Source organism: Mesoplodon densirostris, chromosome 1 (genome assembly GCF_025265405.1).
Source record: "Mesoplodon densirostris isolate mMesDen1 chromosome 1, mMesDen1 primary haplotype, whole genome shotgun sequence".
In the NCBI taxonomy this organism is placed as follows: Eukaryota; Metazoa; Chordata; class Mammalia; order Artiodactyla; family Ziphiidae; genus Mesoplodon; species Mesoplodon densirostris.
This window is the reverse complement of record NC_082661.1, coordinates 156246679-156318767: the sequence shown is the minus strand read 5'-3', so window position 1 is coordinate 156318767 and position 72089 is coordinate 156246679. Positions and strand designations below refer to the sequence as shown.

Sequence of the window (72089 nt, the reverse complement as noted above, 5' to 3'; positions counted from 1 at the left end):
TATCATTCCATCAGCCTGCTTCACGCAGAGCCTTTCTCTGGTTCCCCCGGGGCCACTTGGAGGAGTGCAGCAGGAGGACCATTGGCCCAGGATTTAAAATATAGACTTTTGATGTTATCACAGAGATACCCAGATAGGATTGAAGAGAAAGGACTCATTGAACAACTTTAATGGCTAAATATAAACATTTTAAATGTACTGTGCTGATTGTAACATTCTTCTGGCATTTCTTCATTTATTACTGTGCTGGAAGCCTCAAAATAATGGAAGAGACCCAGCTCTGGGGACCTCTGAGAGGCCCTGGCTACCAGGAAGTCATGTGGTGTATTAAGAGAAGGCAAGATATTTACAAAACCCTCAACTGCTTTCTGCAGAAGAAAGCTGGGCCTCTAGACTCCCAGTCAGCAGAGTAAATTATGAAATGCAAAATCAGCACAAAACAGATGGAAACTAAAGAGATTTTTGACTGACATCCTTATCCTGATCTCCTCTCCATCCTCAAAAAGTAACCATGATTATGAGTCAAGGTGTTTCCTTCCAAATCTTTAAAAAGAAATACACACACACACACACACAGAATAAATGATGTTATTTTATGTGTTTTTCTTAAATATGTGGTATAATGCTATACATATCCTAAAATTTGCTTTATTTATTTAACAGTATTTTGAAACTTATCCATGTAGCTTCATATAGATTTATTTCAATACTTTTGGCTGCTGAATAGTACTCCATTGTTCGAAACCACCACTTTTATTTACCCATTTCCCTATTGAAGTACTTTCAGTATTTGTCTGTTGCTGATCTGATGCATTCTTCCAGCCTACTTAAGCCTTCCCTTCTCAGAAGTCTGACTACTTTATTCTCCTTAGTTTGTTCCACGTATGTGAGGTCTGTCTCCCAGACTAGAAAGTAAACTTCTAGAGAGCAACTTCTATGGCCAGCATCTAATAGAATCATTGCATCTATGTAATAATTTGATAAATGATAAACTTTGGCCTTTGACTCTCTCAGAAAGCTTAATAGGAGCTTTGGACTCACAGAGGCTCAACAAATTCTATTTATTTATTTCCGCTTGTTCTTAAAACAGAAATTCTGTATTTTCAAAACAGGTTCAGCTAAAATTAACTTCCTTTCCTAATCTATATTTGTGGTGGTCAACACCTCCTTAAGATGTTCCAAATCCTAACACTGGTGATAAAGGTTGCACCTTTTAAAGATGAGAATGTGTGTGTGTGTGTGTGTGTGTGTGTGTGTGTGTGTGTACGTGCATGTGAGAGAGTAGAGAAGAAAGAGCAGGAGGGGAAAGGGGAGGGGGGAGGAGGAGGGGGAGGAGGGGGAGGGGGGAGGGGAGGAGGGGGGAGGGGAAGAGGAGGAAGGGGAGGATGAGGGGTAGGAGGAGAAGGAAGGGGAGGAGGAGGGGGAGGAGGAGGAGGAGGGGTAGGAGGAGAAGGAAGGAGAGGAGGAGGGGAGGAGGAAGAGGGGAGGAGAAGGAGGGGAGGAGGAGGGGGAGGAGGGGGAGGAGGAGGGGAGGAGGGGGGAGGAGGAGGGGGAGGAGGGGGAGGAGGGGGAGGAGGGGGAGGAGGAGGGGGAGGAGGGGGAGGAGGAGGGGGAGGAGGAGGGGGAGGAGGGGGAGGAGGAGGGGGAAGAGACCGAAAGGATCCCAAACCAACCTTGGGGCGTGGCCCTGTGGCCCCTGCTGGCCCAGAGGCAAAGCCAGGCACAAAGTACTGATTCTCTTTGCAAATGAAATCTGGATAACAAGCACTTTTCCTTCTTTTCCTTTAAAAATCTTACCCTGCCACTTTTACTTAAACTTTTAAGTTGCTGTTGTCAAAACCAGTTTTCATTTCTTTCTGGAAACGCTATTCTCTGACTCTTTAGTCTTCCTAAAGAAATCTGTTTTTAATGGTTTTTAATTGTTAATGCTCTTTCTAGGCACAATGAAGAAAGTGCAAAGTCTTCACATCCACTCACCAGAAACCCTCCAGACCGTTCAATCAAACTCCGGATCATGTCATGAAGAGCTGCTTGGAAACTGTGAAAACCTTGCCAAAGAGTCTCACCCACTGCATTGTTTGTTAGAAGGAAGGAGAAGGTGAGGACCTATTAGAGCTATGGAAGCAAACAGGTAGTTGGGGATCTCTCTGTGTTTGTGTTAGACCATTTTTTCATCTTGTGAAGTCATTTTAATTCTTTCCTAGTCTAAGACACATTCGGCAGCAGTTTTTGGCTTTTTTGAGTCTGATCCCTTTGCTCTGGCCAGGGTCCCCCCGCCTCCCAAAATGCACATATGCTTATATACATGCAATTCTGTAAAGAATTTCAAGGACTTCAAAAATCCCCCGAGACTAGAGGAGTCCAGGTTAAAAAGATCTAAAGTAAGGAGAAGTTGCCAAGAATCCAGATGTTGGCAGAAACAATAAAAGTGACGTGCACTATATGCAAGATAGTAGCTACAAAATAAAAGCAATCTCCATATTTGGGTTTTGGAGCATATTTGGGTTTGATCCTGAGTTGGTCTTTTCAGACACGCCCATATCCATTATGGATAGCAAGAGGAACAATATGTCATCAACGTGCCACCATCTTTGAATACAGAGAATGACTGCATCTGGAAGATAACATGCTGGACAAGGCACAAGACAATACTGACCATGAGGAGATTGTCTCATTGAAAGTATCTACACCTGTAGCAAGTGCTAGAAAAAAAGTGAATAAATGATCTTGCCCATCAGTGCCCTTCACTTCAGTTTCTTATCACACCCTTGGCATCATTTCTTTCAGTAGCTACTCTATCCTCAAAATCATTCTTAGTCCTATTTCAACTTCAAAGACTTCTTCACATGCCATCTTCCTTAAATCAAATCTATTCCAAACCCTTAGCTATTCCCCAAACCATATACTCATAAGATCACTGTCATCAGAGTAACTTTAACCATTTACAGAGTGGTTCCTCTGTGTCAGCTATGCATGTAGCACTACAGATATGCTATGTGTGTGTATTAAATCCACACAATAACTCTGCTAGGTAGATTGTAGTATTTTCATTTAAAGATGAGAGACTTAAAGCTCAAAGAGAAGTGACTTGCTAAAGGTTGCAGAGCAAGGAGCTGGCAGAACTGTGTTTATCCTTAATTCCATTTGACTGCAAACTCTATCTCAGTCTTGTTGGCTGGTGCCACCATCCCATTCTTCCAGAAATTTCTTTAAATTACAGAATTCTCAGTTTAGATGGGTTCTCAGCCTTCTTTGGCTCATAGAAAATTTGAGCAGAAAAATATGTTAGAGGCAATCTAGTCTGACCTTCACACTTTACAAATAAGGAAACTGACAGTCACCTAGGATGGGTTACTGGTCCAACCATGACCTTCCCTTTTCTAGTTCTCAAGGAGGCAGGAACCACATCCTTTGGGAAATAATTTCATGCTCTAAGTGCAACAAAAGTCTGTATGTGGACATATGATGACCATTCCAAAAGGAGCAGAAACTCAAGCCCAGAACACCTAAAAGAACAGAAAAAAAGGAGGGCCAGGGTCAGATGGCATCTACCTCAAAGGGAATAGAACAATCCAAGCCCCTTCCCACTCCCCCCAGAGGAAGCCAAGGATATTGCCTGGTCCTTGAAGCTAGTGTAGCAATGAAAACAAGACATATAAAACCACAGCAAAGGGGGCCCCCAAAACCAACACCTGCATCCCAAAGCCACTTCTACAAATAGCAGTGACCTGCAGCCCAATTAAGGAGATAATTTCAAAGCCCTTCTCTTTAAGTCTGTAGTAGCTGGAATGAGCAGGGAGAAGACAAGTCAGTGCTTAAAAGCTTGCCTTTAGGTTTGTTATCAAGAATAACAAGTGATTGCCATATTTCAAATGTGTTTAAAAATCCTGAATCACATAACTATCCTGCCTTGCATTGTCCTTGAAAAGGCAAAAATAGAAATGGAAGAAATTATCTAAGGGCAATAAAGCAGGGAAACAGAGATTAGGCAGGGGTGTGGGCTGCAATTCATTATTACCGATGCTTATAAACACTTACCGTATGACGGTAGTTGACAAGACCTGTTAAGAACAGAGTAATAAACATGGTTCCAATCTCTCTCCTGGAGAGAGAAATAATAATAGGCCAACAGAATAAAGAGTGTAACTGTTTAATAGGTATTTTTATTTTCTAAAGAAGGCAGTTTAGATGACCCTAATGCTTTTAACATTCATTTTTGTCACTTCATTATATCGTTAGGTTACACCAAAAACACAAAATGCTTTATTTAATATATCACATGAAACAAGAGAGGACACACTGGGTGGGTCAATGACCAAGGCTTGCCTGAATTAGCTTTATTGATTCATTTAACATCTCCAAGCTTCCCTGGGCTATTTTGTAAATAAGTATGATTAAATACAAGGGGCTACATAAATACTCAATGTAAATATACACATACACATTCACACATATATATGTTGCATATATGGTGACCATTTGCTACATCCAGGTACTAAGCCCGCTGACCAGCTAAACAAATTAGTTTGCTGGGCTCTCAAAGTATAAATCCTGAGCCCTCGCAGGGCACAGGCACTGTTTGCTCAGTCCGTAAACACATCATTATTGAACTTGCCTTCTAAAGTAACACCACACCCTGGATATGATGCAAAACCCAGCATTACAAGATAAGCTCTGTCTCAAGTTTCTGCTCGTTGTAGTGTCTGAAGTATTTGCTCATATGCTCAGGGACCGAAGCAGAAGCAAACAGTCGGGCCAGTATTATAGGGACACCTGTGTTACAAAATTGACTTTACTGTGAAAGCAATGAATGCAGTTCAGCAGGACTCCTGTAAGAATGCAGATTCATCCCACATCACGTTGGTCCAACAGGACTTCAACTTTATCGCCGGCCTCCCTCAGCTGCCCAGGGCAGTCCACTTCCCTGGGGTATCAGATCCAAGCTCCAAGTCCCGGCTGCCACACCTCATCTCCTGCTTGTCTTCCGTCTGCGCCCTCATGCAGCTCAGTTAGCCAGGCCTGCACTCAGATCCCCAATGAGGGCTCTGCATGGTGCTCGGAACCTGCCTGGACTCATGAGTTTCTTTACCTTTAAAACTCTACAAAAATCACTTCTTTTGTGAATCTTTCCCTAATTAGACAGAACACAGTGTCCTGCATGAGAGACTCTGGCACAACCTTGCACGGCACTTAGGTATGATTTTTTTTTTTTTTTTTTTGCGGTACGCGGGCCTCTCACTGTTATGGCCTCTCCCGTTGCGGAGCACAGGCTCCGGACGCGCAGGCTCAGTGGCCATGGCTCACGGGCCCAGCCGCTCCGCGGCATGTGGGATCTTCCCGGACCGGGGCACAAACCCGTGTCCCCCGCATCGGCAGGCAGACTCTCAACCACTGCGCCACCAGGGAAGGCCAGGTATGATTTTTGATACCCTTCCCTCCCCACCAAGATGTGATATAGCTGAGCGATTAAGAGCCAGAACCTGCGAGCCAGACGCCTGGGGTTGAATCCTGATCCACCACACACTAACTGTGCCTCAATTTCCCTACCTGTAATTCATGGGTAGATATCTAGATGGATAGGTAACCAAAGAGCTTAGAATAGTGCCTGGTATGCAGTAAGTGCTAACACCTAAATGCAAGCATAATACATGTGATCGTAAATGGTAGCTCCTCTCTGTCTTAGTGTTCAGGAGACAACGGGGAGTGACAGGGCTGCCTCTGGGCTGGCCTGTCGAGGATGTGCCTGAAATGGCTGCAGCTGTATTGCCAGCTGTCCCTGTGGAGGGACCGGCCTGGTGTGACCAGCTGTTCACAATTTCAAGAGAAAGCAAAATCCACATCTCTGGATTTTAAGTTATTTGTTTACATTGAAACAATTAATGTTTGAGCCAAAGAAAGCACATCTAAAGGCAGATTTAGCCCTTAAGCCACCATTCTGTGACCTCTGACATTTACAAATCTGTAACAGTGCATGTGTGTGCATTTTCATTTTTCTGTGTTTATCCTCCATACTTTTTCCTCAATTAAATATCCTAGGGGTAGTAGAACGCATGTAGAAGGTACTCAGTTAAGATCAGCTGACCAATGAAGGCTTATCAATGAACAGACACCAGTGGAACTTTTCTGAAAGAAAACAATGAGTAAATTAGTGTGCCCCACGTTCAGTGCTCTCTGTGTCTTCAGTTCAGGTAAACAAGTCAAGCCCTGGGGACACAAATATGAACAAGATGTAGTCCCTGATCTTAAGGAATGTACAGACTTGTGGGGACACAGCTGTGTAGACAACTGCAACGTTTACAAAACACATGGACACATCTCATCTCATTTACATCTCAAGAACCCAAGGTAGTTGGTAGAGCACGTGATTTTATACCCACTCTATAGAAGAGAAACCGAGGTTAAGTGACTTGTCCAAGATCACTCCAGTAGTACGTGGAGTTGTAATAAGAACCCAGTTCTGCTGACTCCAAACCCAGGGCTCTTTCTGCTGCACGCTTACAGTTTAGCAATAACATGCCTATTTCCCAGTGCCTGTGACACTGGAAAAATCGGGCTTATGAAGAGGGTTGATATCCAGTGAGTTAGAGGGAGGCATTGATATCATCAGGGAAGGCAGGCTTTGAAAAGCACCCTCTTCTCATTAATTACAATTTACCATCTACCAAAAAGAATTTGGGGCTACTTTCAACAAAGCATAATGCCATATATATATATATATATTTTAAGTTTAAAATAACAAAATACTGAAGGGAAACAGAGATGAAATCCCTGTTTCAGAAAACTGAGGGTAAGAATAGGTAGCACGAGTGGGCATAACTCTTAACTCTGAACTTCCTGAGAGAAAAGGCAAACTGGGAAGTGACAAGTTTCTTGTTTATAAAAGGAAGCGGACTAATTTTAATTTTAGCATATATTATCACCATTTGTTCTCTGGTTTCTGAATCACACAGCAAAGATCAGTATTCTTATGGAAAACATTGATTTGAAAGTATAGCATTTTACCAAAAAAAAAAGTGAATTTATTATACTTGTAAAGTCTGTGGGTTGATCAGAAGATTTGGAAATTTTGTAACGACATACTCACTAGCACATGATTGCCAACATTTATGGTTTGGCCTGTTCTCTAAAGGAAAATGGGAGAACTGGCATCCAGTTTAGAAGGACCGTGCAACAGAGTATCAGAACTGTGATGGGGGATTGGGGGTGGGAAGGGTGAGCAAAAGGTTGCCCTCTTCATAAACAGCACACATTTCAAGTTCTTAACTGGGTGAAATACAGGCAAAATGGCGCATCAAACACAAGACGACATTCACCAGCTATGAGGCTATTTCATCATTCATTCACTCATTCAGCAAATAGTTACTGAGGGCCCACAGAGTGGGCATTCAAGCCCTGTCCTTAGGGATGGAGACAGCAGTGAAGAGCACAGACAAAAATGCCTGCCTGCACCAAGCTTCCCTGAGGCAAAGCCTAGCATGTTGCACAAATTAAAGATGGATGTGTACTTTGTCTGTGAGAGAGCTGAGGTTCCCACAGTCACACTGGCATCCAAATCAGCCTCCCTAAAAAGGCGACAGCCCTATATTTCTGCAGACGGTGAAATAGATGCTTGGCTTTTGTCACGGAACTATCTAGAGCATAGAAGCAGCTAAGAAGGGAGGTGCAAACACCCATCCTAACGTCCATAAAACAGGGCTGAAGCCTAGGTCTCACCTTTCGAAGCTCTCAATGGATGGAGGGTGGGTCAACCCTCCCGCTGCAGAAGTAACCAACAAACACCTCCTTCAGTCTGAGGAAATGGTCCTCTCCTGTCCTAAAAATGGCTTTAAGAAGCAGCTGAAAGAAGGGGGAGGGGGAATCTACAGCAGCCACAGACGCTGTTAGACACGGTAAAAAAAATAAATAAGGTTTTTTTAAGACCTATGCATGCATTTATTCAACTAATATTTATTAAATCCTCACTACATATGCAAAAAGCACTGTGCTAGGAACTAAAGAAACAGAGATGGGGGTGGAGACATGGCTCCTGCCCTCATGTCTCTTACCTTCTAGAAAGAGAGTCAGACATTGAACAATTAATTAATTAATTAATTAAAAGTAGGACAACTACTAGGAAGAACTGTCGGAGTCTATAAGAACTTTAAAAGGGCAAATTAACCTAGTGCTGAAGATAACAGAAAGCCTTTACACAATCCCACTCACTTTCTCTCTCTTTCTCTCTCTGCCTCTCCCCCATCACCTCACCTCCTCTCCCCTTCTCCCTCCTCTCTCAGACACACACATACATGCACACACACTCGTGTGCACACAGGGGCACACACAGGCATACATAGCTGTAATGGAATCAGGCACCTCCTGTCTTCCTCTTTCAGAGAGAGAACTTTTGAGCTGCAAATACTAAAGATACTATTCATTCTGGCTTTTAGGCCAACAGGCTGCAACCCTGGCAAAAGCCATGGCCAAAATTCCTACTCCGAGCTAAGATGCAGCCAGGTCTAGAGAAAAAAAGGAATATTTCAACTGATTACATCTTCAAATGTTTCCTAGATCTTTGAGTTTATGGTTGTGCTTGTCCTTCTTGATACTTAATTAGAATGTACAGGCCTCAGATGTGAACTTGCAGGAGAACACAGTGTTCAAAATGAAAATGATAGCTTTCCATTGGATTGTGTGCTGTTCTATAGCAGCTCAGTGTCAGGTGCTGAAGTTAAGCTAAACTACATAAAAACAGAAGATGTAAAAGCTAAAGTTAAAAAATTATAACAGAGTTTCATATACTGAACTTTGATTAGCTATTAAATTATAATGTCTGATTTTTCAGTTATATAAGTACAAAATGTTTGTGGTAGATAAAAATTAGAAAATACAGTATATAGGAGAAGATAAAAATACAGCCATATTTAATAACCAAAGCACTTTCTGTAAAATGACTAGATCGAAATACTTAACCAATTCTTTATAACTGGACATTTATTTTTTTCTAATCTTCATTAACACAAATATTTTAATGAATACCTTTATACATGCATTTCTGCACACATCTCTCATTATTTTATTATGATAAACTTTTAGAAGCGGAATTTCTTTGCTGGACAGTATTCAGATGTTTAAGATCAGAATTAAATCAATAGCCAAATCCAAAGTCTCTTTAAATTCTTTCTTTAAGGTGCTTAGAACACCTTCAAACTTAAGAAGCATCCAAAAATTGAAAGAAAACAGTCTTTATTTCCATATCAAACTCAATAGTAATATTACCTAGATATAATTTCAAGACTGACATTTCTTAAAACCTCACCAAATACTGACAGACAGCAATCTCATATGGTTATAGATACTTCTCAGAGAGCAAGCCTGTTCCTGATTATAACACAACAAATATGTTAACTGATTATCTCATTTCTTAATTTAAAATGCTGAATGGAAAACCAATCACAACAAACATAGCTATAAAATTTTTGAATATACACAATTGCATTACACACAACAGCAGAAAGATACCAGACTGAAATGTTTATTTCTTGGTTTGGCTGTGAGCAAAGCCACAATCTCTCTGGGTCTTAGTTCTGAGGGGAAAGGCACAAGAGCTGGAGTTTCCAGAATTTTTGATTTAATAGAACAATTAAAACTACAAGCATATAATTCATAACTAACCTTAAAATGAGAGGGAGAGATAATCTCAGAATAAGAAATATTATTTAAACTGAATGCATTTAACCTGATTTTTTTTTTAATCTGCTCCATTGCTCATATTTTTCTCATTTTTCCTTGGAGTGTGGAAACTTGCACTAGTCTACAGACTCTTAATTGAAAACAACCCCTCTAGATAACTTCTAAGTCCTTTCCGTTTAGAAAGTGCTGTGGTTTTGTGATTCTAAATTTTAATTTAGGCTCCATGTAAAAAAGTAATTCGCAAGAAATTTTAAAATTCAGTGTCTCATACTTCTTTGAGGATCCCGGAAAGGGGGTGTGGGCATTTTACCCTCCGACTTAGTGGGGGCCTCCTGTGGCCAGGCACTGGGAACACAGTGACACAAAGCACAGCTTCTGTCCTCAGGGTGTTCTCACCTAGAAGAAACAGATACTGAAGTGGCAGTAAGGCACAAAAAGTGGTATAATATGGGAGGTATGCCTCAGGACACGGAGCACTCAGCAGCACCCTAACCACTGGGCTGGAGGTGGCTAGGGGGCCAGACCTTCTGAGGAAGGGGATGCTGAAACTGAGTCTTGAAGGACAGGACGCGTGTTAGGCAGCTGAGTATGTCATTACAGGCAAACAATCAGCCTATGAAAGTGAACGTGTATCAGAAACCATGGAGAATCCCAGGAACTCCACGCCCTGGTGAGTTCCAGTGAGGGCAGAGTCTACGTGTTGGCAGATGGTTGAAGACACTGGGGAGGCTGGCAAGCGGCCAGATCAAGGACAACCTGCAGTGCTAAATTAAGGACTTTGGACTCAATCCCCAACACAATGGGGTGTCACAGAAATATCATAATCAGAGGAGGAGACCGAGCTACATCTATAGCTTGTCTCTTCCTCCATCTCAAAGTTTAAAGGACAGCTGTACAGTTGAAAAGAAGCTCAAGGTGAGGAATTCCTATGTTACCTTTATTTTTTAAGAATTAAGATCATGTAATACAGGCTTGTTAAAATAAATTCAAACAGTAGAGAAGTACATAAAATAAAAGAGGAAAATTTCATTTCGAGCCTGACTTCTCCCCATCCCCTCAACCAAATCTTACTCCCCAGGGTTAATCACTATGAAGAGTTTCATGTAAATCCATGTATATATGTTCTAAATATATACAAAAGCATTTACATATAACACAGATCTTTTTGTGAGTTCTCTAATAGAGAATGCATTGTACTACATATCTTGGTCTGCAACTTGACTTTTTCACTTAATATATTGTCAGTCCAGATTGATCTCATTCTTTTGGACTGCATAGTATTCCACTGTATGGTAAGGGTATGTTTCAAATGTATTTATCCATTTCCCTGTTGGTGGTCATTTAGGCAGTTCCTAATTTTCTGTCATTGCTGCAGTGTACATCCTTGACTATTGCACACCTATGTTTGTTTTCTTAAAGGATATTTTCTTAGGATTGGAATTACTAGGTTAAAGGACCTAAGAAGTTGTTTCATTTTGTTTTCATCCAGAGTATACAAGAGTGCTCATTTCCCCCAACTATGGCCAAGCTTGGTATTATCAAGTTTTGAATCTTTACCAATCTGATAGATGAGAGATGTTATCTCATGGTTGGCTCAACTGATTGTTAGTAAGCTTGAACATCTTTCATATATTTATTGGCTAAATATATTTATTTTTGTCTATGAATTGACATTTTACAAACTCTACAGGTCAGAGATTCTTAAATCTGGGGTTCCAGAGCCCCCAATATATGGTATGAAATTTTCTGTGTGTATTGGATATGCATTATTCTCAGGATAAGATCCAAGAAATATTAAGAACCACTGATCTTCAACTCTGTAAGCTGAGAGGAACATGTGAAAAGAAAGAAGCAGGGCTAGAAGGAAGGATGTGAAAGGGGTGAGGGCAGGGTTCCGTGATTGGTTATATACATGTACACACACACACACACACACACACACACACACACACCTCTTATTATCTTACCCTCATCAATATCAACTTTCCCAATAACACTCCCTCGTTTCCCTCCCCAGAAGGCCCCCCCAGCCACATAAGGGCTACTAGACCATTGTAGATGGGGCTCACTTCTCACTAATATTTGGACATATATCACAGAGAATGCTGACAAACCACTCAAGGCGCTTCTTTATTTACATTTTGGTTCATCAAAACATCCAAAAACCTTACACATACAAGCCATAATTTATTTATTTGAAACCACGGAAAAGCCATTGACTTCAATTTTATCTCATAAATACCTCTCTACTCTACTCATGTCTCTTCATTTCCACTCCAACCATCACATCTTGCTTTGACCACTGCAGCACCCTCCCAACTTGCCTCCCCACATCCTATCTGCCCTCCTCCCTTAGCCCGTCTGCACTTTAACCTGAGCTATCTTTTCATTTCAACATCCGCCAGCTTACAACCCGGTCAAGGCTCCCCTTTGCTCTTGAACTAAAAAGCCAGCCACTTGACATGTGCAGCTACCTGGAGCTACCTGGTCTGCTCATCTACCTCTTCTCTTACGCTAAGTCCCTCCTCCCTCCCTCTGGCTACAGCCATACCTGGAAGACTAGAGACACTCTCTCTCCCACTCTGCAATCTTTGTTATTCTGTTTCTTCTGCTCCAATGCTCTCTCTCCCCCTCCTCTCTTTCCTTGAGTGAACTTCTACTCAGCTTAAAAATAACTTCCTGGATCATCCAGGCCAAGTCATGTGCTGCAGTCTCATGCTTTCATAGCACCCTCTACTTTTTTTCTAAGCACTTATCCCAAATTTGCAATTACATAGTTCATTAACATCTGCTTCCCTCTGGCAGGTGAGCGCCATAAAGATAGAAATAGGATCTGTTCTGTTCACCTCTGAAATCCCAGTGCTCAGAGTAGGGCTGACACAGAGCAGGTGATCAATAAATACTGTTGAAGGGAGGGAGAAAAATGATGCTATTGTCAATGGTCCCTTGCAGGCTTTTATTTTCCTATACATTTTCCTTCAAATATGAGCGAATAATAATTATGTCCTCGATACAGAAATTGGTTCTTTCAGGTCATTCCCTTTACTTATCAGGGACCCACTGTGTGTGTACTAGGCACTTTTCCAGGAGCAGGGGGACACCACAGTGAACAAAATAGACCAATCTTCTCCTTTCTGAGCTTACATTCTAGGAAGAGGAAACAGAGAGTAAACATAATAGATAAGTAAATTATAAGGATATTTAGAAGGTGAAAAGTGTCTTGGAGAAAAATAAAGCCGGGTGAGTTGGATAGGAAAAGAGAAAGAGAAGGGGGAGCTAGCACCCGTTCACTGTGTGTTAAAAAAATATATAGGGAGACCGAAATAGAAGGCGTGTGAGTACTCTCATAAAGTCTAAAATAAATTTGAGAAACACAAGGGAAGTAGATCAGCCAAACATCAACCCCGGTATCGTGTATGCCTGTGCGTGAGCTGCATTGAGGGCGTGGCCGCCAGATTGCAGTAGCTCCTCCCACCTTCTGTGCTTCACCGTCCTTCTCAAGAACGTCATAGTACTCTTAAATGTTACTCTTTTCCTCTGAACCCTCTGTTCCTCCCCCGCAAAGTTGGTGGAGCTTTCTTCCACGTTCCTACAACCTTTAGATCATCTCTGTACGACGTCACTCATCTCCTTGTCCTGTAACGATTTGTCCACGCATGTGCCAGCCCTACTGAACTACAGAAACTCCTTAAGAGAGGGGACCAAGTCCCAGCACCCAGTATCTGACTCGTTCCAGCACTTGGTGATATCTTGGGTTGGCCAAAAGACTCATTCGGTTTTTCCTGTAAGATGGCTCTAGTAGCACTCAGTTGTCTTTAACTTCATTCGAAACAATTTTGTTAGAATGTATTGTGACAGCTGTCTTATCAGCATGCATTAAAAATAATCTTATCAAAATTAGTGAATTTTTGTGTAGCCATTTTAATACTGAAGATGGAAGAAAAAAACATTTTCAATGTATTATGCTTTATTATTTCAAGAAAGGTAAAAACACAACTGAAACGCACCAAAAGATTTGTGCAGTGTATGGAGAAGGTTCTGTGACTGATCGAACGTGTCAAAAGTGGTTTGCAAAGTTCCGTGTTGGAGCTTTCTCACTGGATGATGCTCCATGGTAGGGTGGACCAATTGAAGTTGATAGCAATCAAACTGAGACATTAATTGAGAACAAGCAATGTTATACCACGCGGGAGATAGCCAACATACTCAAAATATCCAAGTCAAGCACTGAAAATCATTTGCACCAGCTTGGTTATATTCATCACTTTGATGTTTGGGTTCCACATAAGTTAAGCAAATAAACCTTCCTGACCATATTTCTGCATGCTATTCTCTACTGAAACGTAATGAAAACGTTCTGTTTTTAAAACAAATTGTGACCAGCAATGAAAAGTGGATACTGTACAATAATGTGGAACAGAAGAGATTGTGGGGCAAGTGAAATGAACCATCACCAACCACACCAAAGGCTGGTCTTCATCCAAAGAAGGTGATGTTGTGTATATGGTGGGATTGGAAGGGAGTCCTCTATTATGAGCTCCTTCCGGAAAACCAAATGATTAATTCCAAAAAGTACTGCTCCCAATTAGACCAATTGAAAGCAGCACTCGACGAAAAGCGTCTGGAATTAGTCAACAGAAAACACATAATCTTCCATGAGGATAATGCAAGACTGCATGTTTCTTTGATGACTAGGCAAAAACTGTTACAGCTTGGTTGAGAAGTTCTGATTCATCCGCCATATTCACCAGACATTGCACCTTTGTATTTCCATTTATTTCGGTCTTTACAAAATTCTCTTAATGGAAAAAATTGCAACTCCCTGGAAGACTATAAAAGGCACCTGGAACAGTTCTTTGCTCAAAAAGATAAAAAGTTTTGGGAAGATGAAGTTATGAACTTGTCAGAAAAATGGCAGAAGGTAGTGGAAAAAAATGGTGAATACATTGTTCAATAAAGTTCTTGGTGAAAATGAAAAATGTGTCTTTTATTTTTACCTAAAAACCAAAGGAACCTTTTGGCCAACCCAATAGAAAGTGCTCAAAGTATTTGATAAATGAGAGGATGAAAGAATAGATAATAAGTGAATGAATGAACAGAAACAGAGTTGGAATGGGTGGCTATGACAATCAGAACGCATCGTGTCTTGCACCTGAGTTCTCTAGAGATTCTCCATATTTGTGTATGCTATTCTTCAACACTTCTGGATCCCAGGAATATTGGAATGGTCAGATAAGTTATTCTCTAAAGTGAATAAAAATGCTTGGGTAGGGGCTCATTTGTCAGTTACAAAATCTATTTAATAGGTCTGAAAAGCATTTTTAAAATTAACTATATCGACTATATTTCAACTTAAATATTGTGTTTGTTTGTTTGTTTGTTTTGTTTTTTGGGTTTTTTTGTGGTATGCGGGCCTCTCACTGTTGTGGCCTCTCCCGTTGGGGAGCACAGGCTCCGGACGCGCAGGCTCAGCGGTCATGGCTCACGGGCCCAGCCGCTCCGCGGCATGTGGGATCTTCCCGGACTGGGGCACGAACCCGTGTCCCCTGCATCAGCAGGCGGACTCTCAACCACTGTGCCACCAGGGAAGCCCTCTACTTATCTTTTGATAGGTGGAATTTTCTAGATAGTGTACCCTAGCTCTTCAGACTTTCCAAAGGACATTTGTTGGATTTAACTTACTTGTGTGGAAACAGAGGTAGATCCTTTCCTGGTGGATTTGCCTAAGTAGTTGATGATACACTATATTTTTGCTGACCTGGATTTCGCATGTCCAGGTTGTGACAGAAAGGACACAGACAATTTTATAGGAGAATCTGAAAGCAGGTTAATCTTGGGCTGTACATTTCTGAATTCATTTCTACATTTATATCAGAGGTACAACAGACATATTAGTAGGCCCCCAAAGATGTGACTCTTAAAAGTTTAAGAAGTTATTACCATAAGTTCCAGATGCTGTATTAAATTAAACAGATAGAACTATCTCCAGGAGTTTATAATGAAAAAGAAAGAAATGATCCAAAATATAGATAGGTGATAGATGTAGATAGATATATAGATAGATGAAAAAAGAGGTTTGTTTTATATTAGCAGCATCTCTTTATTAGGGGATTAAATTCTAATTAGCTGGCCACAAACACACAAAAAGAATGTATGATTAATTTTTTTGTACCTGATTAGAAAATTTTCAGAAAAATGTGGGGAAACAATCTATTTGTTGAAAATAAGATGAGAAGTGATAGTTTAGCCAAAGGAGAGAGGAGTGACAGAAAGGACTGGGAAGGGTGTAACACTGAAGATGTGGGTCAAAAATAGGCTATCCAAGAATCAAATAAAGGGGCAGAAGGTTAAAGTGGTCAAAGGAGAGAAAAGGAGAGGAGAGAGAAGATGGAAAAGTAAAGGATTGGGAGCACAATAGTGCCAGGGACATTGTAGATGTTCAATGAGGATTGGGTGGATGGATGGATGGGTGGATGATGGATGGATGGATGTTGGATGGATGGATGATGGATGGATGGATGGATGATGGATGGATAGTCAGAAGAATATCATAGAAAAGGATAAATTGATGGCTGAGGGTGAGAATCCAGTCTTATTACAGACAAAGAAGGAATAATGAAGATAGAGGGAATTATAGTGTTGGATTTTGTAGGATGTCAATTTGTAACTATTTAAAGTGCAGATAAGTTTTCCTCTAGCTAACTCATGTGTAAGACCACAGGTTAAAGGTCACTTTCTTAAAGAGGGCTTTTCTGACATTAATCTAAATTAATTCACCCATTTTTTCCTCTCTATATTTTTCCTTTATAACACTTACCACAGTTTGTAAACAATATTTTTGGCAATTATTTGTTTAATATCTGTTTCCCACTAGACTATAGGCTCCCTGAGGGAAAGAACTATGCCTTTTTTTGCTAACTACTCTGTCTTTAGGGCCCAGCATAAAGCTTGGCACATGTTAAGCTCCCAATAAATATTTGTTGACTAAATGCACAAATAAGTGTATGAATCCATGAATGAATGAGGTTGGGACATGGGGACATGCAAAGCTGTGAGGCTTATCCAGCCTCATGAGGATTGAGGCCTATTAATTCAAGGAATGGCTGTAGTGCAATATAAAATGCCCTGGAAATAGCCAAGACACAGAAGCAACCTAAATGTACATCGACAGATGAATGGATAAAGAAGATGTGATACATACATACAATGGAATATTACTTAGCCATAAAGAGAATGAAATAATGCCATTTGCAGCATGGATAGACCTAGAGATTACCATACTAAGTGAAATCAGACAGAGAAAGATAAATACCATATGATATCACTTATACATGGAATCTAAAAAAACTGATACAAGTGAACTTATTTACAAAACAGAAACAAACTCACAGACATAGAAGACAAACTTATGGTTACCAAATGGGAAGGGGGGAGGATAAATTAGGAGTTTAGGATTAACAGATACACACTACTATATATAAAATAGATAACTAACAAGGACCTACTGTATAGCACAGGGAACTATATTTAATATCTTGTAATAACCTATAATGGAAAAGAATCTGAAAAAGAATATATATATATATATATATATTGCTGTACACCTGAAACTAACACAGCATTGTAAATCAATTATACTTTAAATAAAAAAATAAAATAAAAATTTTAAAAATGCCTTGGAATTGGAGTCATAAAGTCTGAGTTTAACACCTGCCTCTGTTGTTTACTTGTTGTCTTAATTAGGGCAAGATAACTTATCCAAGCTTCTGATCTCTCAAATGAGGATAATACACCTCACATGGTTGTTATGAAGCTTAAATGAAGAAATTATTCAGAACTTCTCAAAGGTTTTCTCCCAAGAACCCCTCAGGAAAGTGGGGCAGGGGTTGTAGTTCACATCTCTGTTGAACTGAAGGCACACTCAAAACAAAAGCAACTTTTTTGAAATAGGTTTCATCTTGAAAGGTTATGAAAAGTTTGTATTTTATACTATAATATATACCTATATTGTTTCAGTATTTAAATTATGTTTTAAATTGTTCACTGCTAATTTACTTAAATTTTTTCCCATAAAATAATTGAACAAAATGGATGCTCATAAAAAATGCCCTGTATTATTATCCTTTGGTTTTCCATATTTATGAGAAGCACGGATTTATGTGAAGTGGCCTCCCACATGATGGTTGGTCCTCCATAATTTTGCTGAACCTGAATCTGTCCACCAGAGGAGCAGCAAGTTTAGTTCAACAGGCAAAACAGATAATATGAGGAGGATTCCCTCCATAGAGGCAGTGCCAAGGCAGGTTTGCTTGTCTGGACATAAATCAAGGGTAAAAGTTACAAAGGATCTATAACTTCATTTAAACCTATATAATCAAAAGGAAAATGATCATTGCTATGTAAAATGTAGAATTTATATACTAGATAATTATATATTTATTATAAATAATTACATTTATTTATAATAAATATATTATTTATATTTTATTTATAATAAATATATTATTACATATAATGTTATCACATAATACAACATATTGAACTATCTTCAGAGAGAAAATTATCAAAGATTACTCCTATCTCTTGTTTTATTCTTAGAACCAAATTAAAAAAAAACAAACCCTCCACCCTCTATACTAACAACTAGAAATTGTCAGCTCTGAATCTGAATTAGCCATAAATATATGCTCTATACATTTAGTCGTGGCTCACTTTCCATTTCCAAGGTTTCAACCCAGTGAAAACATTAAACACAGTATCACTAAAGCAAACCCCCATATGAACTAAATGTGGTCTGCCCTCAGTTTCCTCATTATAAAGTGGGGTCAGCAATATTTACTTCACTGGCTGGTTATAGCACTAAATGCAATGATGCCTATAAGTGTGCCAGGTACAGTGCCTGGCACACTGTAACCAGGACCATCTGAGTTCTAGGCTTCATTCACTGCTCTGTCATCAATGCCCACGTGTTATGGGCTGAATTGTGTCCCATGCCCACCCCCTTGGCCAAATCCATATGTTGAAGTCCTAACCTCCAATACCTCAGAATATGACCATATTTGGAGATAGGGACTTTAATGAAGTAATTAAGTTAAAATGGGTAGGCCCTAATCCAATATGTCTGGTGTCCTTATAAGAAGAGGAAATTTGGACACAGACAAGTACAGAAGGAAGACAATGTGAAGACATAGGGAGAGACCATCTTACAAGCCAAGGATCCAGGTCTGGAACAGATCCTGCCGTCACGGCCCTAACAAGGAACCAATTCTGCAGACCACTTCACCTCAGATTTCTAGCCTCCAGATATGTGAAAAAATAAACTTCTGTTGTCTAAGACACTTAGTCTGTGGCATTCCTAGCAAACTAATATACCACTGGAATAAAAGCTCCATGAGAGCAGAGATTTTTCTTTTCCTTTTGTTCAGTGATGTACCCTGAGTGCTTAGAACAGAGTCTGACACATAGCAAGCACCTAGTAATTGTTGAACTATTACATAAATGTCCAGTCCTGTACTTGGCACAAGATATTTAGCAAATATTTGAAGACTGAATAAATGATTCTATTTCCCAAATACCAAATCAGGACATAGGTTGAAAAGAAACTTCTGTAAGTTTATTTATGTAAGCAGTGTAAAACTTTCAATATTAAATCACACTTGACAATCACCTCAACTGAAGAGGGCAAATGTCATGAAATTCAAGCTTGTCTGGGAAAATCCAGCTTTGGTAGAATAAGTTGCCAACTGTTTGATGTCCCTACCCCTTGACCTAAATTGAAGCACTGTACATACAGCTCTCACTTGCTTTTGCAACCTCTTTTCTCCAAGTCTTCCACACTTTGCTGGAACCACTGTGGTCTCTGCATCCGTTCCAGATACACCAGGCTCAACTCAAATCCCTCCTCCTACATGAAGCCTTTTCTGACCCTCTGAAGCCAAGGCTTATTTGGCTTCAGATATTTATTTACTTATTTGGACTACTTTTTTAAAAACGTATCATCTACTTCCTCATACCATCGGTTATCTTTGAGTGAAGATATCTTTCTGGTTTCCATTTTAGATTGAAAGGTCTCTGAGGACAGGGATGTTGTAAATTACTTAATTCTACCCCTATCTAAGTAGGGGTCCAGCAAATATTGTAGATTATAAAATTATGTCATTGGAAAACGGCATAGTCAGCAGTTACGCCGAACCCCAGCCCTGAGTCCAAAGAGTCAGGAAAGGCACTGGCAAATCCAAATCTCTTTAACAACCTGGGCACAAGTCCTACTAAAAGTGGGAAATGGAGAATTGCAATTACAGAGCCGTGGTGCTGTTAACGTCGCCATTAACATCACTCTAATAAACATACATCAGGCCCTATTTTTGAATAATGTCTATTTGATTAATGCTGGGAGTTTCCTTTCCAAGGATTCTTACTATTCTTTCCTCTGGCTGGTTTTCTGTTTTTTGTTTTTTTGGGTTTTTTTGATTGACTAGACACTCACTGAAGATAACCAAATCAGCAGCAGGGTGCGTAAATATGTTTGATCTCTGCCTCTGTGGGCCTGGCAAACAAGCTAGAGTGTGTTTATGCAATCATAGGCAAAAGAAATACTGCATAGAATTAATTACTACTTTTTTTTACTATCAGTCCTTTTTCTGATTTTCCTGATATGAAACATGGCCCAGTGTAAGGAAAAGTCTTTCCTCTTGATTTAATGCAAAACCTTTAGGAAGAATAAGTGTGATATTCCTCAGTTTGTTTTCTGACCACTTGATCTCATCTTCATATGACCTTTAAAAAAATCCTGTTGTTATGTTTCTTTTCATTTAATTGGATCCAAACAATAATGATGAATAAGATAACTGGAGAAAGGAGGGTCCTAACCTCACAGGTAAGTGTGGGTATCACCATCTTTGACTATTTTAATGTGCTTCTCATTGAATCCCCAGTCTAACTTTCTCTCCATTTTTATGTGATGTAAGAGAACATGTTGAATGGAATTTTTATTGATAATAGTTTGAATAAAATATTTAATTATAATATTCCCCTTGGGAAATTAGACTAATAACACTATTTTGAGTAAAGCTTATATTTTTAGGAGTATAACTCAGAAATACTAAAGCAAGTTATATGGAATAAGGTATAAAATATCAAAATACAAATCAATACTATATAAATCAGACTGTGGCCATCCTTTTATAGATAAATAAATTCAAATGGAAAAGACCATTTACATGGTCAAGGAAACTAGTTGTTGGAATAATATAGAATTGTCTATTAAGTATAAAGAGTTGAGACAGGAACTATAAAAAGATAAAGCCCTTACCCCAATCAGCTTACAAATAACTACTGGAGTGCAAGCCAACTAGAAGTATAAACTGCACAGGGAGCTGAGAAGGGAGGTAATTCTACTGATAAAAGCAATTTTTCTTTAATTTTTGAAAGATGCCTTTTTTAGATCCAAAAAGGAAATTTGAATTATACACATTTTATTTTAAAAAATGATACAGGAAAGGTTTTCTTTAAAATAAGCTAAAAAAACTTTGCCTTCCTTCCTTAGTTTCTAAAGACTATGGAATAGAAAGATCGCTATCTAGAATTGAAATAACATAATCAACAGTGTTATTAGGGAGGGCATCAGGCATAGCAATCACTGTGTCTGAATTAGACAATACATTTTTGTCGGGTCATCTGTACAAAATGGTCTAGATTAAATTAACTATCTTTTTTTTAAGAATCTAAATGTACTTTTGCCTCAAGTACAGAAGAAAGTCAAGGGGAATACATTAAGAAGTATGACACATTTTGTCATCCAAATAGCACTACTCATTTGATAGCACTACCACCTAATCAAAACCGCAAAGTATCAAGGACTGGACTTTGGAAAGGTTCTTTCAAATGCAGCAGAATTGGGAACACCTCAAGATATTTGGTGAGGGAAAGCAAACAGATTCTACCAACAGTATCTCTCCTGAAACATGGTAAATAAATCCTCATCAAGACATTTCCTGGGAATTTCTGGTGGCGCAGTGGTTAAGAATCTGCCTGCCAAGTCAGAGGACAAGGGTTTGATCCCTGGTCCGGGAAAAGCCCACATGCCGCGGAGCAACTAAGCCCGTGTGCCACAACTACTGAGCCCACGCTACGCAACTACTGAAGCCCGCACGCTCTAGGGCCCGCATGCCGCAACTACTGAGCCCGTGTGCTGCGACTACTGAAGCCCGCATGCCTGGAGCCTGGTCAACAAGAGAAGCCACCGCAATGAGAAGCCCACGCACCAAATGAAGAGTAGCCCCTGCTCACTGCAACTAGAGAAAGCCCACGTGGAGCAAGGAAGACCCAAAGCAGCCAAAATTACATATATAAAAATAAAAGACCTTTTCCTGTATCCTCCTGAATCTTGGGAGCTTCTCTAAAATGCCCTCATCTTCTCAGGACTAAGTGAAATACAGTGAATTTTATTTGAAAATTGTGCCAAATAAACACACATATGGGAAAGGAGAAAAACTTGTGTGAATCTGGGGGAAATCTTCATTTTCCTGATAGCCACAAAATACTAAGAGAAATGAGTTTAGGATTCCACCATTGTTAATTTCAGCTTCTTTTGAATCTTTATCTTTCTTATCTCCAGCACAGTAAAGGAAATTGGTTAGATAAATTACTGTGTAGCAAAAATTGTATTCAATGAGTTTTGAAAGTGTTTCCCTCTTTTTTTTAGAAAGTGAATTTTCTATGAAGATACTGTGACTACTAGGCAGAACTGTATATTCAGTGGTACTGATGACTTCTTTTATGATGGTATTCCAAAAACTTTAAAAAATATTTCTCATAATTATTTCTCACAATCATAAGTTACTAAACTTAAGAATCCATAATGTGCATTAAGTAATAGATCCATTTGCAATGATAATGAACAAAATTGAAATGTAAGTCTAAGCAGCTCACGTAAAACTGCTGACTGGCTAAAATATTCTTTAAAATCTAATAAACTAAAGATTATACTGATAGCATAAACACAGTATACATTGTAGATCTTTCTTGTCCATATAATAACTGAGTAACTTTAAATAGGCAAAGATCACCCAAAAAGTACTGTACATAGTTCAAATTTCCCCCATATTTCCTTTTTATCCCCTCATGAAAATACAGTGTCTTCAAGAAAAGGGGTGGAGGGAGACAAACACTGGAATACACACTGAGACATAATTTAGAGGTATTCATGATAGAAGAAAGCACAAGTCAGTGAATTAAAAATTGAATATATGCCGTGCCTTTTTTGGTATGAGAACACATAAGAATAGAAATTAAAAAGTAACCAACCAAGGGAAGAAAAACATGGCTAAAAGGGCCGGTAGCTGAGCTGGGGTGGGGATGGGCTGGGGGACAGAGTCAGGGAGACAAACAGGATGCCAGGAGGTGAGAAATAAGGGTGGGGAGTAGTGGGCAATCTGAAGAGGAACTAACAAGGTCTGTTGCTTATAGTTACCCAGAAAACTTTAAGAATAATAACAGAAAAACAAATGTAGCTTAAAGAAACCTGAGAGAAGCCAGTCCCTGCTGGCTGGGACGACAAGCCCCCCTGTATTAATGGTGCTTGGGGAGGCGAAGGTAATCTCCCATATATTCACATTCAGCACAACTGCTGACACTCCTGTTTCCCGCTGAATCAACAGATCCTGGCGAAAGACCACAGGGAGACGATGAGTGGACCTTGTGCTCGGGGAAGTATATTTCTGTCTCTTGAGAAATAGGAACTTTGGCTCTATTCAGTCCAGTGTGCTGGGTTTTCTGGTTTTTCGGTTTTGTTTTGTTTTTTAACTTTTTCTCTTTGGAGTCACTTTTAAAGCAAATACACGCTATTTTGAGGAAGAATCTCAGTTCCAAGAACGTGCACAGGTTCAAGCAGCAATTAAAAAGCCAAACAGTCAATAAAGGAAGATGGTCACCCTGTCCCGCGACCTCACCTCCTAGAGCCCCTCCCTTTCCACCCACAGCCCCCTATACGTGCCCCCACCTCAAAACTCACAGGCCCAGAACCACACCTCTGGCTCCGGGTGCCTTCAAGGGGCCACCTTGTAAAACTGTGCTTCAGGCCCTACATTTAATTACACACAGCGTGCACATTACTTTCTTAGCTATTTAAAGAAGCACACTTCTTATAACAAAAGTAATATATGCCCACTAAAGAAAAAAAGGCACATAAGAGCATTGAATGGCAAAAAAAAAAAAATCACCCTCACTCTTATCACTTTGCTATGACATTATTATGATCTCAATATCATCTGCTGTTAGCAAATCTTTTTCTATTACAAGGGCAATGAAGAATTCTCTACTGTTCATGTGATCCCACCATATGCTTATTATTTTTCTAGACATATCAGCAAACTTGTAAGGCATTTGTGAGCGTGGACAGGCTTGCCAGATTGGGAAGCTAAGGAATGAAAGTTGAAGCCTTCTTCGCCAGTAAGTACCAGGGAAACTGGTGCAACTGGGCTTTTACACAGAGGGAAACGCTTCACATGTTACAGTTCAGGGTTTGGATGTAAGCATGCAACACACTTGGAATCGGCAGAAAAAGGAAGGTAGCAAGGCCACTTCCCTAGAGTATAATTCGCACAACATCTCTCTGCTGGCTTAGTTACTGAAGAGGGAAGATGTGTGTGTGTGTGTGTGTGTGTGTGTGTGTGTGTGTGTGTGTGTGTGTGTGTGTGTTTAGAGTGAAAGAGAAAGAGATGGTGTGCGCACACACACATATATATGTATTTCTCCCCACGGCACACGCACCATAGTTGCTGCCTCCTGCACTGCACTGGTGGAATTTTCCATTAGAGTTATATTTAATGTCATTTTATATGCTATCATGCATCTCACTTGTTCAGAAACCTTCCATGGTTTCCCAAAGTCTGCTGGAAAAAATTGCATCTGCTTGGCATTGCATTTTCCCCCCAGCACGGCCTCAGCTGACCTTTCCTAGCTTGCCTTACACCACATGGTTCGTCCACCCCCCCCACCCCTCCACCACCAAATCCTGGGCCCCTGGGCTCCTCTCCAGACTCCAAAATGCAGTGTGGAGCCCCCTCTCCCTTCAGCAGTGAAGTTCTGTCACTATTTATCACCTCCTCCGTGAAGATTTTGGGGGTTTTCCTGACCAATGTGATTTCTTTTGCAAACCTATAAGCTCCTTGAAGACAAGGCCCAAACTGCACAAGAATACTCGTAGTTTTTGAATGAATCAGTTTACCTTTTTATCCTTTTAACACCCATATCAGGGTTCTTTTCTAAATTTGGCTCATTATATTCTGCATTGTGTAATAATTAATTAAGCAAGTATATATATTCTTTCAAATCTCTTGAACACAGGGATCATATACATATTTCTTGCACTCCTACACCCACCCCAGACCTATAGTAAATATTCAACCAGTACTTACCAAACTAACCCAAATCCAGGATTTAAATGCTAATAAATTTTCCATAATATAGAGGAGAGTTTTGGAAACATAACAAGTAAGCCTCATTCCAAAACAAGCTGAAAGATGGGAAGTAGTTTATCTTACTTTGTGGGTCTCCCATTCTCTTAGAAATAAGTTACAACTGAGAAATAAGTTACATTCTCCATTTTCATATGTGTAGGTCATTGATTTGGGAATTACAATTCATTTCCCTTTGAAATAAATGTTATAAATAATGTTTAAGATCCCTGATAAGTCCCCCAAAGCCAATCTGAACACTCAGTGAAGCAGAAATAGTATATTTGCAATAAAAAGTAGAAAATAAAACTATTGATATATTTTACTAGTACAATAACCAATAAAAACAACCAAATACATGTGATTATTTTTAACCTGAATAATCATGATTCAAGGAAAGCAGATTTCACTATACAAAAGGAGGATATATCTAGTCATTCTCTCCTGGTTGCTATCATTCACCAGTCTCTTGGGAAATCAAGATGTGGCCTGAGGACCTAGGTCTTACTCTTGATTCCTAAATCTGGACAAAATTATGAGTAATTTCAGCATCCACATGGAACCACATTTAATACCCCATTCGTTCTGTTCCTTTGTCTCCTCACTTTCAGGGATATTCTCCACCCACTTCTCTTCTCCCACTCCCACAGGCACACCCTGAACCATGCTACCCCTGGGGATAGCATGCATCACCTTTAAATGTTAAACTTATATATCCCCACTCTCTGGGAACTCACCTTCTAACCTTCCAGGTCATTCATTACATTATTCCCAACACACCCATTCTTCGACCTACTTGAAATGTCCAGTTCACTGATCCTTTGCCCAGATCTCTAGAGTGTCCTTCTGTTTTAGCTCTCCAGCTCAGATTCCAATATCCAACATTTCAACTATTTTTGTACTACTGTCCTTCAATTGCATTGTTCTATCAAACATAATCCAGGACGATTTCAATTGTCCACCTGCATTAGAAATGCTGAGAGCTCCTGGGTTGGGTGTGCAGGACACATACCATTTTGATCTTTATTAAAAGTCGTGGTCACCTAACTCAACCTCAGTATTTCCTGGCAATCCTAAATTGGATGGTTGGATGGATGGATGGATGGATAATATTAGTGAAAACTTATAGAGATGCTAAAGAGAATCTCTGCACCCTTTGTAATGCCTTTGAGATGGGTGGCCCTTAGTCTAGCATTTCTAATTTTACTTCAAAACATGTGGCTTTGCAATTCTGAGAAAGAGTAAAGTTGGAGGCATCACAATTCCTGATTTCAAACTATATTACAAAGCTATAATAATCAAAACAGTATGGTACTGGCATAGAAACAGACACATAGAACAATGGAACAGAATTGAGAGCCCAGAAATAAATCCACATGTAGATAGACAGTGATATTTGATAAAGGAGTCAAGAATACTCAATGGGAAAAGGACAGTCTCTTGAATAAAAATGGTATTAGGAAAACTGGATATTCACATGCAAAAGAATAGACTGGACCCCTATCTTACACTGCTCACAAAAGTTAACTCTAAATGGATTAAAGACTTAACTGTAAGACATAAAAACATAAAACTACTACAAGAAAACATAAGGAAAAATCTCCTTGACGTTGGTCTTGGCAACAATTTTTTGGCTATGACACCAAAAGCACAAAGAACAAAAGAAAAAATTAACAAGTGGGATTACATCAAACTACAAGGCTTCCGCACAGCAAAGGAAACCATCAACAAAATGAAAAAGCAACCTATGGAAGGGGAGAAAATATTTGCAAACCATCTATTTGATGAGGGGTTAATATCCAAATAAAATAAGGAACTCATATAACTCGACAGTAAAAAACAAAAACAAACAAAAGATAGTTTTAAAAATGGGCAAAGTACTTAAATAAACATTTTTTCCAAAGAGGACATACAAACGGCCAACAAGTGCATGAAAAGGTGCTTGACATCACTAATCATCAGGCAACTGCAAATCAAAATCACAATGAGATACCACCTCACACCTGTTAGAATGGCTATTATCAAAAACACAAGAATAACAGTGTTGGTGAGGATTAGAGAAAAGGGAACCCTTGTGTACTCTTCTTGAGAATGTAAATTGATACAGCCACTATGGAAATCAGTGTGGAGGTTCCTCAGAAAACTAAAAATAGAACTACCATATTAAACAGCAATCTCATTTCTGGGTACATATCCAAAGGAAATGAAATCACTATCTCAAAGAGGTATTTGTACTCCCATGTTCATTGCTGCATTATTTATAATAGACAAGGTATGGAAACAACACAAGTGTCCATCAACAGATGAATGGGTAAAGAAAATGTGACACACACACACACACACACACACACACACACACACACACACACACTGGACTATCACTCAGCCATTAAAAAAGAAGGAAATCCTGCCTTTTGCAACAACATGGATGGACTTCAAGGGCATTATGCTAAGTGAAATGTCAGACAGAGAAAGACAAATACTGTATGGTCTCACTTACATGTGAAATCTGAAAAAACCAAATTCATAGAAACAGTAGAAGGGTGGTTGCCTGAAACTGGGAGGTGAGGGAAATGGGGAGAAGCTGGTCAAAGGATACAAACTTCCAGCTAGAAGATGAATAAGGTCTGGGAATCTAATGTACAGCATCGTGTATATAATAAACAAATTGTATTCTATACTTGAAAGAAGTTGTTAAGAGTAGATCTTAAATTTTATTACCGCCAGAAAAAAAAAAGAAGTAATTACGTGAGGGGATGGAGGTGTTAACTAACTTTATTGTGGTTATCATTTTGCAATATATATGTGTATCTAATCATCATATCATACACCTTAAAATTACATATGTTATAGATCAATAACATCTCAATAAAGCTGGAAGAAAAAGAAAGGAGAAAAAACATACATTTTCCTTTAGGGTAGATGTGTCTGTGTTGATCATAATTTCACAAGCACGTGACAATTTTCTGCCTTCATAACTCAGTCCATCATCACACAAGGAGGAGAAACTTTCCTGGGAAAAGAATGGAAAAACTCTGAAAGAGAGTGGAGGAGGAAGAAAGAATCTCAAGAATATGTGTCTGTGTATCAGAAAGAGATTGCCTGAAACGGAACTAACTGTGATATAAGCCCTGAAAGAGAAAGTGGAGGTTTATAGTGGCTTGTATCCACTAGGCTCTGAATCAATCTCAACATAGTATTATTGTTTAGTTTTCATCCGTTAATCAACAAATATTTTTGGAACAACTTATATTTGCCAGACACTGTTCCAGGAGTTTGGGAAACAGGAGTGAAGAAGACAAGAGGGTGCAGAGAAAAGGAAACCCTCCTACACTATTGGTGGGAATGTAAATTGGTGGAGCCACTATGGAGAACAGTATGGAGGTTCCTTCGAAAACTAAAAATGGAAATATCATATGAGCCAGCAATCCCACTCCTGGGCATATACCCGGAGAAAGCCATAATTCAAAAAGGAGTGAAGAAGACAGTGTCCTTGCTCTCATGGAGCCCAGGTTATAATGGGGAGAAAAGGTTAAAAAAAAAAAAAAAAAAAAGCAAGGACAACTAGATATTGAATGAGGAAGGGAGGGATATTTTAGATTGTGTGGTCATTCCTAAAGATGTAATATTTGATCTGAAAACTAATGTTGAAAAAAAGAACTATCTTTATGGAAATCTGAAACCTTGCTTTCCCCTCATGACTACAAGATGGCTGCCATAGCTTCAAGCATCACACCCTCATATAGCTTCCAAAGCAGGTCTGGGGGTTTATCCTTGCAAGAGTTTCCTTTTATCAGGAAGAAACATTTCCCATAAGCCCCAGCACACTTCCCTACAGGTCCCACTGGCCAGAACCAGGTCACATATCTACTCTCCAGTCACCAGCAAAAACGATTGCAATGATTGGTTGGGAGGAATGATGCTGGTGCCAGGGAAGGGTACCCTTCCCTGAGCACATGCTGCCCCAAACCTAAACCAGACTAGCCTGCTGTCCTCCAAGAGCAACAGTGAAGCAGCTACTGGAAGGACCAAGCTTGAGATATTTCATTTACCCAGGATATATGGATTTATCCAGTACCTAAGCTTGCACCAGGCACTGTACTAGTATTAGGAATAAAAAGAAGACCTAGACACCACTTTGTACCATCTCCTTAAAAACAGTGAGGGGAACTCCTTCTTCCCTCTTCCTCACTATTTCAAAGGTACAGTTCATGGCCACTTGCCACCCTGAAGCCCCCTCTCATCTTTTTAGTCTGAATGACTTCTTCTAAATTCATAGTTCACACTTACTCATTTTACAAATATTCATTGAACACATGAGCCATAAGGATTTTGCTAAAAAGACAAGGTCCGTGCCCTCACAGAGTTTTTATTTCAGTGAGATAGAGAGGTAAAGAGTCAATTACAAGAAAGAATAAAAAGAGGTGAAGCCTGGGTGCTATCAGGGTACCGAGAAGGAGCACCTCCACTCGTCCAAAGGTGGGGTGAGGGATGGTAGTAAGAAAAGATAAATTTCATTGAAGACGTCATTTAAATCAATATTTAAAGGATGAATAGAATTTAGGGAAATGAGTGTGGAGGTCAGGAGAGGGGGAGAAAGCCAAGGAGGCTAGTCCATCTAGAAAAATGAGTGTGTGCAAAGGGCCAGAGGTGGGGACAGAGAGCTGGGGGAAAGCAAAGGAAAGAAGCTCATTGTTGCTGGAGAAAAGAGTGGGAGGGGAGCACAGGTAGACATGAGTTTATAATGACAGGTGAAGGCCAGGTCAACATGGGGGCTAAACTCTTGGACTTTATCCGGAGAGAAGCCATTGAAGGGTTTGACATGTTTAGGTTTGCATTTTAGAAAAAGGCATTCTTAATCCTTTGCTCCAATCCCTTACCCACACTTCAGCCACGCTGCAAACAGGATGACCAACAAGACACTGTGGCAATAGACTGGGCCAGGGTGGTGGCCAAGGAGTGGGTGTTGATTGAGGAGGTCAGGGATTCAGTGAACCACAGGGCTGTGACCAGCGACGGAGCGGGCGGTGGCAGGGGGCTAGTTAAGGATGACTTCAGGCAGTTCTGGTTGGGGCACCTGGAGGGATGGTGGTGTCCTTCACTGGATGGATTCATTTTTGGACAAGTTATGTTGAGCTGCTTCCCACAGGGCACTGAACACAGTTGTGTTCATTAATTAATCTTTTTTATGACTTCTCTCCTCCCTCCCGCATCTTTCATATCAAAGCCCCTCCCTATCAGATAGACCTACTTCAATCTTCTCTTCAAGTTTTCATTACTCTGTGTCCCCCGAGTGAAGCCTGTAGTTTTTGAGACCCCACTATGAGCCAGGCACGGAAATGCAAAACAATTTCACCAGTCATCACTAATATGTTGTTGTTTTTTCTCAGCTAATACAAATCTAAGTCGTCTAATCAGACATTTAACGGTGTCAGTGATCAATGGGTTGCAATTAGTAATTGACCCGAATCCAACATTTTTCCTTGCATGTGTCTTTATTCACTAAAACAAACAAACACAAACCTCATCCCTTTACATTTTAAAGATTAATCTTATGGGACAGTATGATGGCACATAAACCGGTGTCCCTTCTGGGTGTTTTCCACGTGGTCTTTCATGTATATGCATTTTTTTTTACAACAAGCAATTTCACTATTTGAGGTTTCCCGGTACTAATTTTATAATATTGTGTAGTTACATGCCGGGGCTCCGAATATACTCTATCTCTACGTTTTAAGTAGTACCATGCCTGGATGAAGCATCAAAGAGAGAATAGTGAACTTAAAGGGACTTTAAAACATCTTGAAACAATAACAAGCCATAGACTGCAGCTGGGGCATTTTAAAACAGTACACAGGACTAAAACAATTGAACCAATTTGTCCTTTGTTCTCTTTATTGCATTCTTTATTACATTAGTACTGCTGAAAAAGAAACTCGAAAAGCATTAAACTTGGGTACCAAGCTCTCCAAAGTCCTCCCAGGGGCCTGGCTGGGACAGAGAGCGAGTTTCCGCCTCCCGGCTCCTGTGAAGTCCCCCGAGGACTCTCGCGCTCGGTCCCAGGGAGGCGACACGAAAGGAAAGGTCGCCGCTCCGAGCCCTCAACTCGCCCCGAGTTCTCCCTCAGGGCGGGAGGATCTGGACCGAACTTTGCCAAGTTTTCCGACAGGCCTGGCTGAGCAAATGCCGCTGCGCCCGTCGCCGTTACGCTCCAGCGGCAGGCCCGGCCGTGGGAAGTTTGTTCGAGGGTCTCCCGGTCTTCAAAAAAAGTCCCGGGAGGCGGGGGCACCACCCTGCCGGGCCGCACCCCCGTGGAGCGGGCGACAAGGGGGTCCCGGCGCCCCCGGGCACAAAGAAAGCGCGCCAGAGGATGGCCAACGACCTTGGAAACTCTGGACCATTTTAGGGTTGAAGTCACCCTAAGTGCCCTCCCTTTCCTCGCCGCTCTTTCTCTCCCGAATCCGCCCCCGTCCACCCGCGGCTTCACCAGCGGTGCCTTTTTCTGCTTTTTCTTTAAGGGAGTTGTCTGCGCTGGGCCCAGGAGGGGCCGCGCTGGGCGCTGGGCGCGGGGCCCAGCCCTTCCCGCCACGCCCCGGGGCCGCCCTTCCCGCCGGAGCCGGCTGATTGATGGCCCCGACCGTCCCGGGTCCCCCGCCTCGGCTCGCCCGCGAACCCGGCTGTGTGTTTTGGAAGCGGCGCAGCGGGCTGCAGCGCTGTGACGCCCGGAGCGGCCAGCGCCGCCCTTCCTTCCCCCTGGGCTCGGGCGGCGGCGCGGCGGCGGGTCCGGGCCGGGCGGGGCCGCGGGCTCCCGGGCGGAGGGCGGAGTGCGGAGTGCTGCAGGGAGGGGACTCCGGGGCGGGGGCTCCAGGGCGGGGGCGCGGGGCCGGGCGGAGGGCGGAGGCCGCGCCGCGCACGCCCAGCCCCACGGCCGCACCGCGCCTCGCGGGACAGGTTGGGCGGGCGGGGCGGCGCCCGGCTCCGGGGAATAATGAGTGTCTGTCAGGCCGTCCCCGGGTGACTGGGCGGGGCGGGGCGGAGGCGGCGCGGGAGGCGAGGGTGGCGGGGGAAGGGCGCAGGGCGGGGTGCGTGTTTGCGCTAGTGACTCGGCCGACCCCTCCGGCGGCTTCCTCCACCCAAGTGGGTGGGGACCCGCCCAGCCCGGGCGGCCGCGGCGGCTCCCTCTCCCCTCCCTGACCCTCCCACCCCGGGTCCCAGCCTCTACTTACCCCGCCAGCCCTGGGAGGCTCGCAGAGCGAGCGGCGCCGGCGTCATGTGACTGCCCGGAGTTGGTGCCAGGAGCCAGAGGGGAGCCAGGAGTGGAGCCGCGCGGAGCCGGGGCCCGAGCTGAAGCGCAGCGCGAGCGCCCGCCGAGCCGAGCCGAGCCGCGCCCGCCGCACGCGCGCCAGTCCCCGTCCCCTGCGGCCGCCAACGCCAACGCCGCCGGGACTGGAGCGCTGACACCACTGCATCCGCGGGTTTCCAGGCAGCCCGGATCCGGGCCTTTATTTCTCGCCTGCAGCGCTCAGCACCGCGCCTCGAAAAGTAAGTCCCCTCTCCCTCACCTTTCCTTCTCGCCCCGACTCCCGCTGCCCCCCTTTTCGGCTCGTCCGGTTTCTTTTTTTTTTTCCCAAGGTGGGGCGCGCAGTGAATGGGTTGGGGTGCAGCGCGGAGGTTGGGGCGCTCCTGGGCTTGGGAAAGTGCAACAGCTCCTGGAAGCCGGGGGTTGGGGTGGAGGAGGAGGCGAGGAGGAGGGGGGCCCCGGGCTCAGCGGTGGAAAGTGTGGGACTGGGGAGAGCCACCGTGCGGATCGGCGGGTGCGGGGAGCGAGGCTGGCGGCGCCCGCCGCGGCCCCAGTTAGGGCGCGGGCGGGGGCTCACCTGTGTGGTCCCCCGACAGCCGCTCGCCCGCCCGCGATTCCCTCCAAAGCCCCAGAAATCTCAGTTCCCTCCGCGTGTGGCAACGTTGTTTGGAGAAAGGTAGCGCAGAGGCCGCGCGCTCCCGCTCCTCCCCCTCCTGGTCCCCCACCCCCCGCGCTCTCCCCCTCCCCCTCCCCGCCCTCCTCCTGCGCCCCCAGCAGCCCCCCTCCTCGGACGGGGCGTGCTGCCGCTCACCCGCCGGCGGAGCAAACTTGGAGCAGCTTCGCGGGCCTTCTGGGAAGAAACTTGGGGCGATTGGGAGTAGAGGCAAACATCCCAGTCTCGGTGCTGGAGCCCAGGAGCTGCCAGGGCGTCTGGATTCCCGAGGGCAGGAGAAAGAGCTGGCCGGGTTTGGAGAGTCCTCCTCCGGTGCAAGGAGAACCTGCCGCAGTGTCTGGAGCAAGGATTGCAGTGTGACTGGAGGCGGAGAACGCCTTAGGCAACTGCCCGCAGTGTTAAGGGACCCGATCCGGGTGGGGACTGAGGGACGGATCCCTGGACCCGCACCCTTGGGACCTACCTTTCCGAGTGGCTTTTTTGGAGATGGCAGACAATACCTGGAATTGTCATAGCTACTTCTTTGCCAGATAAGAGAGAACACTCTACGCTGCTTTAAATTTTACAGCAATATACAGTAATACTAGATGAAGAACGTGTGAATGGGACTTTAAGTCAGGTTAAACGGAAATTGGTAATTGCTCACCGTCTTGTATTTCACTAAAATAAACATTTTACACTGAATTTTTTTTTACTGAGAATGTATTTTTCCATTAATGTCATCGAAGACACTTTAAATGTATTTATATTCTCACAAAAATCTAGTATATGGAGAAAAGTATGAAGTAGTATTCTGACTTCATTTACATTTAGTATCTGTGATTATTAAGCAAAATCAAGTGGGGAATAGGGCAGTTGTTCACTATAGGTTATTCCACAGAACAATTTTGTGCTGTCCTTTTTTGAGTGCTTTATGTATGAATTTGAGGAGCATTTTTAAAAGAGAAATCCATCGGGATGATAATCTGCCTAGCCCAAGAGAAGACTTGCTTCTAGGGAAAAAACAATTTGATAACACTAACATCTTCAAAATTTTGTGAGTTAGTAGTATCTTTAAAAGAGTGGATGAGTTTCTTCTGACTTGAAACATGGAGTATGGGAGTTGCCCTTATTCTGTTAACAGAACCTGAAATGGGATGTTTGATTAATTTTATTTAGCTCCCTAGAGAAACTGATATCTCAATTTCTACAGTCAGTGGGGTTTGCTGCAGAACTGTTAGAAGAAAGCAGCCTAATGTACTGTGGGTGAGGTCAGTGAAGATAGGCTGTAAGGAGCATTCTGTTTGCATGAAGAATGCAAGTATGAAAATCCTAACGTGAGAACAACAAAAGTAACTGCTTAGACCACAGAACCTTGTCAGAGGTAAAACATGACAACATAGCTTTAGAGAGAGCTATTGTTTTTTTCACTGCAAAGTTTCTAAATTAAAACCCAATCTTCTGGTTGCTCTGGACACAGTGATGCCTTTTTTTTCTTCTTTTTTTTTTTTTTTTTTTTTTACCTGTAGTTATGTCTACACACAGATTCTTAAATCTCTGCTATAATAGAAACCTGAGTTAAACAGTACTGGCTAACAAAATAAAGAGAGAAATTAGAAAAGGACTGGTGAGTGGATTTTGCTACCTTAAAAATACCTAAAGGAAAAATAGACATTTTAGGATATCTTATACAAATTGATACTCTATTCTGCAGATTGTATAACAATTTTGGATTAAATGAAATATCAGGAACAGAATCACATTCTCAAAAGGTGGATTTTTGTAGATGTGTGTACATGTAGAACAGATGTGCAGCTGTGTGGAAGTATCTTTGTAACTATGAAGTTGAAAAAGACAGTGAAAATTTGGGGTGACTCTAGATGTCCCACACTCTTCATCTTAGAATTTAGTTCTGTGGCTCAGGGACACTTACAGTTGGTCCCACTTCGGTTATGTGGGATGACCCCAGTGTCAACTGAATTCTCAGCAGCTGTGCTGTGTCTCATTTTCCTCTTGATGCTCTGAGGCTGAACAGTGATCATTACCCTATTACCCTAACCCAGAATTTGATGGTGGCTAGAGACCAGCCATTAGGATGGGGGAGAAAGAGACAAAAGAAATTGGTAGGGAGGCTGGTGTTAATTAGGAAGGTTTCTGCTGCTTGAATATGATAAAATCACATGTTCACTTACGGTGTTTACTGTATGTGGAAGCTCCTATTTGTAAATAGGGCAGGTCCCCTGTATAAAGCTGGTGTTATTTTTCACACCCATAGAACAAACACCTCCACCCCCCTGTTGTTGTCTTAAAAAACTCCAGCTGCTCATGAATATAGGGTCAGGGAGGGCCGGCTAAATGTTTCTCTGTGCTTTCTCTCCAGCACAGCCAGCAGAGCTGTTTCCTGTTCTTTGTTTCAAGGCTGGGGTTTGCGTCATACATTCCAAGTGGCATATGTGTGCTCTTTCCTGTTTCAGGCTGTTTTCTGGTAGATCAGTAGCCCAGACCAGGCCATGGTCCCTGCCCCTAAACTCCCTATCCCCACCCAGGGAGTTATCATGTCTCCACACACTTAGATTGCCTAAGATGCCTGTGTTATGTCATAATGAGAAGTCAGTTAACCTTTTCACATACACCCTTTGCTCCCATGTGTTTATATGGGTGAATAAATACTTTTACCTTTTTTAGTTTATCATTGCCAACTTGTGATTTTAAGACATGTGTGTGCGTGTTGGCTAGAAATCTAGAGGAGGCTGTTTTGTTTGTTTGTTTTTCATTCTTGTTTTGAGATAGGCATTTTGCCCTGAAGCTGTCAATTTTGGATGGGGTTACCACCTTACAGTTTAGAAGATCTAGCATGATCTGAGGGATGTGGCTCACCCTTGCATTTAACACAGGACACTCAAGGCACAGGAGGCTTCATGGGTTGGAGAACTCAAGCAGTCTTGGCAGCTTGGACTGACTTGGAAGTCTTGCTTATGTTTTAAGGGAGAAATCTTCTATTGAAGCAAAACATAAGATGTATTGAGAGTACTACAGGATTATTTCTTTTTAAGGCAAAGATTTTACTGTATGCTACATCTGATTTCCAAACTGTTCTAAGAATAAAAGGCTCAAAGAAAAGGAGAACTGGAATAAGTTCATTTAATGATAGTTTGGAAATTTTTAACCTTATATTTTGAAGACAGAAGGAGAATGCTCTTGTTTTTATTGTTTTACAGTAACAACTTTCTCATAATCCCCTCCCCCCCCCCCTTTTTTTGGGTATATTCTGTCAGTTGTGAGTTTGCAAATTTCTGGGTTAACCATTTAAAACCTACTTTAACAAACTATGTTTCTCTTGGTTCTCCAGAAATGAAATTTTAAAAGCAAGGTTGGAAAAGAAAACTTTTGACAAGTTTCCCCCTTAAATGTCTTATTTGGGGATTTTCTCTAAAATCTAAAGGAATTATCTGCAGTGTTCTCTAATGGAATTAATGGAAAGAGTTGCTGAGGAAGCACATCAGGCCCTACCTATTCTTCCCCAAATCGGTAATAATAATAATCATGCTTTGGCTTTAACATCTCTTCCCATCACGCTTTTCTTTGATAGATAAAAGGGAAATGCACAATATGCTATTAAAGTTACTAGGGTCAAATAGTAGGATATTGACAACCTTCCAAGAAAAAAGGTGGGAGTTTGGAAAGTTTCAATAAGATTTTTCCTTTCTTCTTTGGAGGAAGCAAACTTGAAATACTAAGCTGCTTGTAGGACAAGAGGCCTTTAAACTAAATTCATAAGTAACCCAAATTGAAGTAAGTTTTTTGGTTTTAGTTCCAAAGTTGTGAACAAAATTCAACTAGATTTGGTAGACTGAGTCTTTATTTGGCTTACCCCAAATCATTCTTTCCTCCCTATTTGTTGGGAGAGGGAGGTGGTTAATAGAGATGCTTAGGATCTAATATATTCTGTCAGGAAAAATTCTGCAAGCTTTTAAATGTAAGCTAAACAGTTGGGAAAAATTGTACCAGTCTGATAGTTATTATAATTACCAAAAAAGTGAGGGCGGTGAACACAATAGTTTCATCTCTAAACCATGTAAATCATTTATCTCCATCGCCCCCCCTTTTTAGATACTTGCCTTCTTAATTTGTCCAAATCAACATTTCTGCTATAAAATGAACAGGTTTCTTAAGTGGTTCTTACTCTCTGTTTTCACACCCAGTTATGTTTTAAGAAAAATAAATACAGGCAACCTCATCCTTTAAGTATCAGGAATTATATTATTCTGGAAATTGGGTTTCTTTCTGAAGTGCTTCAGTTATCATTGGTTATAGCTTAAAAAAAAAATCCTAGAGACATAAAACAATTGATATCTGGTTTGCTAATATGTAGTATTCCAGCCAAAACTTCTGATGGAGTGAGTTGGAAGGGAAGAATTATGATAGCTTTTAGCATTCTCATTTTCAAGCCTGATCTGTCCCTTTCTTAGACCCCGTTTCTCATCTGAAGCAGTAATGCCAGAGCTCGAGACAGGAAACCAGACAGCAGTCTGCCCTGATAAGAGAGGGCATTGTCTAAGGAAGGTAGCCCTGCTTTCCCCCCTTCAATTCTCCTTCCTTGAAATTTAGTAGTAATAAGAGACACAATGCTGTAGACACAGTTTCTGAACCAGAACTAGGACTGTTTTTTCCCACAGCAAATATATGTATGTATATACATATAAACACATACACACACATACATATATATATATATATACACACACACACATATATATGTATGTCTATGTATATCCTTTTAACTGGCTCTGTGCTCTTTCTGGAATGTCACCATAGTTAATGGCACATTCGAAAAAATTATCAGTATATTTTGTATCTATGGGTCAGAGTATTTAATAGTAAGTTTCTTTCTCTAGCAAAGCAGGTTCCTAGAGCTATTGGAAACTCATTCCTTTGTGTTGGCAGGCCGAATACATTATCACTTCCCCCATCTCATTATTAAGGGGAGCTGGAGACTGAATGTAGTAAGCTAAGTGGCCCTTCAGCCCATGCATTCCGTGTAACCCTGGGTCTAGCTCTTACCCTCTTCCCGGAAGGGGGTGCCTCCTGAGACAGCCCCCTTCCAAGAGGACGCTGAAGGAGCCCAGCTTAACCTGGGACATGCTTAAGATGGTTGCCAATCTCTAGAAGGCCTGGGGCTCTCCAGGGATGGCCTGGAGCTAGTCTCAACCCAGATCAGTGGAGTTTGGTCAAATCGAGCCAGAAGAGGTTCTGCAGACACTGAGGTCAGCGCCTTCTACCCTGGAGAGCGACCTGTGATCCATGTGGGGTTTTTCTCCTTTGTCCCATATGCTCTTCATTCTAACTACTGTTCTCTGAGTCTAATCACTGAAATCCTCTCTTCTGTTTGTTCTTGCACTTTACACCCTGGTACCTTCCAAAGCTTTGCACCCCCCAAACCGCTAACATTAGGAAGTTCAAGTTCCTGTTCCACTTAGTTCTCCAGACAAGGGTGTTTTGTCTCCCAAGCCTCCTGAGTAAAGTTTTCACATTTACTTTGCGTTTCAGGTTTTAGAAGGTGATTTTAAGGCTAGCTGCACTGGCCCCTGGGCAAATTTTCCTTGTGTGACCCCTGGTGTACAGTCACTCTGAGGTCCTTGCCCTTCATTTTATCCTAGCATGTAAGAAGGGTAGTTTGACATCCATTCATGTATTCATCTCACAAGTATTTATTGAGCACCTACTCATTAGAGCTAATCTAAGATTGCAGTCATTTTTCTCAGTTATGCCACAAGATGGAGTAGGTCCAGAGTGATCTAACCTGAAGAGTCGCTTGGAAATCGTAATTGTCCGCTGGAGCCTCCCCATGGCACTGCCTTCCATGGGCCAGTGTGGCACACACGCCCCACGCCCCTGGCCCCAGGGGAGTGCCCCAACTATAAGATGATTCTACTTCAGAGTGAGTCCCAGAGCACAGAGTGGAGCAGAACAGAAAGAGCCGTGGGTCTGCAGCGGACACACTTGGCTTCTTGGCTGCAGCTCCAGCCAGCTCTGTGAATTTGGGCGAGTCTTTTCACCTCTGTTCCTCCATTTCCTCATTTCTAAAATGGGGACGAGGACCTGACCCTTCCACCTTTGTACAGTTATTATGAGGATTTCCGTATTTACTTGGGTGAAGCTGCCAGTTTTTTCTGAACAGTTATGGATGCACTGGCTAGAAAGAATAATCGGCTAATTTGGGGCCTTCAGAATGTGTCTTTTGATGTTGCGTCCGGGCATGCACTGAGACGGGAGGCATCAGGGACCAGTGGGAAGGAGTTGAAGTCACCACTGCTGTAAGTACACTACCCCTGGTTCCAGATCCCCGAATGACAGACCTGTCTGCAGAACTCTCCATCCCACTCTTGATGTGTGTTGACCCCTGCCAGGGAGACAACAAGGTGGAGTGCCAGGTCCACCACCAGCCTTGAAGTCTGACTACTTGGGGTTCGAATCCCAGCTCTACCACTTTACCAGCTGTGTGATCTTGGGCAGATTAATTTACCTCTCTGTTTCGGTGTTATCAGTAAAATGGGAAGGTAGTACCTCCCCACCTCATAGGAATGAAATGACACAGTCCATGTAAAGAACAGCACCCAGTGAGTGCCAGTAGGAAACCTGTGACATCACTGAGCCCCTGCCTTTCCTTGGTCAATAGAAGAGGCTTAAAACAAAACAAACCTAGTGTTTGTTACACACACACACACACACACACACCCCTTGAAGTCGCCTCTCTTGCTGTCATTTTTTTTCCCCTATCTTAGGTTTTAAAACAGAGTAGAGACCTTGACACTAGACTTGTTTAGAAGATTTCTGGGTGGGTAATAAAAAAAATAATTTAAAAAAAAGGATGATGCTGATAAGGTCTCTGGAGGACCCGGAGCAGGCAAGGTTAAAGTTAGGAGCATACCTTTTTTTTGAGGAAGTTTGGTTTAATAGGTTTCCTTTAGGTTAGGTCCCCTTACTCCTATTACTTATTTAAGGGAGGGGGGTTTTTTTGTTTGTTTTATTTAAGGGAGATTTCAAGTGCATTTGAAGGGAAAGGGAAGTGACTGTGGGACTCCTCATACCGGCTCAGTGCTTTTATATTCACTCCTTTGGGCCTGGCAAAAAACTTAGTGGATATTCCTGATCTCCTCTGGGGAGCAGGGAGGGAGCGCCTCTAAGGAGGTGTAAAGCACTCCTGTCCTCAGGTGCCGCCAGTCCGGGTGGTGGTCCTGGGCAGACCATTTGTAAAGCAGAAAGGCCCAGCCTATCTAGGTAAGAAGAGGTGGCCTCAGATTGGTCAGGGAGCAATCAGCTGGCTGCGCCAAGCGGCGAGGGCCTTGAGCTGGTCTTTGAAGAATTAGGAGGATTTAGATAAGCCGGAAGGGGACGGGCATTCCACCCTGGTTGCCCAGCGTCAGGGCCGAAAATGAACAAAGGCGGAGTGGGGAGGCGGGGAACAGGGCAGCCAGCATGGAGGGCGCCTGGTGGAGCTGGGGCAGCTGGTAGGAGAGGGGACGCCGAGCATGGTGCTTGAACTGACTCTGCAAGCCCTGGGGGTCCCGTCGGAGGAAGGTTTGGGAGCTTGGGAAAGACCAGCTGAGAAGAGGGCTTTGAGAAATGTAGGTGGCAGGGGCGTCAGGATGGATTCTCCATCCTGGATTAGACTAGTGGAGGTGAGACCCCAGTAGCACACTCTTGAGGTACTGAGGGCCTGGCCCCCTGGTGGCAGCAGTAGGTGTGCAGAGAAGAGTCGGGGAGGAAGGCTTAAAAGAGGACCTCTAGGTTTCCATGGTGAGTGACGAGAAGATAAGGCAAATGGGGGAGGGGAGCAAGGAGGAGGAGGGTTTCCATCTGGGACGGGTTGAATTCTCTTACATAGCACTGGTGCAAAACGCTTTTTTGTTTGTTTACTTTTGAAGGAAGAGGGCAGTATTAGCTCAGTTCCACATCCAGAGGTTCTGTGGCTCTGAAATAAACGCTTAATGGAGCATCCTCGGGAGCTGGGGGAAATACCACCACTTCTTTCTGGTTATTTGCAAGGTTCCAGCCATCTCCGCTCAGGCTGGAATTTCCAGGAACTGTCAGCTGACCTGAGCCAATTGGTCCCTCCCAGGGCCACCCACCCCACCCCGGCAGGGCGGGGCCCCATGGGTGGAGGCCCTTTAGGGTGGAGTTGGGTGGGTCTCCAGCGATAGGGCACCCAGCGGAGAGACAGCGGCAGTGGCCTCACGCAGCCCTTCTGGGTCTGATTATATAACACTTCACAGAAGAAAACTGAGGGCTGAGGCAGATCTTGTAAGACGTGTACACAGCAGGAGTACACATTAGAGGTGCTTTTCAATTGAGTTGAGGTTGCTCGCCCTTAAAACTAAATTACAAAATTGTGCGAGAGCGTGAAGGACGAGACTGAGTCTGTAACCTCAGTAGGGAAAATGATGAGTGTTCGCTAAAATTTCTCTAAGAAAGATGTTGTAGGCCACTAACTAGGTGGCATTGAACTTGAGAGTTTACTAAAGGGTATGGGCTTGGGTCTCCCCTCCCCCACCCCTGCTCTGCTGGGCTCCAGCTGGAAATGTGTAGGGAGGTTGCTTGGTTGTTACCTTTGCACCTGTCCTTATTTACATGCAAAGGCAATTGCTTCACTTGGTCTTTCCGAAGTACAGGGTGTGGGCAGAATCTTATCTGAAGCCATGTCCTGTTTGGACAAGTCAGACTGCCTTGGCAACTCTCCATAGGGTGGAGCAGATGGGCGGATGCAGGAAAGTAAAGTTGGGTGGCTTGTTAGCCGAGAGGGGAGAGGGCGGATTGTTTGCTCATGGGTCATTACAGTTAATCTGAAACTAAGTAATTAACTCCTTCCCCATTTACAAAACATTTTCATGTAAAATAACGAATTTATGAGGGGCAAAGATTCAGAAGTGTTCCATGGAGTTTTTCCTTTCGCACCAGCAATAGAAGACTGAGCTAGGAGACAGATCACCGAGTGACATGAAAACGAGACGCCTTTCCAGGTAGGTGCCAGCATTTGGCTGTCCTGAAAGGAGGCTCTGACTTAGAAATGCCTGCTTACATCTGTTGTGTGGCCTCTTGTATTTCTGGCCGGAGCAGCTGCCTTTAAATATTCAACTCCTGGGAGCTCTTGGAAGAGTTTGGGTACAAAAGTAAAGAAAGAAAATTTCTTTGGAAAGGAAGTTTAGCTACAGGGATGTTGCCTGCCTGCCCTGGTCCTCCTCCTGACCAAGAATTACACACACACACACATTTTTTGTTTGTTTGTTTTAACTCTTTTCTTAATTTTTTTCCCTGAAGTTCCTTTGGGGAGTAAGGGGTGAGGGAAGGCAACATGCTTCCCTTCTTTAACATCCAAACACTTGGGAGAATTGAAAGGGGCGCTTACAGACGGTGTGTTGGTTTGACCATCCTGTTTTTCTCCTTACACCTGGGTGAGGTCGGCTAGGAAACAGATTAGCTTTGAGAGAGGCAGGTAATCTTGAGCCTTAGGGTCAGGCTGCGCTGGGGGAGAAGAATACAGGGAACCTTTGAGTGCATTAAACAGGAGATGAGAAGGGACAATGTCAGAAGCAAATCCTGATATATCACCAAGAAATTGACTTGAGATGCACACATTCCCCCTCCAGACCCCGCTCCGTCCCCCGCCTCACACCTCTCTCTCTGTGTGTCATGCTTCTAAGGAAGGGGCAGTTATTTATAAGGTTGTTTCTGTAATAAAATGAGCTGTAGCTTCAAGACAAGCTACTTTCAAAGGAGGCTGGCAACATAACCTCCTCTTACATTAAGGCCTGTCTGTATTTCTAAGCTCTGCGGCTTATTTGTACCCTCATAAAGCAATTGTCGAGTAGGCCTCTTGGAGGGCTGAAAAGGAGATGAAACTATATTGCTTGTGAAACTTCATGTAAGTGATTCACCAAAGCTTTTTAAGACATAAACATGTGGTTGTGCACTTTGGCAAAATTCTGAGCCTTCTTTTGACATCTGAAAAGTCAGAAGTATAAGTAGAGAGAGTGTGATGGGAAATCTGTTTCTTCCTTTTGGAGGAAAATTCAGTTGTATTGGCCCTTCCCAGCAAAATAACACGGTTGGGGGAAGATGACATTTGTTCCAGTGATGGAAGATTATTTTGGCAATGGTGATGTTCCTATATTTTTGCTTTTAAGGCACCTTGATAACTTAGAAGCTTTTTTAAACCAGTTTTGCCACTTTTTTCCCCCTTGTAAATGCAGTTGTATTATCCTGGTATTGCTAGCTTAGAATGTATGTTTCCTAAGCTAGTTAAACACAACTAAGATGTAAATGTGTTAATGTTTGGGAAATAGTTGTAAGAAAAAACAGAACCATTTTGGGGGGCCTTCTCACCTCTGTGATAAGAATTCCTGAGCCTAGTTAAAACCCCACTACGTTTAAAGACCTTGATGTTGGCAAACTCAATTTACCGCCTCTGTCCTAGTCTTTATACTTGTTTTAGTGCGCCACCTAATGGTTCTACTTGGGACTGCTGTCAGGGTTGTGTAGTAATAGTTCTACAGCCTTTGTAGTTTACTCAGCATTCTTTTAACATGATGGTAAATAGCCCCAGAGCACTGAGTCGCCCACGCGTTAACAAAAGCCACTAAGTTTAGGAACCCCAGTTCTTCCAGTGCGTGAGTTACTTCCCAGTTATATGGAAGGCCCTTTGGAGACACTGCGGTCACTCTTTTCTGATTCTAGATCAGAACCCAAAGACAAGGTCAATGCTCATGGCAAAAAGTGGTCTGTTCAGAGACAGAAACAGTAGGTACAGAGTCTAGACGTTTTCTGCAATAAATAAACAAAAGCCTGATTTGTGTTAATGTATTTGATTCCCTTTCTAAATTTGGTTTCTTTCTAGCTTAGCTTCCGTCTTATTTTTATTAAAAGTTTTAATTATAGAATTAATAAATTTAAAAACGGGCACACAGGTGTGTATAAAGCTGCTGCCCCACCCCTCCCAAGAAGCTCTTGTTAAGTAAGGGTTAGGGTGTGTCTTTTTCTTTTCTTTTTTTTTCACCACATGACCTCCTCATTCCATATTGTGTGACTATCACTGAAAGTATAATCAGTCATTTTAGAAGCTACCAAATGGAGAGCAAAGTGCTGTTAAGCATGTGAGTGGACAGTGAGTTTGGTTCTGTTCATAGTGATATTTGAATTTTGCACAGACTTTTTATTGTCCGGTGATGCATTATTTAGTTAGGAGTTTCAAAATGAGGTATTCTCAATTGTATCTTGCTTCTTCATTTATTAATTCTAATACTTGTGTATGAGAAATATCCCTTCATCAGTGATTGAGTTACTCTTTGAGGTACAGTTCTGAACAAATAAACATACCTTTACAATTTTTTTAATAAAAATGAATCAGGTTTTGTTAGAAGGGATGCTTTATGTTAGATGATTTTTTCTCATAAGTCTTTCAAAGCACTGATTTCCCTAAATTTAGATAAAACACAAAAATTAAAGAATGAAAGTAATTTAAATAATGTCTTAAAATGACCCAAGCTATAGCAGGTTAATGTGTAATTCATTTCTAAATGGGTTCAGTACTTATTGCTATAGGCATTTGAAAAAGTTATTGAAGGCTTTATGAGCTAAATGATGGTATTAAAATTTGAACCAAAATGAGCTACAGAGCCCATCATCTTAATTCCACTGTGCTGCTCCTGCTTGTAGGAAAGGAGTCCAGGTAAGGCAAGGTATGGAGATGCTAGGAAGCTATTGCGATGGTACAGCAGTCAAGTGACAAGACCCTATGTAAGATCTCATACAGGATGTAGGCAGCTATTACCTTTGAAACTGAATTTAGTCTGAGTTTTTTAAGGGTGGAGGGGATTGACCTCTAAGGCTAGGTGTATGTTAGCAAAGAGACAAGTACCTGGCATTTCCGAAATCGGAACCAACAAATTTAGTGCTGTTTGTACAGTATATAGATCCAAAAATTGTGTGCATATTCAGTGATATAAACGACTTAAGAGGGCAAAAAGAGTTTTTTTGTTTTGTTTTAATCTCATTTGAGTTTTTCCAAAACCTTGAAGGTAATTGTTTTAGGAAGTAGGCAAAGGAGGTGTCCTCTGCATTTTACATGTGAAAAAGGGTCTCCCTCCTCCTCTCCCTCATGTCAGGGGTCAGGTGCAGATCTCCTGCTTGAGTCTACAGATCAGGACTCTTTTCCTTACACTCCTGAGAATGTGAGTACTTTTGTTTAGAAGGATTTGCAGCAAGATACTGTCTAGTGGAGTGGATGAATCTGTAAGAGTAAATTAAATTTAAAAGGCTTGGGGGAGGATGACCAGCTGTGGGTCGAGGCTGCTGAATTATCTGACCTCATTGATATAAGGGGGCTATCTCACGTCTTTTGTTTACGGTCCGCTGTAGGGCCCTGGACAGCAATTCTTAGAACCATATCCATCTGTACAGCTGCTAGCCTGGGAACTGGTTAATAATAGATCCAAAGACACAAAAGGGGTTTTCATCCTTCACTATGAAATCATCCATTTTTCACTGGCTGTGAGGTTTGTTCTTGCTGGGATACAGAAGAGGGTGGTAGCACCATTGATTTGAGCAGCCTGGTATCAAATTGTGTTCACAGATTATAATACGTCCTGTGATGTAGGAAAATATAATTTTGAAGTCAGGGCCTTATGTTGAGTTAATGATGATATTCACGTGTTGTCACAAGACCCAGGACAGTCTTTCTTCAGCAAAGCAGTGAAGCACAAGAACTACACAGTATTACTTTTATAATTGGGTGTGATGATATCTTAGTTTAACCCATAGAGCATGGACACCGCTGGCTACAGAATCGCTATCATGGAGGTGGGGATGGGATGTTTACATACTGAAATACAGGAAGTAGTCTAAACCAGGGATTTCTATACCTTTTTCTGGTAGAACTCAATCTAGAACTTGTTTACGTTCCCACCCAAACCAAAGTAATACATAAAGACCTCACTTCTAACCAAATTTGCATAGGAGGTGCCTGAAGAAAGTTGTTGATGATCTGGGTAGTATGTGGGCGGTGATCCTATAATGTATGAAATGCAGTTAAATGTTCAGCAGACTGAATATTTTGTCTTGTGAGGAAGCGATTATTTGATGTATTTTAGTGCCAGAAGTGGACAGTGTAGAACACAGGAGGAAAGGGATAACACAAGCATAACAAAAGAAGAAGAGAAAGATCCAACAGAATCAAGATGGACATTTTCTTTACATTAGGCTAAAGATTGTCTTATTTCCTTATGAGGAGAAATTGGAGTAAATACAAGGTAATAGTCTTCATATAAAAAAAGTACTTAGAGGGCTTCCCTGGTGGCGCAGTGGTTGAGAGTCCGCCTGCCGATGCAGGGGACACGGGTTCATGCCCCGGTCCGGGAGGATCCCACATGCTGCGGAGCGGCTGGGCCTGTGAGCCATGGCCGCTGAGCCTGCGTGTCTGGAGCCTGTGCTCCGCAGCGGGAGGCCACAGCGGTGGGAGGCCCGCCTACCGCAAAAAAAAAAGTACTTAGAAAACCACAAGCAGGGACCGGGAACTCAGGACCTGAATTTAGGCATTTCTCAAAAGAAGAAATGTAGGGAATTCCCTGGTGGTCCCGTGGTTAGGACTCTGTGCTTCCACCGCAGGGGGTGCCAGTTCGATCCCAAAAAAATCAACTTGTAAAAGAAGAAATGTAAATGGTAAATAAAAATGAAAAAGACTCAGCTTCAATAATTAAATCAAGAGACTAAAAATCGTTTGTCATTTTGATATTAACAAATTAGCAAAGTTTTAATTTTTATAGAGTATCTTTGCTGGATGATACAGCAAATGCTTTGGTAAAAGTACATGCTTCTCACTCTAGAATTCCCCTTCATAAAATTTATCCTAAAAATTAAGGATGCACAGGAGGATGTAAGTATAAAAGTGCTCATTGCTATCTGTAATGGTGAAAATTTAGAAGCAACTCAAGTGCCCAACAAGAGGAATTTTTAAAAATCTGATTGGGGACTTCCCTGGCGGTCCAGTGGTTAAGACTCTGTGCTTCCTCTACAGGGGGCCTGGGTTTCATCCCTGGTCGGGGAACTAAGATCCCACAAGCCGCAAATATCTGATCGGTTCACACAGTGGCACACTGAACTTGATGGTATGGAACCGCACTTACTGAAAAAGAAACATTTTCCCAGTAAACTGTTAGGTGAAATTATGGGTACTATGTAGTATGCATATTACAATCCACTTAAAAAGAGAGTTTGGAGGGATAAAGACAGATATTCACGATGGTTGGTTCTAAGTTGTCTTTTTGCCTGCCTTGTTTTTTCCTGATTTTTCTGTAACAAAAGGGGGAAAGGAAAGGTGTTTAACATTCATATATAATGTTAACTTCTATTGAGCTGCACAGTAATCTTTTTTTTTTTTTTTTTTTTTACTTTCTCTGAACCCTTAGTTCTAATTAATTTATTTATTTTGGCTGTGTTGCATCTTCGTTTCTGTGCAAGGGCTTTCTCTAGTTGTGGCAAGCGGGGGCCACTCTGCATCGCGGTGCGTGGGCCTCTCACTATGGCAGCCTCTCTTGTTGCGGAGCACAGGCTCCAGACGCGCAGGCTCAGGAGTTGTGGCTCACGGGCCTAGTTGCTCCGCAGCATGTGGGATCCTCCCAGACCAGGGCTCGAACCCGTGTCCCCTGCATCAGCAGGCAGATTCTCAACCACTGCGCCACCAGGGAAGCCCTGCACAGTAATCTTGAACAAGCGTGGCTGCTCAGAAGAGGCTGTACCTATTGTTCCTGAAACATCAGGGTTTATGTATTTGAGTTAGAAATGCCCGTTGGCTCTCACCCGGTTATGACCATGGAGTCTGGTTTTAATTACATAAAATGGCATCTTTCATAGGTAAGGGAAACAAATTCCAACCATTCCGGGGGCAGGGGAGGGGAAGGAGCAGAGAGGGGGGAGGGGTGGGGAATATTATATATATATTTCTTCTACTGATTTATATTGAAAGTAACCTTGGGATTTAGAGAGACACTTTGTTTTGTTTTCTAGGCCAAACACCAGAGCACCCTAGAAAGCATAATTAAAAGAATGCTCATGTTTGACCCAGTCCCTGTCAAGCAAGAGGCCATGGATCCTGTCTCGGTGGTAAGTTTTCCAAAACCAAACACCTCTTCTTACTTATTCCAAGTGGTAATAACTCTACTGTGTGTTGTGTTATTCCTTAAAGCCACTCGTTACTTGACAGGCATTTGATGGCAAACTTTTCTGAAAGCCCCTGGTAGTAAGTGAGGTAAATACCCTCCTAGCAACTGTGCCCCATTTAATAACTGGGATCCATGTTTCCTTAAGCCCTGTGCCCCAAAGCCCCACCTGCCCCCAAGATGTGATCAGCGCAGAACTTGGGCCACAGGAGCATCTGCTCACAATAGAAGTAGTTTTACAAAACCCCCTCAGTTACCAGTTTTTTAGTTTGAGTTCTCAGGATTATTGGTTTTGGCAAGAATAAGTTTAGCCAGATTAATTTTTTAAAATTAACGTGTATTTAGGGACATTAAAAAAAAACGGGTATGCAATGTTTATCATGATTAGGAAGCAGTTTCCAAATGTACCTACAAGAAATCTGCATCAAGAACGAGTTTACCCATAGTTCAAAAAGAGTCATGTACCGCAGTGTTCATTGCAGCTCTGTTTACAATAGCCAGGACATGGAAGCAACCTAAATGTCCATCGACAGATGAATGGATAAAGAAGATGTGGCACATATATACACAACGGAATATTACTCAGCCATAAAAAGAAACGAAATTGAGTTATTTGTAGTGAGGTGGGTGGACCTAGAGTCTGTCATACAGAGTGAAGTAAGTCAGAAAGAGAAAAACAAATACCGTATGCTAACACATATATGGAATCTAAAAAAAAATGGTTCTGAAGAACCTAGGGGCAGGACAGGAATAAAGACACAGATGTAGAGAACGGACTTGAGGACACGAGGAGGGGGAAGGTAAGCTGGGATGAAGTGAGAGAGTGGCATGGACATATATACACTACCAAACGTAAAACAGATAGCTAGTGGGAAGCAGCCGCATAGCACAGGGAGATCAGCTCGGTGCTTTGTGACCACCTAGAGGGGTGGCATAGGGAGGGTGGGAGGGAGATGCAAGAGGGAGGAGATATGGGGATATATGTATATATATAGCTGATTCACTTTGTTATACAGCAGTAACTAACACACCATTGTAAAGCAATTATACTCCAATAAAGATGTTAAAAAAAAAGAAGCGTTTACTTAGAGGTGTTTTTCACTTGAAATCACCACCCAGACTATATAGAAGAGTTTCTTAAACATGTTTGTGAATGTCGTTTTTTTAAATACTGGAAGAAAAAGAAGTACTCCATTTTATCTCATGTAGTGTTTAGGCTGTCCTTCAAGGAACTGATTAAAAAGATGAAAACTGGGGGAGGGGGGGAACTCCTTGGTCCTTTTGCATGTAAAAATATATTAAGAATAAAGTGATTTGCTTAAACTTCTAGCAGCCATATGGAGCTGTGACTGGGGAGAAGCTAGGGAAAGAATGAACTTGACCCTGAGGATGGAATTTCGTATCACTCAGAAGAGTCTGTGACTGGGAGGGAATTACGTTCACTGTTTTTTTCAACACATTAGTGCTAAGCTAGCCCCTCCTGTGAGCCAGGCCCCTCTACATGCTTCTCGGCCACCAGGGAACAAGTAATTAGTCCAGGTGTTTATAGAGGTGCAACATCAGTGCTGTGGAGGTGGGACATGGGTGACAACAGAAAGGTGTCCGACTGCAAAACAGGGAGTGGTTGAGACTTGAGGAGATCTAGTTTAGTGAATATAACAAGGCCACGCTTCCAATTCTGTCCTGCTCTTTTCTTCCATGGGCTTGGAAAATACTCACAAGGGGAAAAACTTGGCCTGAGTTGTGTATCTGAAGGTTGGTAATGACACGCTTGCAAAAATTAGATCATCCTTATGCACTGGCTGTGGAGGTTCCTGCCAAAACTGTTTATACAAGACACAGGGGTCACTCCGAGGCCCTTGGAACTGAGTTGCCATGGAGATTACTGTGCCAGTGAAGTGTTTACCACTGTGTACAGTGAAAAGTTAAGTCAGGAAATAACATTCACCTTCCTGCATGATAACTGGATAACTGCGTGTCTGAATATGATAATAACAGAGCAATAAGAACTATATTAATCAAAACACTAAATTGACTTCTAATGTTACTCGTTTGGTCATCAACCCCTTCTCCCAACTGCTGCATGATCATATTGGAGGAATATTAAGTTATACAATTTCCCCATTAATTATATCCTTGAAATATGAATAGGTTTTTAGTACTGAAGAATATGATTAATTTGATAAATGACGCAGGACCATCAGTGATGCATTTTGTAATCAGGCATGGGAATGTGTCACAAGAGCCTAATTTAAAGCTAAAATGAAGTTGGCACAATACAGTTAAGTGCAAGGAAATACACTTTGCCGAAAAAATGGAAATAAGATTAGTTTGAAGTAACGGTTATACTTGTAATGCTGGAACTTATATTAATATATGGAGTTAAAATATGTAGAAGTATTTTTGCAATTAATGGTCTTTTTCTCCTTCATGCTCTGGTTTTCAATTTCTACAGATGCTTATAGGATTTAATTACATTGTCTCAACCAAAAGATAGTTTCAGTCCTTATAATAAAGTTTCTTTTTCTTAATTCAGCAAAGCCTCAGTTAACTAAGACATTTGGGGAGTAGGGCATTGTGATTATTTTACATAACAAAATTAAAAGCTTTTGTTTCCACTCTTAAATCTTCAGATTTTATCTTTCCTGCCTTCATAGGTGGAGTATATGAAACCTGATTTATTGTGCCTTTTTTCCTTTTTAATTCTGCCTTTGATCTGAAGGTTGAGGTCTTTGTTTATTCAAGTCAATGTTCTAAACATTAAGCCGTAGACATGTGTAAGATTCTTTTTGTTTTAATTCCACATATGCATAAAAATATTTTACAGTGACTTATTCCCCTCCCCCACTCCTTTTTCTTAAAAAGTGAGAAGAGCAGAAGCAATCTGCCTATTTGGTATTTTGCTATAGTTTATAGAAAGTGAGGAAATGTCATTTTTCTCTTGCTGAAGTATAAGCCTTCATACTTCCCACTAAACCTTGTGCCCTGAGGCACATTAGACTTTGGATTGTTGATCCTGTTAAGATTTGCAAGAATGGGGGGCAGAGTACACCCGCCTCTGCCGTGGATCTCTGTTACTTACCGTCAGTGCGATGCTGGCAAAACCAGCAGCTCCCTGAGCCTCCCATTGTTTTTCCTTATTTGTGAAATTGGAGATTTTTAATTTGTAAAATGTGAAATGGCAGGTGTATATAAAATATGCACATAAAGGAGTTGTTTTTACCGATACTGCCAAAGAAGTTTGAAAATTAGAACTTAATTCAGGAAGTGAGAAGGAATTTTGAAAAGTATGCCCTCATATTCTTTTCCTACAGGAAGATTACTTTTGAAGAACGTGTATTTTTTTCTTTAATGAAAATTATCATCTAACGGACTCCTTACAGATTGAGAAGTATTTAGAAATCAGTAGTCCCTCTGCTGTGTTCTAACAGAAACTTTTCATGACTTTTCTGAGCCTGGTAGAAAGAGAGCTTTCTGCTTTTGTTTGCATAGAGGGGCATGACATTTGCTGTTTGCAGCGAGTTTGTTTATAAATGCACCACGTCTTCCTGCACTTGGAAGCCCACCCTTGGTATGAAGATTCCTTTGACTTGCCATCGCCCTGTAACGGACGGCATATTTTTTTCATATTAATGAACACTGAAACAGAGACTCATCCACGTTTCATGGAGTCACTCCATCCACTTAAACCATCTTGTAGTGGAAAACTCACCAAAACTATTTCCAATAAAATGAGAAACTATTAATTCTCACTTTCATATGAAGTGATAGCACTGAAAAATTACCCAAACCCTGTGCCTTTTTCCTCACCACACTTAAAAAAATCATGTTTTTGAGAATCAAAGAATTGGTATTATCCTGAGCCTTGTCAGTAGTAAAACCTTGCTGGGAGAGCGTGTTGATTCACATCATCCATTCATCCGGTGTTCTTTGAGCACCTGGACTGGACCCTCATCTCCCAATCCAGTGACAGGAAGCCGCCAGCAAAGAAATAACCCACAGGGCAGAGGTGTGAACACTTGAATGCGTGTTACAACAGGGAGAGAACTTTTCTTAACAACAGATCTTCTGGAAAAGTAAACCCATTGCCGCCGCTAGTGGGGGTCAGGAGTGGGGAAGCCTTGCGTGAGTCTTGTCTGCAAGCTGCTCTGTTCCCGTGAACAGAGCTCCTTGAGTAAGCAGTATGCATACGAGCCAGTGGATGCCTGGCAGTGGCTGGATGCCCTCCTTCTGCTTCATCAGTACTTGCCTCTGATTTGGATTTCGCTGGTGCAGCCACACTTATCTGCATTGCTTTGTTAGAAGACAGGAATAGTCTGGAACAGAGAAGAAGCAACTATTACCAGGGTGTATCCACCCAAGGTACACACCCCAAGCAAGCCCTATATCAGTCCTTACACTGTGGAGAACCAGATTGTTGCTGGCTGATTGCAGTGGCTTATATGCTCCACCCATATAAACACGTCTCATAGAAGGTTCTGGTAAACATTGCTATGAAATTTGCTAGTGAGACAGTTTGAAGAACCACATTTCTTCACCCTTAGGCGAGGCAGTCAGACTGGAAGTTGTTAATAGTGTACTCAGTCATGTGCCCAGGTCCCAACAGTCCCCCTGCTTTTAGCCCTAGAGCCTTACAAAAACCACATGTCCAGTATAGCTGGCAGGGGGCATTCACAGGAGGGCAAGCTCTCTGCAGAACTGTGCACAATGTTTATAAAACTTAGCTCTATGTGTGGATGTTTCTTTCTTTATGGCTTGAGAAACCTGAGACTGTTATTAAATTTGCAAATCTCCCAGGTTCTAAATTCCTGCTTTCCTTAAACTCACCCCACAGATAGAAAAATCGAACAATGACAGCAATAAAAGTATGTCCTCATTTTGCTTCCTATGTAGCTGCCAATAAGTTGGCATTAAAATCTAGGTCATAGGAATGTCTTTGAAGACTAGGGCTGAAAATAAGGGAGAAGCTACAATTCCGTGAGTAGAAACAATGAATACTGCCTCCCATTTCCTGGAGTTTTTGTTTCTCATACCAGAACTTTTGCCCTTTAGAAAATTATATCAAGATGGTTAAACTTTAGAATCAGGAGAAATCTTTTTTTCCTCCTATAGTTAATTACTTCCTTAAACCCTCATTGTACAAAGTTTGTAATTTTTTGTTAGCAAACCTTGTGCCTCTTTTGCTTTTGCCTATTTCAATATTTGAATTTAAATCTATTTTATATTAATATTACTGTATATTTTGGGCCTCTCACCTTGTGTTGCGCCTGTGTGTGTCTAGTTCTAAAGAAAGGTGGAAACAGTCTTTACCTTATTTGATCCTTAATATGTAATTCAAAGATATTTTTAAAAACAATTTGTATATTTTTACAAATTCATGTTTCCTGATTTTATATCCTCATGTCCTTGTTTTTAAGCAGTATTATTAGTGAAAATTCTCCCCGCCCCCGCCTTTCAATTGCATTTAAACAATATACCATTTTAATAATAAAAATTAGTATTTTTATTCTGTATCTCTGTCATTTAGAGCTGAGCTGTTCCAAGGGTGGTCTGTGGCACCTTAGGTCACTCCCCAGTAATTCAGAACCTGCCTTTTAACAAGATTCCCAGGTGAATTTGTGTGCTCAGTAAAGTTTGAGAAGCCCTGATAGGGAGCATCAAAGCCCATTGCAGCGCGCACCTCTTGTATAAGGAAGGAAGACAAGGGACTCGCAGGACCACGGTGTGTGTTAAGTTCATCACATAGGTATCTCATTGAGTCCAATTTTTTTTTTTTTTTTTGGCGGTACGCGGGCCTCTACTGTTGTGGCCTCTCCCGTTGCGGAGCACAGGCTCCGGACGCGCAGGCTCAGCGGCCGTGGCTCAAGGGCCCAGCTGCTCCGCGGCATGTGGGATCCTCCCGGACCAGGGCACAAACCCGTGTCCCCTGCATCGGCAGGCGGACTGTCAACCACTTGTGCCACCAGGGAAGCCCCATTGAGTCCAATTTTAATCTTAATCTCACAGCCTCCTGGAAGGTGGGGATCCAATACCACCTTGACAGATTTTGCCGTATCCCCATGGCTCCTGCACTCCTAATATTTATTTAGTAATTTTTCTTGCCCTAGAGATAGAATTGCTTTTGAATATAATAAAGTTATTTTAAAAGGGAACTTTGTATCACTACTGTAAAAGTTATTTTAAAAGGGAACTTTTTGTCACTACTACTGAGAAACATAGTTTTTCTTAATGCACTGAAATAAACACATAACTATTCTAAAGCTCTGTGTCTATCAGAGAGATGTACACCAGACTGCAGGAATCACTGTTCCATGTGGTTATGTAGGTTACGAATGAGGATACAGGTAAAGAAAGAAAGGACAAAAGAACAAAGTGCATCTTAACGATGAGAAACTGACATCAAAACCAGATTAAGATAAGTACTTGCCTGTCCCCTTACATTCCAATACTCTGATGCTCAGTTGGCCCAGAGAAGGAATCAGGCATCTGGAATTTTAAAGCAGCACAGCTGATTCTGATGCATAGTCACGTGGAGATCTACCCAGTGAGGCCCAGAGAGGAAAAGGGTGTGATCTCAGTGGTAATCCCAGTCAAAAACACTGCTATTCCACAGTTATTTATAACTCAAATGAGTGGCCATTGGAGGGGCTGGGGAGGCTCAGAACTTAATAGTACATTTAAGCTGTTTCATTTTAAGGCCCCTTTGGTGGGTTTTCTCAGTTGCATCATGAGCTAGTGTTGCCTCAGAATCAGACACATCAGATTTTAGAGCTGGAAGAGAGGCACCGTATGTTACTTTTCACTTTCACTGTAAAACATTCAAGTACAAGTAATTTTCTGCAGGCAGGCTTGACATGTTACCACTAAAAATTTCAGTTTCCCTAAAATGCCTACAAGTAAAGAAAATGACTTATGTTGAGTTTAATTTTTTTTAAAGCATTCTACAACAAAGTTTTCTATTTTTTAATGTTAGTTAAGGTATAGAAGTAATTTTAGTGAATTCCATGGCCAAGGACAGTACCCATAGTGTGCAATTGTGATTGATTTATATTTAAAGCTGGTAAATGAGAGTTAGGTTACCTTGATGTTATAAGAGAGAAATGTACCTGAAGATGAATTAGGTCAGTTGTGGAACAGGTCTTAGGTTTGGGAGGAAAACCATTGATGTCTCCTCCAGCATCTCGTGAGGTTGTCCTGCAGCCTCTTTCGATGAGGTGGGTAGCAAGGTGGAAAGGAGAGAAGGCAGGGCCTCGGCTCGTGTGCAGGTCCCTTCCAGCGTCACATGTCTTTATTTGAGTCCTGTTACATTAGCTCGTTCTTACAGTTCTGTGTCATCCACAAATTTGGAGATGAAGTCATCTTCTACAGTTTCATTCAAACTGTGAATAAGTCCATCGCACAAGTTGGAGCCAAGAACATAATCACCCTCATGTGGGTGGCCTTCTACAGTGTATAGGTGTGTAGGGTGACTGGCCATCCTGGTGTGCCTGAGATTGAGGCGTTTCCTAGGATGTAGGACTTCCGGTGCTAAGGCCAGGACTCGTAGCACGGATGTGTCAGTGGCTGAAGACCATCCTAAGGCACTACCATGCAGCTCCACTTGTCCCTGTTATACACAGCGTATGAGAAATGTTCAGTGTCTTTCTGCTGAGCTGGAGGACACTAGAGCCAGGGAGAGTATTTCCTGCCAAGTAAGAAACCCCATCAGAAAATCAACAAGGTTAGTTGGCTTGGCTGATTCTTGGTGAACTTCAACGCCAACTCCTAATGATAAAGGCCCATAAGCCTTCTGTTTCATAACTTATTTTAGAAGTTTTCCAGGTATCATCCTCTGCCTTAACATTGGACATGGCCATAATCGTAGAATTAAATTTGAGATTTTTCGTGTGACACAGTTACCACATTAACTTTAGTGCTTACGTTTATTAGACCAGCTCTCTCTCATAGCATTGTTTTAGGGTCAAGCATGTATCTAAACCCAAACCACTTATTAAAGTCCATGTGATTGAAGGTGCCTTGTTGTATATTTTCATCTTAATTCGTGTTTCAAGCAAACACGCTTACTTGGCTGTTGACACGTTTCCGTCTTTCTTTTCCAATAGTCCTACCCGTCTAATTACATGGAGTCGATGAAGCCCAACAAGTATGGCGTCATCTACTCCACACCGTTATCTGATAAGTTCTTCCAGACCCCGGAAGGCCTGTCGCACGGGATGCAGATGGAGCCGGTGGACCTCACCGTGAACAAGCGGAGCTCGCCGCCCTCTGCCGGGAACTCTCCGTCCTCCCTGAAGTTCCAGTCCTTGCACCGGAGAGCCTCGCCGGGGCTGAGCCTGCCCTCGTCCAGCCCACCGGGGAAGAAGTACTCGCCGCCACCGCCGCCCGGCGTGCAGCCCTTCAGCGTGCCGCTGTCCATGCCGCCTGTGATGGCTGCAGCCCTCTCCCGCCACGGCATCCGGAGCCCCGGCATCCTGCCCGTCATCCAGCCTGTTGTCGTTCAGCCCGTCCCCTTCATGTACACCAGCCACCTCCAGCAGCCGCTCATGGTCTCTCTATCGGACGAGATGGAAAATTCCAGTAGTAGCATGCAAGGTAAATTCCGCCACTCGCCCACACTGCCGCCCCCCTGCTTAGTCCGGACTTGGGTCTTCACCAGATAGTCTGGGTGAGGGAGCAAAGGAGGCAAGGGGCCAAGAGCTGTTGAACTCTGAAAAGGAAATACTCGACTTAGAGTCGGCCTAAAGCATTTGCTTTTTCTTTTTTGTTTTTTAAGCATTGACACTGGAAGATCTCCCAAGGATCAGGCTGTCTGTTAAATGCCATGAAATGATTAGTGTCACTATATACTTGTCAACTTGGGGATAATAAGAATCTTGACTTTATATTTTTCCTTATTGAATACCAACATGGTTCTAGGTGCAAAAAGGCATTTAAGAAATACCTTTAGGGGCTTCCCTGGTGGCGCAGTGGTTGATCCAGGGGACACAGGTTCGTGCCCCAGTCTGGGAAGATCCCACATGCCGCGGAGCGGCTGGGCCCGTGAGCCATGGCCGCTGAGCCTGCGTGTCCGGAGCCTGTGCTCCACAGCGGGAGAGGACACAGCAATGGGAGGCCCGCGTACCACACACACACAAAAAAAAACCTTTAGACCATGTGATAACTAATGGCTATTAAAAGCCACCTTGTTTACTCACTGGTCAGAGGCAGAAGGCTGGGGTAACAAGGAGATAACCAAACGTCATAAGGAAGAAATCCTTTGGGGGTGGATGTCTTAAAAGTCCAGCTTCCTCCAAATGGTGCTTGCTGACAAAGTAATTGTTAGGAGGAACAAGAAGCACCCACCGATTCATTTCTGCTGTCATTTTGCCAAAGGCAAATAGATACACATCAGTGTGGTAGCTAGAAGCCGTGCAATAAGCTTTTAAAGGCTGAAATCGGTAAATGGTACATAGAGTAACTTTTCTATTTTTATTTTGTAGTCCCTGTAATTGAATCATATGAGAAGCCTCTATTACAGAAAAAAATTAAAATAGAACCTGGGATCGAACCACAGAGGACAGATTATTATCCTGAAGAAATGTCACCCCCTTTAATGAACTCAGTGTCCCCCCCGCAAGCACTGTTACAAGAGTAAGTATATTGAGGTCTGCCTGGCATTTACGTAGCGGCGTGCATCTCGGAACTGGAATGGAAGCTGGAGCTTCCTGCTCAAGATGTGGTGTGGATTGCCAGGCGGGACTGCCTTGTCGTTCGGGGCAGCCCCTGGGCCAGATGGGAGAATTTCTCCAAAAACTGTGTGCTCTGTTACATGTGTTACGTCACGTTCTCAGTGAATTGGTCGCACATGATCTTGCCACTTTACCCCAGAAATCATTTGTATCTTGTTTTTTTCCATCCTTCCAGACTATGTGTATATAATTCTCCCATCATCTTTAGCCCAACATGGATTGAATTTGGTGTTCTAGATATTCTACTTAAGGTTGGATCCTGGAAATGCTTCATGGGATCACGTATCGTCCTTCCCATTGTCAGTTCTCACAAAGTATAGTGTTTCTGTGGTGGGGAATGGCTTTAGTCAGAATTTTCCGGGCCAACCACAAATCCAAGAAAGATACTCCAAAACCAGTCCCGTGGCAACAGAAAGCTGACCATGTTGCTCAGAGAAGCTCGGCGTTGAAAGAACTGTTTAGTCTCCTGTCTTTCTAATTGTGAGTGCCCTAGAATGTTCGGTCTGCTTTAGAACCGCCATCCAGTAGGAAGTTTACACTACTGGTCGACATCCAGGCACCTGAATGGTGGTTTAACTTGCTGTCATGTGATGGTGTCACACACAGTCTAAATAACATCATTACTGGGATTTGTCACTAGAGATGCCCTTGACTTCTACCAGTGATTACACTGGAGGCTGTGTCTGCAGTAGGTACAAACGTGGCCTTCGGGTCGAACATCTTGGATCCCAGCTCTGCTCTCCACCGTGTGTATGACCTTGGCCTACTCGCTTAATCTCGTTGCCCCTGCTTCCTCTTTATTTTCATTATTGGTTGTAATTATTTTTCTTGTGTTATGGTCTTTACAACATTGGATTTAATGGCCAGCTTCCTAGTACAAAGGAAGTTCAACAGTTTCTGTCTCCTCAGGGTCCCTTCTGTCACCTTCCTCCCCATATAACCTTTTCTCCAGCATTTCTGCCCACTTTTCTCCCTTAACGTAATGAATTCTGTAACAGAATATGAATCCTCTGGTTTTAGAACAGCTATTTTCTGGAACTTAACATGTATTCTGGTTGTATCCGCATTCAACCCAAGTAGGTGCCTTCATAATAGCTCATATATCAATTGTCATTTGCATCAAATCCGTCCGCTTTTTTTGCGGGGGGTGGGGCGGCAGAGGGTTGTCATCTACACTTTGATAGATGAAGAAGAGAATGAATCTTCTTCCACAGCCACATCAGTAGGCAGACTGTCTGATGGTCTTGCACATTATTGCCCTTCACAATTACATAGTGCCTCCGTACCCCCAGAAAGGAACTTTTCCAAGTGTTTTCAAAGGAGTTATTTCATTCTCCCAAAACAAGCAGGTGGGAGTCAGAGCAAACAACTGATGAGCCAAGGCATAAATAACTTGCCTGTAATCACACCATTAACAGCAGAGGGGGCCTGGGCTGATCTCCTTCTTCCAGATGAGTGGTCTTCCTGCTATTTTTAGGCCATATCTAGCTGATTGCATCTGCTGCTGCACTAAGGGAAAGGAAAAATAGACTAACCAAAATGGACACATCTTGTAGGCTGAATTACCTTTTTTTTTAGGATGTCAGATGTCTTTGGTGAGGTAACTGGCAACATAGCTTGTACCTGTAATTGTTCCTGCACAGATGATGAAAAAGATGCTATAAAGCCAACTGCCCACATAGCAAGGGATCCATTGACTGAAACGGGGTTATTCCAAAGTCTAGGTTATTATAAATTACAGTGTAACGCATTACGGAAGAATAATTGAAGGCAATATTCTGTGCTCTGAATTATGCTGGAAAGAAAACACCTTTTCTCTTTTCTTGCTTATTTTAAGTAACGTTCTTTTGATGATCTCAAGCTCAGTGGCTTTTAATGATTAATGAGTAATGTGCTTATTCTAATGACCTAAGAATGCATTTTGCCTCTCAGAAAATTGAACCGATTAGCCACAACTGGGACATGTACCCTTCAAGTAATTCTCTCACAGATGTGATTAAGTAATGTCTTGGAGTGTGCCCAGTAGCAGCCCACATAGGAAACCAGCTAGCCAGGAAAGAATCACTGGAAACCAAGCACCTGGTACCATGTCCATGAGGCAGCCCCAATAATATTTGCCTTAGGAAACCCTTCCTTTACAAGGGCGGACTTTAAAATACAGCTTTGAAATCCATTTGTTTGATCATAAAGTTATAGTTTTAGGATTATTTTTAAAGGCACTCAAATGTATATCAGATTTCTTTTGTTATTTACATGTGTGAAAATTTATTTAGAACAAAAAGTTTGAGGATCAGATTTCCCCACTGAGTTGTGAACATGAAACTGTAGCAGACATAAGAGGGATCAGCTTAACTCAAAACAATGACCAGGTCTCTGATATTTACTAGGTATTCTAACTTCTTGGTTATAATGATCCCAAACAACCTCCTTAAAAATGAGCAGTGAGGAGACCAAGAAGAGTGAGTGAGATCCCAAGATCCTGAACCTTAGCCTGTACCAATATCCGGCTCTTTAGAGATAGACTGCTGACCCCTCTCAGAGTGATGCTGCCTTCCAAGGGAGATGTTGGCTGGAGTAGAGATTTCCTGATCTGGTGTTAGGACATCCCAAAAAAACTCCTCATGAAATTAAACAACTGTAGGGGCAAAGTTTGCTAATGGGTTTCTGCACCTTGAAATAGTAACAGCTACTGTTTAGCAGATTTGCATCTGGAACAGGTGTTGTTCCTAAGTGTTTTGTGTGCATTACTCACAACAACTTTCTGAGATCGCATTATTATCCCCTTTTACAGAGAAGAAACTGAGGCACGGAGAGCATGAATACCTTGCCGAGGGTTATAGGGACTATGAGAACAGAGCTGGAGCGCACAGCCTTTTAGGGTACCTTTTTTTAGGGTAACATGTTCACAAAATGAGCAACTGAAACAGCAGTCATAACTACTGCACAGAAACCATTAGAATCCCAACCCATAAAATTGAATAACTGGGAGAGACTTCTAAAGTTATCTGGGATTCTCTCCCAGGGTCCCAGAGGCACATGAGATATATTTAACTGTTCTTTTTTTTTTCCCCTCAACATTTTACTTCCTGAAGTTCTCTTAATGAAGGTGAACATTTTCAGTCAGTGGCATGAAAGTTGAAAGTTTCAAATAAACTGATAAACTTTTCTTTTTATTAAAGGGTCTTAATAATCGAGCTTTATAAAAACTCTCATTTCTCCATTTTCTCTGCTATTTGTTTGTACATTTATATAATTGAAGTTCTTGTTCTCCACCCCCCGCACTAGTTCATGTTCATTTTTCCATGTATCTAAACTTTATTCTTTCGTATCGTCCCTCTAAGCATCAGGGTAGGAAGGTAAAGTGATACTCAAAACTGACAGTTTTCTTTGCTAATCATAAGTGAGAAATTAGTGAAGTCACTCAAGATAAAATGCACCTTTTTATTCTCTTCCTAGTCACTTCTTTGGGTGCTTGAAAAAGTTGTTGATAAGAGACATTTTTACCAAGATAAAAAAGTTTCATTCAGTGACTCTCTTGATTTTTATGTCTAAATTTTATTATTCTTTAGCTCACAAGACTGTTTACCCTCATCACATTCTTTTCACCAATCTTTTTTCCCCCATACACTCTTGTATGAAACATTCACATGTTATTTGGAATATCTTAAGAACTTTAGATTCAAATTTAAAAGACAAAGAAGTCTTTCATTGCAGTTAGAGGCCAACCGTTGATACATAAGCTTGTAATGTATCAAGTAATTAGTTAGGAGAGCAAATGGATGGATTAGAACTTGTTAATTACATCAATCATTAGGGGAAGCCTGAAAAAACTACAGATTTTTCCTAGCTCTTCCCACCTGCCATTTCTCTCCACCAACTTCCTTTCTGAAAAAGAGAAAGTTCATAGTAATGATGTGTAACCTGATTTGATTTCAACCCTCCTCCCCCCCTGGAAAGGTGTGCAGGTGCAGGAAGGGGAGTCTGGGTGAGGAGCCAGGAAGGTAGGGAGGATGGCAGGCAGCCAGTGAGGGAGCCGGTGCTGCACCTGGAGCCTGGGTCTTGAGTCCTGAGTGAGGGGCTTCCTCGCCTGACCACTAGCACTGCCTGAAGTTCTCTCTCAAGGAGGAAAAATAGTGACAGTAAAGGTTTGAGTTTGTGAAGACAGTAGTGCCAATTTTTTTTGTGGGGGGGGAGGTAAAAATCAAATGTAAATTGAGCCTCTTTAAGAGATTCAAACTAAATGCCAATTATGTAAAGGATAAAATGTAGATACATCCTACAGCGTGGTTGCCTGAGACTTAGGAGTTTGACCTCTTACATCTTCCCCTAAGGAATAATAAATGTGAGAAAACATAGTACAGCGTTCAGCCTAGGACCACAGAATTCTACAAGAAAGCAAATTTCTATTAAGGGAAAGAGACTCTCCTAGCACTTTGCACCTCCCTCTAGTGTAGCCCCTAACCCTTCTTACTGTCATTACTTATCTACATGTCTGTCTCCCCCTAGAGTGTGAGCTCCTCCAGGGCAGGAACCCTGTTTTTATTCATCTTTGTGTCCCGGTGCCAAGCACAGTGCCTGGCTCATGGTAGGTGCTCACTCCATGTTTGTTGAATGAATATAGCAGTGCTTCTTGGGTTGATCCGCTAATTTCTTTTTGTTTATTTTGTTGGGTTTTTTGTTTGTTTGTTTTTGCCCAGTGTTGTTAATGCTTTTGGTGCCTTGAAGGAAAGGAAGAGCCTTTCACTCACCATTTTGCATTTGGCATCGGCTTTCCTAGGAATCACCCTTCAGTCATCGTGCAGCCCGGGAAGAGACCTTTACCTGTGGAATCTCCAGACACCCAGAGGAAGCGGAGGATACACAGATGTGATTATGATGGATGCAACAAAGTATACACTAAAAGCTCTCACTTGAAAGCACACAGAAGAACACATACAGGTATTGGAAATACAAGACTCGCTTCATCTTTCTTCTTAAGAAGTGCTAGCATGGAATGTTAAGACAAATGTTGTAGCTTTCAGAGATTATTGTAATGAAATTTTTTCAGGCATCTTGAAAGTTACCATAGCTGCAGATGTCTCTTGTCAGTTGTGAAAAGTGAAGTTTTCGATAATGATTTGTTTTTATAATAGAATAGATTCAGGGTTATCTGTTCAAGGCCCCTTGCAACCACTTGCAGTTCTGTGGTCTCTGTAGTAAGAGAGAGAGAAGGGCATGAAACCTCCACTGGGAACAGAGGGGGAAAGTGCCCTTAACCATGGGCCTGTTTCATCAAAGATGTGGCCTTCATATAGGCTGTCACTTAATAAATGTTGTACATTATCAAATTCACGATGGCAAAAAAAGAAAAATAAAGTTCTTTATACAGAACAAGTAAATGCAGCAGTTTATAGAAATGGAATTCAAACAGAAGACAGTCATCGAAGGAAAGAAAAGTGAAGATATTTGGGTGATTACCGTCTTCTAAAACTGAGGGAACTTGTAGGCTATTGCCTGCCATATTTGTTGTAGGATATTTTCCAGTTTGCCAGGCGTTGCGTATAGAGCGTACAGACAGATCTTATAAAAATTGTTAAATAGGTGAGGAAAACATAAAATTGTCCCCTGTGCTCACGAACATTTTGTAGCAAAACATCTTAAGGAATTCGTACAAAAATGTTTTAAAACCTGATTAATTGCAGTTGGTATTGGTGGTTAATGTTTATGGAAAGCCTCATCTGAGCTGACCTCATACTCTTGGATGTGAAATTCTAGTGTAACAGCAATTTCCCTCTCTGTACATTTCCTTAACTCAGAATGTAGAATATTTGGAGTTTTGTGAGTCATTCTTGTTAGGAACATTTACAAAGGGAAGAATCCGGGGTTTGGAAGAGGAGAGGAAGTAAAGTGTCTGGCAGAGTGGAAGTGAAGGTTTTCCGTGCATCCTGGGAAGGAGGCAAAGGAAGCTGAGGGGATCCAGCCGCATACAGTGTTCTTTGGCTTCCTCACAGTGTTGCCACGGAGAGAGCTGAGGGTGACAGCCTTGCAGTTAGAGGACCACCCAATGGGCAGTGCCAGATAGACTCATGAAAGCCTCCTCAGGGCACGAACGGGACCTGAGAGGTGGATGTTACCAAAGGCCAGCCTAAGAGTAAAAAGACATTGGAAGTGTATATATGTCCATATTTGGGTAACAATTCAGATGTAAGAAAAATAACTCTTAGCATGTGTATTCTGTGCAACAAAGCAGAGAGTATAAATTCTGAATATGTCATTGAAGTGCCAAGGAATTACAATCTAGAAAACAAGGGATAGTAAATGGGAATGAATCTGTCATGCCCATTACCCAATATTACTGATTTAAACATGTAAAATTACCGTTAACTGCCTTTTTATTTGTAAAGGCCTTCATACTGCTGTCCTCATGACTTTCCCACAAAGGTCTTCTTTTTCTCACCTGTAAGTTATCGTCACACAGGAGAGGGTTGTAGAAACCTGACTTCTGACAGAGTGGGGAGGAGTTTACTATATTTTCCGTACGTCTGAATTGAAGCATTATACTTAGGCGTTGTTGTTCTTGACTAAACAAAAACTAAAATGTTGAAATCCCTGATGAATATTTGTTGCTAGGGACTTAGGGACTTCACATTTTTAGAAAACTATTGAAAAGAATAAGCAAATCCCATAAACTTTCAGTTTGGACTTCTCTTTGAATGGATAGGGCTGCATGTAGCTAAGCTCCTAAGTAGGTTTACGACTTGGAGGTCAACAAATACGGATCACCGGGTATTAAAAACTTGTTCATTGCCTCCTTTGAGGGCAAAACCAAAATTCTTTGATAGCCCCTCAGAGTGGATTTCAGTGCCATAAATATGCTTTAGGAACTCTTAAAATCCCCCTCCCCCCCTTTTTGGGCAGAAAGCCAATTTCATATTAAGACAATCTGTGTTTCTTATTTGTCGCCTAGTGGTTCAAGGGACAAATGAATGATCCTATCTTGGAAATGATGTTTGTCAAGAGCTTTAGCTCAGAAATATTTACTGTCTTTAATTATTAATATCATTTTGCTCTTAGAAAAAAATCAACTCTTTTTTCCCCACCTTTCTGCAGGAGAAAAACCCTACAAATGTACATGGGAAGGATGCACATGGAAATTTGCTCGGTCTGATGAACTCACGAGACATTTCCGAAAACATACTGGAATCAAACCCTTCCAGTGTCCAGACTGTGACCGCAGCTTCTCCCGCTCCGACCACCTTGCCCTCCATAGGAAACGCCACATGCTCGTTTGAATGCCTCTATCTCCCGCCTCAGCGTGGCTCCCACTCTCCCAGCTCTCTCTCTGTCCTTCCTCCCATTATCTAACTCATCTTTTTACATGTACATTTTAATTTTGATTCAGCTGGTCTGAATCTCTGAATTTATATCATTCAAACTTCCATATGGTCAGTAGTAAATATTCTCTAATCCTCCCTCTCCTTGCCACGGGTCAGACCTAAAGAATGTGAACACTTTTTTTTTTTTCTTTTTTTTTTTTCGGGGATGCTAAGCAAACCCTTCTTAGAGATAACGTTTAATGTACTGCAAGCAAGGGAACATGTAAACTAACATAACCAATTGTTTCTCCATGTAATCCTCAAAAGAATGTCAAAGTAAATGTATTAGAAATACAGTATCCAGCCTGCTAGTCCTTGCCAGAGGCATCCAGACCTCTGTGCTCTGTGATCGAGTTTGGTGCTCCACAGCAAAAAGAAGGGTGGAACCTTTCACAGATTAGCTAGACATGCAACAGGCTTTCAGACTAGTACAGTCAACTCTTCCATTGTCCTTCACAGATCTGGCTTGTCAATTTGGATTTAGCACTTCATCTAAATGTACGTCCTTTACCCTCCTTTGTGCCTGCAGCTACTAAGGAGGTCTTTGCCACCAGGGAGGTGAGCCAGAGCTGCTGATTTAGGTGGATGATGTCTGTCCGTTGAGGGGGTGGATGCTGTACTTGCTAGCGTGGAGTCGGAGCAAAGGGGCATGCAGCAGGGGCAGAGTGAGGCGGGCAAAGGAGGAAGCCAGCCATTCCTGCTCGCCTAGGGCTTTTCGGTGACAATTCATCATTTGGTCCGCTGGGCAGTACATTCCCAGAGCTTCAGTCTCTATGCACATTCAGCTGTGCGGAACCCTACTGCAAAGCCAGATACCGATGGGGTTCTCCATGCACCTGTCTCTGTTTCTACAATGTCCTTAATGTGGATTACCAAGCATTGATAGGGATGCCACAAACCTATTTGCTCAGTAATGGGAAAAAATCTTTTGGGTAAGGGTATGAATGGTTTTCTTTAATGGCCTTCTTTTACCCCACCTACTTAACAGCTTTTTTGCAAACAGGGAAATGTTGAGTGGTAATTGTGTTCCCCTATCAAATTAATCATGGAGGCTTCATATGGAGACTTTTCTGTGTGAGCTGTAAGGTGCCAAATTGGCTGTCATCTGTGTACATGACACATATCATAAATAAGCATCTGCTAACGCTTTAGTAGATTCCTTCAGTTTAAGACCTGAGTGACACTATTTGTAAATATAAATAGTTGTGAAGCACACATAGCTTTCTTGGGGGACAGATTTCTGAAAAATCTAGAAAACCACAGTTCAGGGATTCATAAATGTAGCTCAAATTCCCAAATGTTTACTGTTGGAGCTGGCAATCTCCTATCACTATCAAGTATCCTGTCAGAAGAACAAACTGAAAATGACTCGTGTTTATGTTGAAGGTTAATAGCACCATTATTTAGGGGAAGTTTTTCAAAAGCAGGCTTTTGAGCACCATAGTGTAAATGCCAGTAAAAATAATTTATGTGTAGAAATGCCATTGGTCCTAAATTTGAAGAAAGTGGGCGATGGTGGTGTAGTGTGGGTGCATTTAAGCAAATGCACCTTCATCCCTCGATAAAGGATGGAGGAGCAGAGAGAAGAATGGAATCCTGAAGATTCATCCCAGCCACAACTCAGGATCCAGCACAACCTTAACTGGGAGGAATACACTGTTCAATTGTTTTTAAGACAGTGCATGAGTGATTCTGGAGGCCTGCGAATTGTGTGGGGAGCTTACTTTGACGGCGCCGTGTTAATACAAGTTAGTTGTAGGGACTGCACACCTAAGAGGTCCCGCTCGTAAGCCCTCGGATCCAACTGAAAGGAGATGTAGTTGAGAAATGCAAAGTAATTTGTTATTGTGGCACTTGGTTTTTCTTTTTTTTTTTTTTTTAAGCACTGCAAAATTTGTTTAGAATATTAAAACATCCTTATGAGGCTTTTGTTTTGTTTGCAACCATGACATGAATTGAGGGATAAAAAAAAATGGCTCTTGGAAAAGTAGGTATTGTCTGTATTGTAGATGTTTAGTCACATTCATGCCAAAATGTTTATTGCTTGAAATGGTTCTTCCACAACACACCGAAGAATTAAGTTGGGGTGCAAAGAACATCTTTGTTTTAATGGAGATAACCAGTTTGTGTGTGTTCTAACCCATCTTGAAGGTGGGAAAAGGGGCCAGAAAGGATAGAATTGATCTTTGAATAATTAGCTGTGAGTCTAAGTCCAGCTGATAGAAAGCTTCGTGGGTTCTCATGAAATTTGATGTGTATGCTATGGCATATTGACTTTTTTTTTCAGAAAAGCAAGCAAGACCCTGCAAAGACTATTACATTACTATTCAGCTTGCTTAGATTATGCTAACAGTTCATTAACAAAGATACATTTCAACTCTGAAGGAAAAGCAACCCAGGAAGCTATTCTCTGTTCCCATGCTGGTCTGTATACTTTAGTTACCAATTGGCTCTTAACCAAATTTTCCTTTTTTATATATATTTGTATTTTACTATGATAGTTGAGAAATTTAGTCTCTTAGTAATTTTTAGCTGTTATTGTGGAAGACCTCCAATACAAGATAAGGTACCCTTGAACGTGTGGTTTTAATGATATGCCATGTTACTATCAATGGTGATTTTAATTGCAATATTTTAAATTGATGAGAATGATTTGTAAACATGAAGTTAGTGTTGTGTAAATTCTGTTTATTATAGAATTTCTTTGATTATTATCCAAGTGTCATCTTGGGGGAGAAGTCAGAAAAATTAAATCTGTAACCATCATATTTTAGAGCTCTAAAGTGTGAATCTACATCGCAAATGGGCATTAACATTCTAAATCGCCTGGTTTTGAGAATGTGTTAGCAGCATAGCTATTATGTTCAACTAAGGAAATGCTAAATATCAGAAGTTTCAAGAGCCTTAGAACAGATTTACAGGGGAACTATATATGAATGTGTATATTTTATTAAACACCCATCTGCACTATCAGTGTTGCACTAATGTGGAATTTGAAAAACTATATTGCTGATACTGTATATCTACACATCATTCCTGATTAGATTGTTTTAAAGACAATCTCAAAGGTCTAAGGTTTTAAAATAATTTGATTGGTTTGAAAATATACAGTCATCTTAAAGGAATTGCTGTCATACATGAAGTTGCTCAGAGTGGCCTTTATTCTCTTGTTGGTCAAGGTTAACAAGTTCTAAATGATTGCAAATTCACTTAAATAATACATTTACAAAGCCATTTTACATGCATTAAACGAGGGCTACAACAATATTATGTTTTACAAATACTAGCACTTTTTTTTTTTTTTGCTGTTATGTACTTAGTGTTAGAGGGTCAAAATAATCTTTCTGCTTAGCATCTCTTAAACCATACCTGCAAGTATAGCAGGATTATTACATTTACAGTACTTTAATACTTGTATAAACTATGCAGAAATTTTTAATAAAGTGTAATATATTTTATAAGCTAATAAGACTGAATGGGTAAAGGTTTTTAGCATGCATTAGTATACTTGCAAATACTGAAACATTTTGGTAATCTTTCTTACTAAAGATGTGAATGTTTAATGTTCTTTCTCTGTTTCTACTCGGTAGTCCAATGGGAATTCAGTAATGACATTTTGTCATGTCAAACTGTGAACATAAATTTGTACTGTACAGTCCTCATATACTATATACAGTATGCAATATATGTATTATATACTTGTTAATAAAACCATCAGAATATTACATGTGATCTTGTGATTACTATGTATGCAGTGATCACTAGGAACAAAACTTAGCAAAGTAACATGTAAGAGGCCCTTAGAAATTTCAAAGTAAATCACCCTTTGATAGGCAGTCATTAATGGAAGGAAAGAAAAACAGATCTAACTGGAAAATGCACTATATGAGTTAACTCAGCCCTAAAGCTATGTCCCTGGTTTTCTGATAAGTTTTCTAAGTACAAACCATAAACTTGTAGACAACCCAGCATAAACCTACAAATTCACCTAGTGCATTCTTGGAATATTTTATTGTTTATGACCCTACCTGCTTCCAAAAACAATTTTCGGTTTCTTATGTGTAGTACTTCAAGTTTTTAAATAAAGATTAGGATTCGTAGCTTGGGCAGTGGGGAATCAGAAATTAAGGTAAATAACTCTGGTAAATAAGGTAAATAAAAACATGATTTTTCAAGCCTTCAGTAAGCCGTGTCTATGGACACTGCTGTGTCCTTAGCATCACAGGAACAAGTAGTTTCTAGTGGGCATTTAGAGTTCTTGTTTATGACAAAATGTCTACTCTCTTGCTCCACCTAAATGTAATTGAAGCTAAGATACTGGCTTTTTAGGTCTCTCAGCAGCTTCCTCCAGCCAGACTTCATCTTAGCATAACATGAAATAATGTCTGACTGGCGCTTGTCACCTGACTCAACTTCACAGGTTGGACAGGGGAAGGAGGATGGGGTGGAGGCTGAATTCAGCCTTCTGCGCGCTCTCCATCAGCCTTCTCCAGGGAACTTCTCTGCTTTTATACTGTGATAGTTGACTGCAAGCTCAAAAGGTATTATATGTGACTATGACTTCCTAATGGAATATCACCTTGGATTAGTCCAAATAATTGGCTGTAGTTCTCACTATATTTCATGTATGGGTGGGATGATACTTGCTGATTTCGAAATGAGACCCAGCCTTCTAAGGAAGTACTTTCTTAAAGCTGGATTCTGCCTGAGTGAGTGATCAGAATGGTGACAAATACAGATTTTATGAGAAACTAAATTCTTTGAGGAATGGTTGAGCAAATTAAGATGTTCAGCACACACACACAAAATACATAATCATTGCCCAATATTTTAAATGCTGTCAGGTCAAAGAAGGGATTAGGAGGCTTGCTGGGGGCAAGTTACCAAGTCTAGTATGCCTTCAAGGAAAGAAGTGGCTTTCAGGGATGGGTTGAGATGGTAGTGAAAACACATATCTATAGGTGTCTAAGTTGAACTATTACAGACCAGAGTGACCTGTGTGTATGTACCAGACAACAATGAATTGCCCTTCAAGGGTACATTTATTTTAAGATGTGTAAACCGATCCTGTTACCATTTCCTATTATCTGAGCTGATCACAGTCATGGTGGCTGGAATGAGACTGTATATGTAGAGAGTGACCCCCAAGTGAAAATGACATGCCATAATTAGAATTCTCTTTAAACTTACTACTTTGGTGGGGGGCGGTTCTCACCAACTTTAGACATATATATTGCTTTGAGCGCTTCTGTTTGTTCTGTTCCTGGGTTTGCATTCCCCTTGGGTGTCCTGAGTGGTCTGGGTTAAGGATAGAAGACAGCAACTGGATCTGCAGGTTCCTAGACTGTATCTCTCTTTTACACTGAATACAATCAGTGTTTCTTCCTTCTCAAGACCAGTGTATTAGGGTTGTCCGGAGAAACAGAACGAATAGGATATATAGATATAGATTAGGATATATAGATATAGATGATATAGATATAAAGAGATTTTTAATGTGGAATCAGCTCACATGATTAGGGAGGCTGAGAAGTCCCATGATCTGCTATTTACAAGCTAGGAGACCCAGGAAAACCAATGATGTAATTTTAGTCCAAAAGCCTGATAACCAGGGGAGCCAATGGTATAAAGCCCAGTCCAAGGGCGGGAGAAGACCAGCGTCCCAGCTCATGAAGACAGGAAGCAAAAGGGGCAAATTCCTCCTTCCTACACCTCTTTGATGCAGGCCCTCGGTGAATTGAATGATGCCCACCCACACTGGGGAGACAATCTACTGAGTGCACAGATTCAAATGCTAATCTCATCCAGAAACACCCTCACAGACACACGCCAAAATACTGTTTAATCTAGGCACTCTACAGCCCAGTGAAGTTGACATTAAATTAACCATCACACTCAGGAATTCCAACAGCCCAAGGAATTGGCTTCTAAAGAATTCTGTGTGGCAGAGGAGGGTTTTGAGGACCTTCAAGGCTTACAGATCTGCTCTAGATTTCATCTCCTGCTACAAAGGCCAGCTGCTTCCCTGTAGGTTGCACACCTTCACAGCTATACTCATGCAATCGCCCAACGAAACTAAAATCCCACCACACATTCAAACCAGCATCCTCAGCCCCTACTTTTTGCTCTACACACTTGACCCTGCCTCCTTGAGATCACTCATTACACTCTAATTATTTGTCCAAGACTCTCTTCCCCACCAGAATGAGAAACCCCACGGTCTTGGATGGGACTTCTTCACATCTGTGTCCTCAGCACCACATACACAGTGAATACATCATTAGATAGTGGTTGAAAGAATAGGTGAATCTGAGTTCTAGTCTTAACTTGGGCACTAACATCTTTCTGACCCCTTCATATCAAAGGGACCACCTCTGAAACTTCTCCTGAATTTGTCCTCTCATGTCCATTGCCATCTGCTGCCCCAACTCAGGCCTCTGGGACTATCACAGAAGTCCTCTCACTCTCTCACTTCAATCATCCTCCTCCCCACCAGCCACCAGGATTGTCCAGCTGTTTAAAATCCTTCCATGGCCCTCATTGCACCTGAATTGGTTCTTCTAAATTCAGCCCTATTCCCTTTAAAGCCTCATCTATTACCATAAAATTTTTCTTTTTCTTTTTCCCTAAGAACCTTCAAACACTCTCCAGACTCTATGACTTTAATAGTTGCACAAGATATTCAGGGAGATGATACTCAACAAACTCCTACTCATCTTTCAAA

At 41.8% G+C, this 72089-nt stretch overlaps 1 protein-coding gene across 3 annotated transcripts; it reads left to right on the top strand.

The window, feature by feature from the left end:
• Positions 1-32199: 32199 nt before the first annotated feature.
• KLF3 (KLF transcription factor 3) lies at positions 32200-69072 on the top strand. Of its 3 annotated transcripts, XM_060111200.1 has the most exons (7): positions 32200-32666; positions 42032-42093; positions 48131-48226; positions 56385-56874; positions 57762-57912; positions 62788-62948; positions 65100-69072. In XM_060111200.1, the coding sequence occupies exons 3-7, from the start codon at positions 48170-48172 to the stop codon at positions 65279-65281; spliced, it is 1041 nt and encodes a 346-aa protein (XP_059967183.1). In that variant the 5' UTR covers positions 32200-32666; positions 42032-42093; positions 48131-48169; the 3' UTR covers positions 65282-69072. The 3 variants fall into 3 exon arrangements, with proteins under 3 accessions (XP_059967183.1, XP_059967176.1, XP_059967166.1); XM_060111193.1 differs by lacking the exon at positions 42032-42093; XM_060111183.1 differs by lacking the exons at positions 32200-32666; positions 42032-42093 and adding an exon at positions 47162-47232.
• The last annotated feature ends 3017 nt before the right edge of the window (positions 69073-72089 follow it).

Bases quoted from the DNA above. Each gene is read 5' to 3' on its own strand.
- KLF3 (XM_060111183.1), top strand. The intron at 48,227-56,384 runs GTAAGTTTTCCA...CTTTTCCAATAG, and splicing joins CCATGGATCCTGTCTCGGTG to TCCTACCCGTCTAATTACAT. The intron at 57,913-62,787 runs GTAAGTATATTG...CGGCTTTCCTAG, and splicing joins CCGCAAGCACTGTTACAAGA to GAATCACCCTTCAGTCATCG.